This window comes from Gasterosteus aculeatus, chromosome X (assembly GCF_964276395.1).
Source record: "Gasterosteus aculeatus chromosome X, fGasAcu3.hap1.1, whole genome shotgun sequence".
Lineage (NCBI taxonomy): Eukaryota > Metazoa > Chordata > Actinopteri > Perciformes > Gasterosteidae > Gasterosteus > Gasterosteus aculeatus.
The window spans coordinates 1,912,837-1,970,085 of record NC_135698.1 but is presented as its reverse complement, the minus strand read 5'-3'; the positions used below and the strand labels follow the sequence as shown (position 1 = coordinate 1,970,085).

The following is a 57,249-nucleotide window of genomic DNA, read 5'->3' as shown; positions in this document are numbered from 1 at the left end:
GAGGTGCTCGCGAGTGTTTCATTAGTACGCGTAAGAGTGTCTCAGTAGTGTGCGCAAGAGCATTTCAATATCGACTAATTTGAGCTGATGTTATACTAGTGAATACTCCTGTTATTTTACTTTCAGTGATCACTGACACTGATTAAATTACATAGAGAGAAATAGTGTATACGTTTTAATTCCATTTATGTAGGTCAAAAGATATCATTCGAGTTTACAACATGGATGTTAAGTAAAACAACACCTGACAAAACTATGCAGATTATCTTCCTTTTCACCTTTGCTGTTTTGATTGTACGATGAGTGTGTGTTGTCTGAGCAGTGTGTAGTAGTACTGTTTTAACCCAGTAGGGGACAGTGTGATCTCACAGCGAAGACAGGTGGACAGATGTTTGTGCTGCTGTGGCCTGATTCCCAGTTTCTGGCTGGCTGCCTCAGACACGCCCACATAATGACAGACCTGTCAGATTTATAACAGCAGCCGGCCTGCTCTGCACCATGTATGTGGTCGGGATGCCTTCATGTTTCTGCACGGGAAATAAATAGACTGGGCCGGACCCACATGTTCTGTAATGACATGGCTGGGACATTTCTGGTAACATCAGCTCTGTAGTTTGAATCTTCAGATCCCGTCTATGAAAATTTCAGTTTCTGGAGAATTGCTATAAAGAAGCCAAGTGTAACAGAAGTATAAAAGTAGTAATTCAACAATATATGTAATCTGACAGTATCTAAACTGTCATTGGTGATCTACTAATCATGAGCCCCGAACCGATTCATCCCCACAGTGTGAGATGCAATAAGGTTGCTACCAAAATATTTGACCATGTCCCATGTCAAAGGGTCCCTGAGCAAGACACCGAGCCCCTAACTGCTCAATCGATCAAAATGATTCACAAATAAAAATCTGAAAAGCGTTGAGTGCATATGAATTCACCCCCTTTACTGTAACGCCCCTAACAAAGATCTGGTGCGACCAATTACCTTCACAAGTCACATTTACGAGTCACATAATTAGTAAATAAGGTCTTAATTTAATAAATACACCTGTTCTGTGAAAGCCTCATTTGAAAAATATTGAATGGATTGAATATTTCATTTCTTTGAAGCAAGTTTGATACCCTGCTGACTGTTGACTTCATTCTGTTCGACTCTGCTGATGATAGTGATGATAATTTAATAATGATAATTTACATATCTTTTAAAACAACTGTTGTGCACCACGATACCAACATGTTAAACCGTTTGAGCCCCCTGCCGTCGAGGCCTTTGTTTCAATGCTTTAAGCAAAAAGTACATTTGGTCGTCGATGGTCCTCGGGGGACGAGGTACTAGCAGCACTCGTTATTTGTCCCTGTTCCTGGTTTTCCGCAGCTCTTTTAATTCTGCTGCTGACGCACTTAATAACACCAGACTTTCCTTTATGGATGTCTGAACGCGGGACTGCACATGTGGCGCAGGAAGCATGAGCCGATAGTGGTATTAATGCTAGTTTACAGTACACGAACACACGAGTGTAATTCGTCCTGTTTACGATAGACAGTTATTTGAAGATGGGACGGTTGGCTGAATCCAACGGGACCACTGGTACATCCCCACATTACCAAGCAAAGGGAAAGTAAATGACCACTTAACAACGCGTCCTCATGGGGAAGTCTATCCTGTTGGAATCATGTCACGATGCAAGCGGCTTCCACTCCATGACACAATCATCACCCACAACTATGCAATGGTCGTATTACGGATACAGCGGCCCTCATTGCTCGCCGCCTGTGCCAAGGACACATGATTACCAGCGATGGCTGCAACTAGCCGCCGGCACGTCTTCCTTAAAGCTGCACGGGGCGGGATTTCATGTAAAAAAAAAATAAGCCAGGCTTATCAGCTTAAATCTCAGGCTGCCGCAGAGAAGAGGGGCCAGTCGACACACTTATTCAGGCAGTAGAGCCTGTAAATATGATTTGAAATATAAGTTGTTCACAGGTCGATAATCTTTTTATAGAGGCGCCAAAGTCTGTGGCTCAGAGGTCGTCGGTTTGACCTCCACAATGTTCCGTGTCAACGTGTCCTTGGGAGGACGCTTCACCTTGAAGGCTGCGACCACACAGCGTGTGTGTAAGTTGATATGACTGGATAGATGGTCGCGGCGGGCAGGTGGCACCTTGCATGGACCTGCCGTCAGCGCATGACTGGGGGGTTAATGATGACATGCAGTGTTAAGGCGCTTTGAGTCGGGAGACAAGTGCAAGTCCAGCATTTACCGTTCATTCATTTAGGTTGTTTACTGTGACTATTGAGCAGTGTTCAGTTATAAGAGGCATTTAATTGGATTGCTAAAAGGTCCCCAGAAGAAAAAAGGTTTCAAGATATGCTAATAACGTACAGACAGATATTCCTTACGTCATGGTTAGATGGACGGAAGGAATGTGAGGCCCTGGTTTTATGTTATGTGACACGCAGCTACACGATTGAGATGGTACCAAACAGGAAGCCTGTGGGGGTTAAAAAGATTATAGTAGCTCCACACTGGATTAACGTGGCTGAATGAAGAAGCGCATAGTGTGTGTTTCCTTGTTTTACCCTTGTTGTGGGGACGTCAATCTGATTTTGATGCCGTCCTTATGGGGACAAAATGAACGTCCCTTTAACTTTAATTCCATTTGAGCGTAAAGACTTAAGGGCCTCTTTAGATTAAGACTAGGGTTATTATTGGACAAGTAGCCGTGAGGTTCAGGGCGAGTCTCACACAACTACAAGGTCAGTCTGCAGCGGCCAAACCACAAGTTCTCTGAAGGTGGACTATGAAGAAGCATCTCAGATGCCTTCATGTGTTGTTATTTCTCGTGAGCGGCCGAATGAAACGTCACTGTTTAAATATTGCTGCAGCAATAACTGTGGAACTGTGGGACGGAGTTATCTCCTTTCCTTTGGTAAAGGATGCTCCAGTGGTTCCTATGCTAAAGGAGCTAAGTAGAGAAGCATTGGAGCCCCTTTCCTTAGCATGAGAGAATTCAACACAGCTAACACAGCTCTTATCATGGGGGCCATCTACTTCTGGGTCATTCCACTCAGTTAGGAACCGGCCCAAACACTTTGACAATTCAAATCCAACCGTGGTTTCATAATGGTGTATAAATGTTTGCACATAAACGGACAATTGGTGTAATTCATGATTTTCATGTAATGCCCTTGTGACAAAAAGAAAAACAGGTTACTGAATAGTGCCGACTGCCGATCACTGTATGCAAGCTGATTTTAAAATAAGTGCATCCTCAATGGTTGGTCTCAAAAAAACACCTAGAACAACCTCACCTTGTGAAATATGTACTCTCGGCAGGTTTAGTGTGCAAGGGGCTGAAGGGCCGACTGGTGGAGCGGGTGTACGTTCCGGCCACAAGGCTTATTCCCCCCACTCCTTCAGGGGAGGTGCCAGGAGACACACCTGGACCTCCCCTCCTCGCCAAGGAGCAGGTACGGAAGGACAAGCAGGAAGACGTCGTCGCCTTTGGATCTTCAGGGTGGTGGAGTCCCGGTCTGATTCTGTACATTTCATTTAATTGGGCAAACAAGCCCCTGGAATTAAGCCCGATTATCTGGTTTTTGTTCCTTCATGTTTTCCTATAAACTATTACTAGATAGGACCAGAGTCCTCCGTGCAATCCTGGTGCACTCGCCTTGGTAACGTGTGACTCAGCTTTGACTTGCAATGAAGGAATACGTGCAATTTGAACTGTACTCGCCACACACAACATGCAACATGGCTGCAGGCTCCTGAGAGGAAAAGCCTGTTATCTCTTCTCTAACCTTCAATAAGCATGTGTGTAGCTAGAATATCCTCTCTTACACCCAGCATTCCCTCAACCTGGCACAACGTTGCCCCACTCTTAAAATATTCTGCCAGACAGAATGAAAAATTCAGCACAACAACTAATGTTTACTATGCGCCAAAGGTTTTTCTATACAGCAACACGTTGGCAACCAGGGTCTGAAACTGGCAGCTCTCACCCGGAGACCCAAGAGAGAGAGAGACGTCAATGGCAGTAACTGTGGATGTGATGGTGTGGACGTGTGAGGGGGACGAGGAATGCGGGGGAGACGGTGATTCATATTGTTGTTGTGGACGGCTCCAGGTTACCGCTTCCGCTCTCCTTTTCCCCCCCGTTCATTCTGTACCAACATGAAGACACTTTTGTGCCCCCGGTCCAACACCAAGCGTCTCTCTCTGCTCTCTCTCAAGCTGACGGACGCACACATGTGTTTCGAGTGTGTAACATCCATTGGCATCTCTCGGACGTCAGCCGGTAACTTCATTGTTTTAAAATTCATTCTTCACCTTCTCATGAATTACGTTTCCGCCACGGTGTGGTTTTATTCCCGGTCGCATTTTGTAGTTTTCTGCTTCTTGTCTCCCTGGGTAACTTCACTTCCTGCCTTGTCCTGTCGTCCCCTGTGATTGTCTGATTGTTTCCACCTCCGTGAAGTGTGTGTCTCTTGTCGAATGTCCTGGATGTGTCTAGTTTCTGCCTGCCTTTTTGCCCCGGTTCCTGTGTGCGTCTTTTGACCCTTGGCCTTTTGTTTCCTGCCCTTTTTTGACTATTAAAGTGTTTTTTGGTTAAAGGTCTGCGTTTGAGTCCTGCCTCTCCCCGCATCCCTGACAGTTCCCCACCATGTCAAGCTGTTCCTTAGGGGTAAGTACCGGAGGACACTTCCTGTTGAGCACTAAGGGACAAAAACAAGAGCGTGTGGGGGGGCTGGAATCCACCCCGGCCAACATGCACCTGGACTGGTCGCCAGCCAGTTCCAATTGACATGGAGACAAACAAACCATTCACTCTCCCATTGAAGTCCTTTCATTCGTTGGCTGGTGGACACTTCAGGCAGCAGAAGGGGGTCGGCAGCACTGTCCTCTCCTCTAATTTCAGAGGGTTAGAGAGTAATTACACACTGATTTGACCTCCACCTCCTCCCTTAACCACTGCGACTCCTCCCGGACCCCCTTTACCTCAACCTCCCTGTCTTCTACCCACAGCCCCCCCCCCCCCCCCCCCCCTCGCTCCAAACCTTCTTTCTTTGCGTCCACCATGAAATTAAACGCACTGCATTGATGCAATTTATGCATATTTCATGAAATCTTTGATAGATTTAGATTATTATCTTCACTTAGTAAATTATTAAAAGCAAACTGACAATAATCCAGCTGATGAATTCGACCCCGGCTACGAAATATCAAAACAACTCAACTGCATTCAAGAGGACGTATTCTGTGTCAAACGTGGTCCACATTGCAAATTGACAAAACATATAAACAATAAAACAATACTTTTTGTTTTTGGCAAAGCATCACGGCTTCTCTTGAAATACTTCTTATTAGTTAGTTTGTCTCATTAAAATAAGTCAACGTTGATTTGGTGTTCTGGTTTAGAGTCCTGTATTTATTTTAATCAACCAACCACTTCATAATAAGTATATGTATAAAATGCAGAAACACAGAAAAACACACAAAAATAATAGAGCCTTGAAACAGTATTTCATGAAATGAGTTCCTATGAATATGAAAAACAAGACAAATAAACAGGACTTGAACCCTGTATTTTGCCTTTGTTTTCTTATATAACTCCAGAACGGACAATAGAAGACAAGATCATCTTCCCCGTGACCCTTGACCCTTACTAGTCAATGTAAGTTAAGATCAAACTACTGGCTAAAAAAAATCTACATCCAAAAGCAACTCAATACACAAAGAATTGACGATAAAAAGTACAACATGGCTGTGCTTTGACGCACTGCATATTCATGTCGCCACAGCCAGATGTTTGCCACTGTAACACGGCGCCAGCACAAACCACAAAGGTGTTGGCCTGTGCAGGACGCTATATGAGGCCTTCTAATGACAAGGCGCCCCGCGGTTTACACATATAAATACACTTTTTTTTTTTTTAAAAAGGCGTTCTGAGGAAAAACCTGGAAAGAATCCACCAGCCCTGCTTCAAATGAGCGGGTGGCTGGAATGGTTGTGTGTGTGTGTGTGTGTGTGTGTGTGTGTGCGTGAGTTAATTCACACGCAGGGTTTTAACTTGTTCCACAATGTGCTGCTGTGCGCCACCGATGTTTCTAATCACGTACTTCTGTACTCTGGAAACACTGAGCTTGCGTTCAGCGATGTTTGCGTTGTGTTCACACAAGCGGAAATAGCAAGAAGCAGGTTGAGACGGAAAAGCCTTTTCTATGAGAGACAATAGTTTGTGTTTACCAGCAGTCATTCGCTCGTCCTTTCACTTGAACCCGGCTGGGAACGTTGAACGTTGAAAGGTCACGTGTCACGCTCACGATCAGGTTCCCACGGGAACATCTGGAACAGAACCTTTCGTTTCCGTCACGCTTCCTGTGCGAATACAACTTTACAACTCCGGCCCATTGGGGACATTTCGGCAGGAGGAGTCCAACCACCACGTGGCACGTGACCTTTTCTGCTCCCGTCGTCATGGAGTTTCAGCCCGTCGCAGTTTCGCCATCACGCTTGTAGGCGCGCTTACAGACTCGGGGGGCGACGCCTCTTCCTCTGGCATCCCTACCGTTGCCCCCGCATGAAGGCCAGGAAAAGGATCCACTTTCAAACCCCCACACAGCCTGGACCTCGATGGTTTTACAACAAGCGCCATCATCCGCTGTGCAAACCGTGGTGGAGTTATTTTTACTTCTCTGGAGGCCCGTTGTCAAAATGAATCTGAATAGATGGTTTAATTAAAATGAAAAGATGCGAGTGAAGTACGGGACTCCTGCTTATGATGACGTCAGCAAACCCTGGAACCTACTTGGCTTTTGTATTAATTCATGACAGGGATCATACAAAAACGAAGACCTGTAAAAGGGGTCAAGGTGTCATGTTTTGTCCCCTTTAGACTCTAATAAAACTAAACGTGCCGCGTTCAGTGTTTCTGCTCTGCACATCTGGAACAAAGTCCCAGAAAGCTGCAGGTCTGCAGAGTCCTTCAGCTCCTTTAAATCCAGATTAAAGACGCTGCCTTCAATTGACCATTTCGAAAAATTAATAATACTGCAAATTATTTGTAGTTTTTTTTTTTTTCCTCTTTTTAATGACTGTGTTTCTTCTTCACTGTTGTTAAATCTCCTTGCTTTATGTTTGGATGCTTAATGGTTTTCACGTGAGGCACTTTGATTTGCCTTGTTGTGGAAATGCGCATTACAAACGAACTGGATTGGCTCAGAACCTCCTTTTTAATGCCCTAATTATTCCTGAGTGTAGCTCTCGTCCGGTCCGGAGGCGAAGTCCTTTTCGTGGCCTCTGCTTCTCTGCTCCGTCCAATTATTGGACACGGGCCACTGACAGCGGCACACATTCACACCTCTCTGATGCTGATGCTCGGGGCTGATGGTAAATGAGACAAAGAGCGGCTAACGAACCCCCAGTTGCAGGCTAGATCTAAAAATCTGCCAACGCAAACCAGTGTGTCCGCTGCTGGTTTCCGCATTCCATGTGGTTGATTAATCAGAGATTCTGGTGAACGTATTGTATTGTATTCTTATGGTATAATGATGACTAGGACTTATAACGAGGATACGGGGGGGACGAGGGCAGTCTTTGGGCTTTATTGTCACACTTTGCTAATTGAAACTGCCCTTATGTGAAGGTGGTGGAGGTGGAGCAGGTGTAGACAGTGTGTGACAGTAACCATGGAGACTCCTCTGTGTGTGTGAGCTTTATCTGTCCCGGTGGAACAAACCGATATAGTATTAGGACATGATGTTGTTTATTCCATTACCGCTGATTGAAGATATCTCATAGATGATGATGCATTTCATCAGATGAACACGAGGGCCGACGGTTCATTCTCTCCGAGAGCCGACGGCGGTGATGAAGAATGAGGTGAAGATTCCAGGTTTGAGTTTCTACCTTTTATGCTAGAATGTGGCCATTGCATGAGAATATAAGTGCAAAGTGACGTGGGATGTGAGCAGGAATAAAACGTGCGTTTTAAAGCACCGCCTCATCGGCCTCGGGCCTTTGCAGAACCCGTTTCTGACGACGGAGTGAGGCCCTGATCCGACTGAGGCCTTCGCTGGCCGCCTCCTTGATTTGGTTAGTTAAGCGACTTCTGCACTGGAGGATACTTCAGATATCAGTGCATCTAAAAACTGCTGCAACTTGAGTGCGGCTCTCCAGGAGGGGAACGCGTGTCTGAAGGCGACGTATCGTGGTGCACCTACCGATGTGTCTGTTTAGATCCTGTGGTGTTTTGTGTGTTTGTAGTTGTGTTGTGCTGTGATAATAAGAGAATGTGTGTGTCTTGAGCGCAGAAGGACCACGGATACCTGATGTCCTAACAATGCCTTTATCAATATGGTGCTCATGTGTTGTTTGCTACAGGACGTGGAAGTCTTCAGGGTATGAGTCAAAGTCCAGTCTACGCTTCACAGTCAAAAGACCTTCACAGTCGTGAAACTCTGACTGAATGTGTCTCTAATTGAGCGGCCTTTTGGATGAGAGTTAGTCTGCAACCTCCGTGTTTGATAGAGTCTTGGGTCTCACATGCTTAATCTTTATTGTAATGCAACTGTGGAATAACAGTGTCCCCACAGTGGATTAGTTTGCCTCTGAGCCCACGTGCACCGGTCACCATGACAACCGGCGACACAAGCGCACGCTCGCTGTGTCTCACTCCCTCACACGGGTTATTAGATGTCATTTGTTTAAAGCAATGAAAAAAGAGAGAAAAACCGGCACTAATGCTTGACAAAGTATGATCTCACGTAAAAATAAATAGAAAAGGTGTTTCAGATGGAGACAGCAGGACCTACAACGTGTGTTTTAAGGCTGTATGATGATGTCAATATGAGTCAGAAAGGAAAACAGGTTGAAAGCCTGAAGATAGAAGCTACAGATCACGGTGAAAGTCACCAGGAGGTCGAGGCAGAAGACGATGAAATGAACAGCATTGTTCCAGGACAGTTCGGCTCGTACATTTTCTGTTAAAATCACTAAAATATATGTGCAGACAACATGCTTTTAGAAGGTAGAGTAGAAGAACCAACACTAGTTAGAGAACCCGCGCAGACACAGGGAGAACATACAGACCCGAACCGAGGACCATCACTCATTAGAGTCCTGGCTGTAATAAGCCGAAAAAAATATTTAGCCTAATGGTAACATCTTTAAATCGGCAGTCCGCACACCAAATGGAAGACGTTTACAATGATTCAAGGGCCCAAAGCTGTTCCTCAAAATCCAGTCAACATCTCCCCGTACAAAAAGACGTCTGCTCGCATAGAAGCGTCTTCCAGGAAATGCTTTATTTTTTCTCGCTTGATTTATTGACCTTTACCTCAGAACGTGGTCTTAATCTCCTCTTTGATACAGGACGATGATGGGAGGCAGAGCCAGGACCCAGACGCAGAGTTTGAAAACAAAAAGGACTTTAATAGTCAAAATTTTAAAAAAAAAAAAGGCAAAACGCACACAGGAAGCAGGAACAGGCAAGAAACTGAGGGTAGGACATGCGGGCGGGACATGCGGGCGGGACATGCGGGCGGGACATGCGGGTGGGACATGCGGGCGGGACATGCGGGCGGGACATGCGGGTGGGACATGCGGCATTCAGGGTTGAACAATCAAGGACGAGACGAGGGACACATGACACACAGGGCTTAAATACACTGGGAGGTGCAGGTGATTGGACACAGGTGGAAACGATCAGGCAATCACAGGGGATGAAGGTACAAGGCAGGAAGTGAAGTTAACCCCTACAAAATAAAACGGGAAACAAACCCACATCGTGACAGTTTGGTCCGTTTAGATTCCAATAGATCATGAGTATTCTTTAGGTTGGGCTTGCTGTGTTTGACGCTACGTTGTCCGTATGTTTCGCTCTGTGATGCACGTGTGGTAACAATAAAGCGAGAAGATGGCGGCGGCCACATCCCAAGATTGTGAACCGAAACTTGCTGAGCTTGAGGCTTCAAAGCGGCAGTTTAAAATATGTATGTACGTCGCAGGATCGAACCACTTTGAGCTTCTCAATGACTCAAACACCGACTAGAGGTACTCTACAGGTACTCTACCTGTAGAGTACCTGTAGAGTATAAACAGAGCTCTTGATGTCGGTGCATTCATCTGTTTGGGTGTATGACCGAGACTTAAAGGTTACAGAGAAAAAGGCTTTTTTTGTGGGTCATTTTAAATGTCTGTCGTTGAACTACATTAAAGAATTCATCAATGAAGGCTCCTCTTTGTTCTCCCGAGATGTTGTGAAGTTGTTGCTCCCGATTGAGACACTTCTCAACCTCAAAGTGAATTGTAGTCTTTTGAAATCGTCCTAATGAAACCCGACACAGACTGCGTTAGCTGCAAAGCAACGTTGACTCACGTAAGTGCGGCTCGCAGTCTGCAGACAGACACTTCAGCGGATGCGTCGCACACTCAGAGTGAACATCTCATTTCCTGAACGCAAAATAGCTGTTTCCGTGCTCCAGTCACATCAAGTGACTAATCCACTTTGCTCCTCAAATGTAGTGCACGGTGTCTTTAGAGGGTTTGGTTACAAACTATAACAAATACAAAGATATGGTCATGGCTCGGGAATAAGAGAACTCTTAACATCCCCAAAGTGAATGTAGGTGAATCCTGCTAAAACAGGGGGGCTCTGTGCTGGTAGACGACGTTGGTTGGTGACGATCATCATTTGCACCACTAGAAACATCGACGCACAAACATCTGGATTACCAGATGACCCAGAACACCGTGTGCGTCTAAGAGAAAGAGCACAGACTTTCTGTCTTACTAAGGTGGAACATTATTGCAGTTTTTCCAATGTTTATATATATAACAGGCCGTAAAATTACATGTTGCACATGTGCAAAGCGGCCAAGGCTTTTTTCTTTTTCCATTTGGGTCGTCGTGGCGCAGGGGTGGAGCGGCTGCGCTGGGAACCGCAAGGTTGGTGGTTTGAGTCCCCGGCTGCTTCATGTGCCATGTTGAAGTGCCCCCGAGCGAGACACCTAACCCCTAATTTGCTGCCTGGGCAATAATGTAAAAAGCCGTAAGTCGCTTTGGATAAAAGCGTCAGCTAAATGACCTGTAATGTCCATCAAGGACCAATCGATGAGTTTCTGTCTTCTTTAAAAAGTTAGTAAAAATAAAGCCCTATTTTCACAGGAAACACAGTTTTCTGCTCATTACATGTGTGCATCTTTTTAGGTCTACTTCTGCAACAAAAGTACTTCCTCAAAATGATTATGCTTGCTTCTTAAAATAACTACGCTTACACAACGGCCCTGAGTTAAGTTTCCCCTCTCTCTCTCTCTCTAACCAGGGTCTCTCTATCAATCTCCGCCTCGACACAGCCACCAGAATCTTTGCACAGCAAATATAGCTGTTGAGCTCGTACGTGTTTTGAAGAGAAACACGATTCAGCGCCCAGCAGCCCCCGCCGACGGTGAAATGGGAGATTAGAGGAGGCGGAGAGCAAGTGAGACGAGAACTGTGACAATGAATTTGGGACACGAGGGATTGCCGGGGGGGGGCTTACATCGGGGCGGTTGGGTGATCCGTGAGTCCGATAGTGTCCGAGGTGATTTGCCATGTAGTATGTGAGCAGCACCTGGCTCAGGGGGGTGTAATCCTTCAGAACAGAGCCTACTTTGCCAATGAAAACCCTTTCAAAGCTGTGACTTGATGAAAATCTATATGCATTATCTTCAACTGTTTCCTGGATAGGCAGATATGGACCGATCAGGGTTTGCCGTCCGTAATGGTGTCTGACGCTGCAGGAGCCCGTCATGAGAATAAGAAACTCTCAATGGCCAAACATTGACAGGTGGGAGTTTCCCCGAGCGTTCACCTCACAGCCACCGGACCACAGCAGAACTAAATGCATGGGTCCTTTTCCTTAAAGTACGTTCCCAGCTGTCAGCTCAGCTCTGTCGGGTAACGCGTCGGGTATCAGACAACAGGCGGACCTTCCGCCATCAAAAGGTTCCTGCCCGCCAGGGAGTCCAACTCAAGTAGAACTGCCCTGTTCATGTGACTCGGCAACTTTGGAAGAGCCGCGAAGTGCTTTTACATTCTTCCCTTGATGGTTCGTCAAGCGCAAACACCCTGTGAGGAGGCCGCGATACGAACACACACACACACACACACACACAAATACACAGTGATGGAGCTCCTCTTACAGGCATTCTGATTAATTATAAAAAGCAGGCCTCTTGGCATGAATTAACCATAGCAGTAATTCTGGCTCCTGCCAGGACAAAGTGGTGGTTAGTAGTGTATGTATGTATGTGGGGGGGGCGAAAGAACACGGAACAGCCCTCCTGCTCCTGTGATTGAGCAACTGAAAACATGGCGTGTAGAGTCAGCGGGGGAGGGGCTCATTCTCACAATTTTGTGTTGTAGAGGCGGAAATAAAAATGGACATCAATGAGACCGAGATGAGGTGTCTATTGGCGGTTTGATTAAATACCTGATGTATCGAGAGAGAGAACTGTTGGAAAGATCTATTACTGCCTTCTCCTCTGCAACCAAACACGTCACGCATGGGGGGCAGTTTCGAATCCTCCAGGGCAAGTGAATGGCACGTTGCACCTTTTGCTATTGTATTGGATTTGATGTGCATTTTTACCAGATATATTAATAACTACACCAATCAGAAAAGTTGACCACCAGGGTGGGTCAGATGGTTGAGGTGTAACCAAATTCCATCTACGTGTGGTTGGGCCCTATTAGTGCTGCCACTGTCATGACTTCATGACGGACCAAAAGCACATAAACATACAGTATAAATGATGTATTTCATGCATGGCTGTGTTGGCCCATTTGAATTTGTGTCTTATAGAAAACGATTGCATGAATCTGCGTGAACACAAATGAATATTCTAACATCGGTATGAGAGAATTACAACGCTTTGCAGTGAATATCACGAGTCGTGCACGGACTGATCATCTGTGCACGTTATCGTGTGTCATCATCAGCAGAACTGTTAGATGTTAAAGTGGCTCAGAGGGAATAAATGGCTTTCACGCAGCAAGCAAGACAACGATGCACAATCCTGACCGCCCGCTTATTAATCATTTAAGTATGACGTGGTTTCTTAATGATGACCCCCCCCCCCCCCCCCCCCCCCCTCCTCCCCCCCATCCCACCAGGCCCCACCTCTTCCCGGAGGCGAACGCACGCGAAGTGGGCGTGACGTCGTGGCGAGCCGACGTCACGGGGAGCTGTTCGAAGCCGTGCGGTGCTGAAGTAGACGACTCTCCTTCGCCTCCGCCTCTCCCCCCTCAGTCGCCTTCAGCCTCGGCGCCTCGCAGCTCCGCGGCCCGTCGGCCGCCCCCCGTGGATTTCCCCCCCGGCTCCAAAGACCCGCTTCGTCCCGCTGCCCGGAGAGCGCGAGGCCGACTGACGGCGAAAGCGGCGTTTCGCGCATCACGCGAAAGCCCACGCGAGGAGGGAGAGAGATTTACAACAAGTGAGTCGCCCGCTTCCCTCTGCGCTTTAGGACCGGGTCGGAGAGCCGCAGGGGGGATTCTCTGCACCCCCGTCGGCTACAAAGGCTAATAGAGCATTCCAGCGTCTGTAGCGTAATAACGCATTTATAACCCTGCTGTGTGTGTGTGTGTGTGTGTGTCCACTCAGCCTTCCAGCCGCGCCTCATTCTCCCCGTGCGTTGGCCTGGGGTGCAACATTTGACTCGTATTTGCATGATCTAATGGTCGGCGATGCGCTCTCTCTCTCTCTCTCTCTCTCTCTCTCTCTCTCTCTCTCTCTCTCTCTCTCTCTCTCTCTCTCTCTCTCTCTCTCTCTCTCTCTCTCTAAGGGGCTCTTTTGCATGAACGCCTGAGATCAGAACAGCAAGTCAATATGCTACAGAAAGCTTCTCTCGTGTTACTTCAGTGTGATCACCTCAGACTCAGATGATTGACTCTGCTCGCTCTCGTCGGTCAGCTGTGATTTTCCACCCATTTTTTGCTGCCACAGGTAATGCCTTCATGCTTTTAACTGGTCGTACTGGAGGGTGATGTACTGGGACCGTCCGGTCCTCGGTGGCTGGTGATGGGAGAGGAGGCGCGGAATCTGTAGACAGGTGTTCGCTCTTTTTAAATCCGCGGTACATTTAGGTGTGGCCTCTCCTCTCCTTCGCTCTGACCTCGTTTCCTTTTCTGTTTCCTCCTCTCCTCTTTTCTCGATCGTCCTCTCCCCTTTCTTGTTTCCTCCTCCCCTCTCTCTCGTTTCCTCCCCTCCTCGTTTCACTGCCATGGCTCGTGTGGTGAGAAGGAGCCCATCGGGTTCTTTCCTCCTTTGATTGAAAGTGACCACACCGCTCATGGTGTGATGTGCCTCTCCTCCTCCTGTGCATCAGCTCAAGTCAGTGTTTGGAACCTTTTGTTGGTTGACTGGTTTCAGAGCTGAAAGCAGCGGAAATGATTTCATTAAAGCTTCTTTTCCCCAGAAATGTCGACGTCTTTCAAACTTCACGCTGCGAAGTGTTTTCCCCTTTTTATTTCCCTGCATGTCCTTAAAAAAATATCCCTTCAAGGCACAAAAGACTTAAAACCTTGTAGTTCCGAACGCTGTTGAAATGGTATCAAGGGAGTAAATAGGAGTCCTCTTCCCAGACTGCTGTACAAACAGACTTCCTTTTGCAACCGGAGCAGTCGCCCCCTGCTGGTTTTAAGATACTTTCGCATTAGCTCAACCCGGCAAGCACAGGCGGACGTGTGAAAGGTGACACTGCTTGTGCCTTAATTGGGGCGGGCTGCAGAAATGTACCCGGAGGGTTTAGCCTGGGATTTGGATTTGGATCAGTTTAAGTCTTTGCCCGGTTTTCTCTGCCACAGTAATCCTGTCCAATACACCGCGTTTGCATATGGTGCCGCGACTTATTTAGATGCTTCTGCTGCTTTGGATCGGCCCTCCAGAGCAGCAGAAGGCTTTGCAATATGTCCGCATCTGGAGAGAGCCCTTTTGAGTCTGCCCTAGCAACGGAAATCATTTGTAATGCAGAGACGGGATGAATACAGGTACATTCAGACCGACATTATGAAAGAAATCAAGTGTTAAACATGAATGTATGTCAACATGTTCAAGTACAAAACCAGGATATCGGTACCACTGTCTATTTATTTGAGAAACGCTCGTTTTATAATTCATTTTTCACCCCAAACGCAATCATTAATTGAGTTGATTTGATTCAGCTCCAATCGGTTGATTGGATCGTAGGTTTTCCACATGCTGCCAGCTGAACAGCTGTGAGTCTTAACAACAGCGCAGTTTGATGGTCGATGTTGAGGACTTGGAGACTTTCTTGCCACAAGTTGGATCCCTTTTGAAGATCTAGCATACTATCGCCACTATTTGTCATTTGTTACCTAGCCAGAGTTAAAAGGGATAACGTGCACATTTAATGCCTCCAGATCTTAAGCTGCCACGAAGGAGGCTTCGCTGAGGCACAGCGGTGCTTCGGCACGCTAACACGATTACCATTACGATGCCAACAAGCAAATATAACGTCTTCCATTGGTTAGAAATGAAAAGCATTGCATACACGTGTGAACGGGGATGAAGAAGTTGCCATATGGAGAGTCCTTTGTTTCAATCCAATTAGGTTGACAGTGATTTGCATTTTTCAGTCAAATTAAAACAGACTTGGAACTCATGTGAACCCCTCAAGGACTCTTTAAGCTCCTCTGGGAACTCATCAGGGTCCCCTTCAGACCTCTGCTCCCGGGTCCTGTCTATGAAGAGTGGAGCCAACACAACCACCACTCCTCTTCGTCGGGCTCTTCTTCAGCACGGATACAAAGACTGTGTTTTTCTTTGCGTGCTGAGGCTTCACACCCCCCAGTGCCCCTCTGCTGTGTCCTGCCCCCTCCTCTCCCAGCTGCTCTCACGTTGGTTTGAAAGGGCTATATTGTCAGCATGAGAGGGCCGGGCTTTTCTGCTCAGATCCACAGGCCTGATTCCAAACGGCTCGGATCCCCTCGCGGCGGTGAGAGGCCTCCAGCAGAGGCGAGAGGCCGGCTCCTCCTCCCAATCAGCCGGCGCGACGCCCGGAGAACGTGAATATGCATCGTGTGAAATGTGGATGAACTTCCAGTAATCTGCCCTTTTTGTGCATAGTGTTTATTAACTTAACCGTGTTATTTTTACACGTTGCCGTGCTGTCTGTGTCACTTGTGTGGACTGTGCTACTTCCTCATCACTGTTGATTTCACCTGCTTAAATACATTAATAAATAAAAGAACAGCTCGGGAACCAGAACACACACATTCACTACATTGGGAGGAAGAATGACATTACGTCTCTGAAAACAGTAAGATAATGAACAACTCGCTCCCCTTTAATAAGATGGACCATGCGGTGCATACACGCTGTACGTACGCACATATATGTATTTATACATATAGATGGACTGTATGATTACAGCATGTGGCTACTTGAGATGTAATTAGACCCTTTAGAGCTGATTAGAGACCAGTCCATGTATGAGCATTCATCAGCAGCCTCTCCTCCACCCTCTCTGCTCCACCCTTCTCTACTACCCCCTTTCATTCCTACTCAGGGTGTGTGGCCTTCGTCCTTTCATGTGGGCGCCTGTGCTTTACGTTTCTCCTCCTCCTCCGTTATTGTACGTCAGCCATCCGGCCCGTCTTCTCTGCGTCCTCCATCTGTTCCCTGACATCCGTCCTCGCTGCCACGGGAACTTGGATCGTGTATTGTGGAAACTAAAGGAGAGCTCCAAAGCAGCGCGATGGATGGAGCCGTGTGCTCACGATACACTTGTCACTGATTTAATGACCCTAGTCCACCTAATTTGGAACAGCAGCGAGGTACATTTCCTTCTTTAGTAGCTCATTTATGTGCAGACGAGAAATTGCCTTTTTTTTGTTTGCATATGTTTGAATGTATTCATTAATTTGCCTGCTAAAAACTAAACAATAGAACACCTGTACTCAGCAGCTTCACTTTATTTCTGCTTACAAGCAACTTTTCCATTATCTTAACAGACCCTCATATTCATGTGGACAGTGTCAGCCTGTGGACAACGTCTCCTGTAAATAATATATGCAGAGCGACGATGTCTACGTGCACGTCACCAACGCCACGTGTCATCCTCGCTGAAAGGTCGTGAACTTGTGTTGTGTTCTGAAGCTCCTGGGTGAGATGGTGATGGAGGTCCATCACGCTACCTTCCTTGAGGTATAGGAGGAGGCGGCGCGTCGTTTAAAAACACTTTCCCTACTGCGTCCGAGTACTCATTGGTCACGTGACTCTGCATTGATTTGTAGTAGTGCGTCTCTTTCTGGTAATGTTGCATCTCTTTGTCGTTGTTGTAGTCATGTGACAACATGTAGACCGATGTCGATATCCTTAAAAGCCTGTTTAATCAGCTCAGTCAGGGTTCCTCCCCCAGAGTGATCGAGCACACCTGCACTCTAGAAAATGCCACCGTAAATTAACGGTATTTTACTGGCAGCAAGGACGCCAGGAATTTACCGCTATTTTCCGGTATAATTCCCGTAAATGGTTTTACACTATGTTACCGTAAAATGGATTACTGTATGTTACCATAAACTTGAACGAATTTTACTGTGAATTAACTGCAGTGTACTGGCAGTCGACGCTAGTAACTTACTGTTTTATTTACAGTGCCCTACCGTAATTTACGGTATGTTATATTGGATATTGGATTACAGTTTCTTACCATACCATTACTGTTTTTGTGTTATAAATACCAGAATGTTACCGTTTACTTTTAACAGTATATTTTTGCATTTAATTTCCCACAAATTAAAGAAAGACAACCAAACTTTTAGAGTTTATTAGATGCCTTTACGACAAAAATGTTCGGCATTTGTAACCAAGATCAAAACATAAAATATGCCGCATGTATACAATAATAAAAAATGAATCATAAAATCATTAGGAACAAGGTAAACTAACTGCAACAATACGCTATGGAACACTTACAATTGACCGCAGCAAATGGCTGGCGTCCTTAATCCAAAAAACAAACAAACAAACCAAAATGAAATATTTAGAAACTTTTAGGCAATGAAAACTTTGAATAATACAAATATTTATAATCTTTACATTCCGCCTACCGAAACAACAGCGAAGGCGGCGCATGGGAAAGGGAGGGTGTGCTGTGCAGCACAAGGTTGGTGGTTTGAATCCTGGCTGCTCCCTGTGCCAAGTTGAAGTGTTCCTGAGCAAGACCCCTAATCCCCAATTACTCCACGTAAAATTATGTCAAACCATGGGCGTTTTGGGTAAAAGTGACAGCTGCATGTATAGTAATGTCCTGTAAGTCAAAGTCATCATCGTATCTCATGAGATACTATCTCATTATGATGACCTACAGGACCTGTTTTTCAGTGGCTGACATGGGCTTCTATACATTAACCTACAACAGATGTAGATGGATTGTGATTCACTGCACTTGTATGTGTATTTCCACCAGTTCATAAAATATATGTAACATGCAGTTGAATTACGGTAGTCTGCTATTATTGTAAATTGACATCTTTAACTGTTTATCCATGACATTGGCCGTTAATTTACAAGCACGGGATGGAAATTTAAATGTATGTTACAGTTATTATGACATACTGTAACATACCGTTAGAAATGCATCGTAAATTTACAGCAATTTGTTACAGTGTGCGTCTCATCCCCTGTTTAGTGCCTGTCCAGATGTTCTTCCCCTGAGACGGGGTTAGTTAGCCCGTCAGTGTGAGCGCAGTGGGATTATGTGTCCCACCGCTGGTCTCGGCTTTACGTCTGCTGATCGGGATGCAGAGAGCGGGATCTGGGTTTGCCTCTTTCCTTCCGGGAGGAGCAGCGGGTGTGACAGATGTGAAGAAGAAAGCATTGAAGGTGAGGCTGAGTGGACCCAGAATGCAGAGCTGCAGATGCAGCACCGATCAGGGTCGGCTCACTTTCGGGTGCAAGGAGACGTTATTTCTCATTCAAATGTGTCAATCAGCACCAGCAGCTACTTACTTCATCAAAAGTAGAGACGTCATTGGCATCATTTACCGGATCGTATCTACTGTCCAACAGACTTGCTTGTTGACTGTTAGAATCTTTCTTTTAGTAATCATTTAGTAAATGATGGTCCATTTAGAGTCAAACTCACCATCAGACCGGGCGGTGTCTCTTTCACTGCTCTCCTCTATCGTAACTTCAAGACGGCGACCAGCGTGATCCGAGATGTCGCTGCCAAAACCGCCGCGACTTAATGCCGCAAAACGGTGGTCCACAAACCAGTGGGGGGGGGGGGGGGGGGGGGACATTGCGTTGACGGCGTCCACTTATTGCTCGTTGCCGTCTAAATAGGCCCATGTAGTGCGTCATTGCGGCCTGCGTACGTCCGGGGACTTTAAGGCCTCTGCGTTTTCCCCCCATCCAGGATAACAGGGGGCCAAAGATGCATTACTCTAGATGACTTTACTGGTCCTGCAGGGGAATTAGTATTGAACGTAAAGCAAGACCATAAACATGAAACAGCTTCAGTGAATAAACAGTAAAGAGGGGAAATTGCTTTACAAGATACAGTAGTACTTTAAATCTAACATTTATGTGTGAACAGAAGAATTAGAGGAACCGGCTAAAGTGCAGATGTGATGAATAACGTTAATTGGTCATGTTTATGAATAATGTAATAGCTCAACATTGGGACGTGATCACCTGGTTCAGTTCTCGTACTATTTGAGGTGTTTCCCATTAATCCCCCGCAGGGGGAGACTCCCTGTACACATACAAGCCTGTGAGAAAATGACTCCTTCCTCCACTGATTCCCTCAGTAAACAGTGTAAACATGAGTTTATGGGCTCTAGCTTAAGTTCATTTAGCAAGTGATGGTCCATTTAGACTCCAATGAAGCAGGGAATGCTTTGGGGCGGGGCTTACTGTGACTGACACGCCTCCACATTCCAAATATGGTCATTCCCAAGACTCCCAAGTGATTGCTGCTGTCTGGCCAAACACTTGCCTGACTCTCTCCCGACCAAACGCATAACTGTGTTTGTCTTTGGGGCCTGGACTTTGTGCCGTTTCCCGTAGCAACACCCGCCCTTCAGCGGCGATGACGTCAGCCGGCCGGCAGTCACTCGCTCCTGACGTCCTCGCCGTCGGTCCTCCCCGCCCGCTAAAGGTTCACCGACGAGAAAGAAGTCGATTCCCTTCGGGTGCATCACGCCATTCTGTGGCACCGGGCGGGAAGTGACGTCACGAGTACGGCGACTAATGGAGCGGAGACGGAAAGAAAAGGCTGTCAAAGGAGAAATGGGCAGCGGCGTGGAGGAGGAACCAGCGCTTTTTGACTCACACGACATGGCATGTTTCTATTATAGATGACCGTCGCTAGCTTTAACCTCTGTGTCGGTTCCGCTTTCTGAAATGGGACTTTTCTATTCCTGTGCGTGTGCTACACGTTTGTAGAAGAAGGTGTAAAAAAGGCAAGGGCGGCACGGTGGCGTGGTGGTTAGCACTGTCGCCTCACAGCAAGAAGGTCCTGGGTTCGATTCCGCCCAGTGGCCTTTCTGTGTGGAGTCTGCATGTTCTCCCCGTGTCTGCGTGGGTTCTCTCCGGGTTCTCCGGCTTCCTCCCACAGTCCAAAGACATGCTCTGGGGATCAGGTTAATTGGGGACTTTAAATTGCCCGTAGTTGTGTGAATGTGAGTGTGAATGGTTGTGTGTCTCTGTGTTGCCCTGCGATTGGCTGGCGACCAATCCAGGGTGTACCCTGTCTATCGCCCGAAGTTGGCTGGGATGGACTCCAGCCCCCCCGCAACCCTGTGTGCAGGATAAGCGGTTTGACAATGGATGGATGGATGGATGGTGTAAAAAAGGCGATCCTCCCCCCCCCTCAGTGACCCATGCGCTGCTGTGAGAGGAAACGCCACGATAAGGGGAAGGTCAACGGGTCGGTTTACGCCCGCCGACGTCAGCGAGAACCACCGGCTTCCCGCTTCATTCATCCTTAAAGTAACGACGCGCAGAGCACAAGTTGCTTTCAGGGACAAAGTCGAATCTCAGCTTTTACACGTCTTTTCCATTAAAAAAAGTACCGAGTAAAGCAGCAGCTGACCTCGGTTCCTCAATTCTGGTTTCTCTGCCATGCTTGAAGGAAAACGTCCGCTGGCTGCTTTTGCCTTTAGAAAGTTCCCGTTTTCCCTGTCATTGCCGTTTGTGCCACGTGGCTACTTGTTTTACCGCTTTTCCTCGGACGCTCAGCAGTCACAACACAATGTGGGAAAAGGTTTTCCCACCGTTTTTAACAGTAGCAGAGCTGATGTACAGGGTCTTCAATCTGAACCTCTGAATCAAAGCAAATGCACGACGTTGCTACACGAAGCATGAAATGACTTTCTCTAATTTAGGCCACATGATGGGGGTTCTCTCCAGTTTCTGTCCGTTTGAGCAGGAAGCCGAGCGTGGTTAAAGTCCCTGGTCATCACAAACAAGTGTGTTGAGTGCGGCGTTGAGAGTGTTTGGCCAAAGTTCGACTTAGTAGCACGCGTGAAAAAGGGGGTATGTTGATTAAAACGTGACACGCTTCCCAGGCCTGGAATCCGCGTCGTGAAGTGGATGAACACAGAAGCTGATACATCTGGAACAAATGTAGGGCAAATCGATGCTGAACGATTCATAGCGCTCCGTTTGCAGACAGTCCAGAGAGGACGGAGTGGAGCGTGCATGTGCGTGTGTGGCTGATGTGTATGTGGGTTTTTTGTACTTAACGTGCAGCCCAATGCCCCGGTCAAGTATTGACGACTTCATGTGATCGTGTGTGTGTGTGTGTGTGTGTCTGTGTACGCAGGGAGAGCACAGAAGGCGCGGATCCGTAGGACAAACAACCATGAAATTGAAAACGGAAGTTAAATTAAATGAGTGAATGAAGAGAGGAAAACATGTTTCCGTTTGTGATCTATAATGTATCCATTAACTTCAGCATTGTCTCGTGCGTTAACAGGATGTTTTTGAGCTTTGGGTCGTTCTTATAACTGCTGCACACGTCAACCGAGAAAATCTAGAAAAGTATCACGCTTTTAAGTAGACATTTTCACTTGAAAGCCCTACCAGGTGGCGCAGTCGATAAAAGCAGAGCTATTTGTAACCACTACAAATTATATATCACCGGAATACTAGGTGCCCGAAGTACTAGGAGCCTGTAGTACTGGGAGCCTAGAGTACTGGGAGCCTAGAGTACTGGGAGCCTAGAGTACTAGGAGTCTAGAGTACTAGGAGCCTGTAGTACTAGGAGCCTGTAGTACTAGGAGCCTGTAGTGCTGGGAGCCTGTAGTACTGGGAGCCTAGAGTACCGGGAGCCTGGAGTACTAGGAGCCTAGAGTACTAGGAGCCTAGAGTACTAGAAGCCTGGAGTAGTAGGAGCTTCGAGTACTAGGAGCTTGGAGTACTAGGAGCCTGTAGTACTAGGAGCCTGGAGTACTAGGAGCTTGGAGTACTAGGAGCCTGTAGTACTAGGAGCCTAGAGTCTTAGGAGCCCGGATTACTAGGAGCCTGTAGTACTAGGAGCCGGGAGTATTAGGAGCTTGGAGTACTAGGAGCCTGTAGTACCAGGAGCCTGGAGTACTAGGAGCTTGGAGTACTAGGAGCCTATAGTACTAGGAGCCTATAGTACTAGGAGCCCGGAGTACCAGGAGCCTAGAGTCTTAGGAGCCTGGATTACTAGGAGCCTGTAGTACTAGGAGCCGGGAGTATTAGGAGCTTGGAGTACTAGGAGCCTGTAGTACCAGGAGCCTGGAGTACTAGGAGCTTGGAGTACTAGGAGCCTATAGTACTAGGAGCCCGGAGTACTAGGAGCCTAGAGTCTTAGGAGCCCGGATTACTAGGAGCCTGTAGTACTAGGAGCCCGGAGTACTAGGAGCTTGGAGTACTAGGAGCCTGTAGTACTAGGAGCCTGGAGTACTAGGAGCTTGGAGTACTAGGAGCCTGTAGTACTAGGAGCCTAGAGTCTTAGGAGCCAGGATAACTAGGAGCCTGTAGTACTAGGAGCCTGTGGTACTAGGAGCCCGGAGTACACCACCTCATAGGGACCCTTCCTACTGAACATATGCTGCATTATACTGTTCCCTGATAAAAGACAAATGTTTCTTTCTATATTGTTCTGGTAACATTACTTTAAAATAAAAGTGTGCAATACACTAGTTTTCATTGAATTATTACATTTTGCGCATAATGCGATTAATCACTATTAATCACAGAAAAGTCCAGCGATTAATCGATTCAATTTTTTCATCTTTGCTCAGCACTAATATTATTATGGTATATTAACCATACAAGCACTGGAAAAATATCTTTTAAATGATGACATCACAGTGTTTGCTGCAGCACTCTTGCAGTATTGTTGGGTACCACAATGGCTCTTGCATACATTTTAGCTGATAAAAGATTCAACCCATCCCACACAGTGTGCTCTCGTTAAGGGGCCCGGGGAGCCTCTGGAGATGGACAAGCCAACCAGCTACCTAGCCAGTTGTCCAGTCCGTATATGTCGACGATAGGTATAATATGGCAGTGGTCAAGAAAGCAGAACACAAAGTCATCCAGCGCTTACTGCCGGCCTACGTGGACTTCTGCCCAGGGGGCTGAACGCGAGTCATGAATGTAATCCGCTGAGCGTAAGTAGGGCTGAATGGATCGGGTTATTTTGTAATGGCTCTAATCATCTCGCATTAATGGATGGGAGGGAGACAATCATTTGAAAGCAAGGAAGGAAGACATTAGCAACTCTTGCAGACGTAATTGACCTCATTGTGTGCTTTACTGTACTTTGAAAACCGCCTCTCTGTTTGATTGCCACGTCAGTAAGTGGTACAAAGTCAGTGGGGAAGAGAAGCACAAACAGGCAAGATGAGTACTGACTTTACTAAAGAAAGGAGTAATGAAACATAGAATCTGTAAGAGCTTTGCTTTACAGAACCAGCCGATATACTAACAACATCAAAAACTTGGCATATTTATTGCCAAGTGAGTTACACATTGTTGCGTAAATGAAATTATTGTTCTGTCTTAGTGGACAGAGAATCTATGAAAGTGTTTTTTTTCAGGATGATTTTATCAGACAGGAACAGGAACAGCATGGTGGCTGTGTTAGCTAATGTTGTAAGGTTTTATTGACTCTCTTCCATTTCTTTCAAGTCCATTTTTTCTAACACACATTCAACAGAATTTGCTCAGTGATTGTAGTGAAATATGAAGATTCATAAATTTATGATAAAATACGGTTACCAAATATTAAATCGGCACATTAAAACGTTGATGAACCCACCTGCAGATGGGAAGAAACTGTATTTGTACAGTGATATACTGCAGCCTCCACCCAGAAGGGAGGCACACACGGTTTGTGTCCATGGTGAGAGGCGTTGGGGCTGCGTAAAACCAACTGGCCAATCATTTTCAACCTTTCACAGAAAGGTGTTCGCCATTGCACTTATGAGCACTTCATGCAGGTGAGTGTATCAGGCCGTTTGTCCGCGACTTGGTCATAAAAGTCTCGTTAATGGCGGCGTTCTTCAGCCTCACCGCCTCCTCCCCCACTTCCGCTGTTGACCTCTCCGATCGGGGGTTGCTTCAAGCGCTTCAAGCCCAACTAACGACGTCCCATTATGGTGCGAACATGTCGCGGTGGCAGCGAATGACGTAGCGGGTCCTAAATCAAACAAAAGCAGAGTAAATGGTAGAAAGAGAACTTCCTCCCTCGCTGATACAAAGGTCTGGAGGTGACGCTCTGCTGCTCTGCAGAGCGATTTATTAAGATGACGTGCATGAGCGAGAGAGACGGAGAATGTAGGAGAGGACACACAAAGCCAGACCGAGACCCGAAACCACATGAAACAAAAGGTCACGGGTCAGACTCAAAGCCGTAACCGTGCTCAGTTATTGGGCGTTCTAACTCAATTACTCCGAATTATAGATATTCCGTGTCGAATGTTCTTGTAATTACATAGCCACGATTTCTTGGAACTATGTTTCCAAGATATTGTCTGCGATTAAACCTGAAAAGAAAACTAGCTGTAAAATAATTCTGCCGTTTCTTTATTTTTCTCGTTGCTCGTGAGCAGTTCACCCAAAGCCCAATTTGTTTGTTGCCATGTGAGCGGCAATGTTGCTCAAACAAAGATGGCAGCAGGTCCCGATCAAATTACAGCGCTGATTAAATTGTGTCTGACGGTATTGTAAGCTCCCACGGAACATGTTATAAGACCATCATTACACTGTTGAAAGAAACAGACACAGAGGAAAAGGAGGACGGCCTGAACCTTGATCCGCTCGAGATACTCATGGATATTTAAGGTGTTTTAATTTCATACATACAAAAATATTTTAAAAATGAAATCTCAGCCTCAACTTCTGAGGCGGTTCATCCATCGCTTTGGCGTCTCGAGAAGGAAGACGGGCGAGCGGGGGGGGGGGTCGTCCTCCGACACGACGACCGGTGGTTTGATCCCCGGCTCTGCTTTGGAGTTTTGCAACATATTGTGTAGATATAACACCAGAGACGGGTTTGTGTGTCCTCGGTACAGGCGGCCGCACTAGTACAGTTCCCGAGTCCGTGTGACTGGGGGTCGCCATGACAACAGAACTCCCTGGAGCATGCCGAGAGCACAGTGACGTCACTCGTCTTTGTTTATTGTGTGTGTGTGTGTGTGTGTGTGCACGTTCCTATTTGTGCATGTGGCAAGTTCTGAATTGCCGGCTGGTCCAGCAGATGCTCCTGGAGTAAACTTCATCTGAGAAACGTGTGTTTGATTGTGAGGAAATATGCATTTGGGGACCAGTTGGAGGTTTAGATCTTCAGAGTGAGGACCTATAAATTGAGGACATGTTGGCTGTCTTTGAGGGTTCAGATTGGATGTGATTTAGGTTAGGGTTGTTGTTGTGTGTGTGTTTGTGTCTGTTTGAGCGAGTCCTCATCTAATGGAGGAGGGTTCTTTCAGGGTCAATATATATATTAGGTTTTGGGTAATGTTTGGAAGAGGAAACTTAGGCTTTTGTCTCCAGGAAATGAATGTGAGTCAATGTAATGTCCTCTGAAGTAACGGCGAGAGGACGGTGTGCGGTTGCCGCTCAATGCTCTCATCTCTCTCCCTACACAACACAACGAGGGCCACATTAAGAAGCGGCAATGTAGCGCCGGTCTATGCGCGTTGTGCGCCCACGCAGACGTCACACACACCCAGATAACACACATGCTGCTAAAGGGCGAGAATCAGAGGAAGTGAACGCGGCCCTTTCGCCTCTCCAACACACGTGTCCTTCCTCTGAATGTCTTTTGTCCTTCCGCTGAGATGCAGCGTTGCTGTTTGCCTCCCTACGGACGTTAGCGTGTACTGTAGCCCACGTTGCTCATATGTATTGATTGAAAGCAAATTAAAGGCAAAAATAAAATGTGGCCTTTGTTGTTGTCTGTTAGCAGCCCTTTGTGTCATTTTGTTTCGTTCTAGTCACATTCGTCATTATGTGTGAAAATGATGGTAAAGGTCATTTTGAAGATGTGTCATTGTTTTTGGCTAAAAGGGAGACAAAGTCCCTCACAGCTCTTAAACTAAAGCACCACTCATAAATATGTTCAACATTAGTCTCTGTCTCTCTCTCAGACCCACCTCGCTATCAAAATGTAATACAACTATTTTAAAAAGCCACTTTCTGAAAGATTATTCTTGTGATTTAGTTAGTTCTTCTGCACCTCTGACAACCTAATATGTTTTTGATGGTTTATGACCTTGTACTACATCAAATTAACATGTTTGGTCAAACAATAATAAGAATAGGAAGGTTTTGTCTGAAGTTACAACTATTGAATGTTTTAGCCGAAGGCCAACCATTATTAGTTTGCCATAAACTCACAGAAATGTAACATTTGAGTCCCCTCCATCCTTAAAGGGGCACTAATCAATATTGTGTAGAAACCTACAGATCATTCTGACCTTATTCTGCCCAACAGATATCAAATAATGATAACCTTTAATTATAGTAACATTACATGTCGTCTCTCAACTCTCAAATCTCAGGCTGTTAATTGTTCAACAAACCAATAACTGCTGAATTATCCTGCATTGCATTAAATGAATCTGGTCTAGTAACATTTTGAGATTAGCTCTTGATATTTTAAACAGGAATCCAGAATAAGCCCTCAAAATACATGATCCAGTTTCTCGCCTGGGTAACCCAGACCTCTAAGGTCTAACCAGAAGATACAGAAGTATCTAAACCTGAGGTAGAAATGCACACGCAGCGTTCTTCTCAGATGGAAACATCCGGTTCTGAGAAATGAGGCCAATCCGGAACTACATTAAACTTGCATTCTCTCAAATATCCAGCAGGGGGCGACTCCTCTGGTTCTACAGAAGACAATGAGAAAATGACTCCTACCTCTGTCTTTTTCATTTATTTCCGCAGTTTTCAATGCCTCATCATGTACCTTTAAGCAAATCGTGGTCCGTTGAGTCAAATAGACCGCAAAGTGGGGCGGTTCCACCTTGTGATGGACAGGTCGTTACCACAGGGTTGTCTGGCCAGCGAGTGGTCGGTTTTTGTTTATCTGTCTAACTAACGGACTTCAACTCCTCAGCACAGTGCAGAACGACGGACAAACCGGACTCAGTGTGGATATTTACATGCAGTGTGAGTCTGCATGTGTTTGCACTGCTCCATGAGGTGTGTTACTGTCACTGAATGAGCCACCAAAGTGTCTGCTGACACTCTTTTGGATCTTTTGCCTCCACCGAGTATTTCCGTCCCTCCCTATGAGCCCGTGTGTTTGGTCATGAATTATGCATCGCTCCGTTTCCCCTAATAACACTAACTGTGACAGTTTGTGCTCGCTGATGCATCAGCAGTGACTGACGGGAGTATTTCTGTCCTCGGTTGTTGCTCCAAATAAGAGGAAACTCTTTACAGAGTCTCGTTAAACGGTTGATGATTTGAGATATTGCAGGTCATGGGGTTTAACACAGCACAGTATAGAAAATATAGAAATAAAGCCTTAAATTGAACGAGCGAGTCTCTCTCCTCTCGGTTTTTCCACTTGTCAATCATCTCGGTGAGCTGTCTGCGTCCCAATGGCAACCGAGGAAGATGAGGAAAAGCCGCAGCGCTGATATTTTAATTAACTTAACTGTTTTCTCTTTTTTTCCTGCTGGTCTCCACCTCATTTTTTTCCACTGCTTCTTGCTGCGATAGTTACACTGCTCACTGATGGATATACGACACTGATAAACACGTCTAGAGAAATCATTCTTGAAATGAAGGATTACAGTTCTTATAGGAATAGAGCTTACACAGTTGTTTTACTTGCTTGCCAATAATTAGATGATATGGTCGATACCACTCTGTTGGGTAAATGTAAACTAGAGCCAATGGTTCGTTAAATAGATGACATTATTGGCGTTTAGTGTAACAACAGAAAGGAAAGGTAACAAAAAACAGCCTCCTAAAAGTATGTTCCTGTAAAATGAAACTGTCTTTTTAATTATGTCATATAACAAAGACAAACCATGTTTTAATTTAAGCCTAACCAGCTCTTTTTCTTTATTTTTTCAGCGTCGTTTTTGTTTAAATTTAAAATGTTGATCACATTCTTAAAACTACAGCAGTAGAATGTTTTTCCTTCTAAGCCTAATTGGGAATGTAGGTTGTTTGGACAATTATGAGTTCCAATAATAGTTGAGCAGAGCCGCGCGCGACTCACGTAATGGCTGTTAACATTAACCCATTTGGCGCCAGAGAGCAGCAAGTGCACCTTTATCAATAGGATTTCAGTTTAGTTATTGTTCCTCCTAAAATTACTGCACTGATAGGTTAAAGTTAAAAATACACAAAGTGGGTCCGTAACGTTAAACCTTTCTACATGCCGAGAAAGCCGGGAAGGTCAGGCTACAAGCTATTAACGTGAGCTAACATTAGCCAGCGAGCGTTAGCTAACGTTAGCGATCAGGTAGCGTTAGCTATCAGGTAGCGTTAGCTAGTCAATTGACATTGGTTAGGTTCGACTTTTAGAGGCCACAAACTCACGAGAAAGTCAAACAAGAAAAGGATTTGATGCATCACACATTTATATTGATAGCATCAGCACCAGTTAGATAATTATTTTCACTTAAATTAGTCTAATAATGCTAACCTAGCCTTAATGATGTAGGCAACATTAAGCTAACGTTAGCAGCTGAAGGCCTCAGTTAACATTTTATTAACACACAGCAGACAGCCAACTACTTTTCTTGGTGGCAACTAAATCCGGTTAAAGTGAAAATAAAATACAGCCATGAATTTAAGATGTTTACTTACTGAAAACGTAGAGCCTTGGATACCCAGACAGCCAGGAGATACAGCAAATCTTTAAAAGTGAGATAGATTCCCGCGAGAAAGATTCCCGCGTCCTCCAGGGGCAGTTTGTGGTCGCACATGCGCAGATGTGGAAGTTGAATGTGGTTTCGAAATGTACACATTTCTTTCATGTAACTTTTAAATGAAGGAAATTAGCTTTTTGTAAACCATGGAAGAATGTGTTAGGATTAATTAAAAAAGATAAGTAGGATTCAATAACACGTTCAAATCAGTGAAATAACTTTGAATAAATCAAGTAATATTTAAAAGGGGTCCGAATCATTTTTTTCAGTGTGGATGAAATGGGGTTTTGTCTTTGAGAGACCGATGCAGAATAATGAGTAACTTTCTCTTTATTTTCTATTAATATAAGAATACGTTTTTTCTTGCTAACTATTTTCATTCTGTACTGAAGAAAAACAAAAGCACTGTTAATATAACAAAATGAAATGGATCATGTAAAATGTTTCCCCGTGTATTTTTTGGGCGAATCGCTGAGCCGTAAACAGCTTCTGTTAATGGGCGGACGGATTTAATCTCAGGCGGCAGCAAAAAGGGGGAATTGGCGTGGATCTGAATTGGAGTGTAGGGATGTCAGCCTGCTGTTTGCTCGCTCTCACTAAGTCACCGACGTGTTCCGTCCCTGTTCATGGAGACCAGCGATTAACAGATTTCAGTGGGTCAACCAGCGCTTCAACCAATTACCCAGCCAGCCATCTTCGTTAAACCTGAGCCACTAAACCCCGAACACGGCTTCACTGGCTGCCGGGTGGCTGAACGTGAGAGCGCTGTCCGTCGTCCCGCTAATCTGCCAGACAGTCTCGCGTCAAACCAGTAAAGCCGACCGGGCAGTTCGACCAGGCGGCGACGGCGGCCAGCGACCAACCGAAAGGGATGCGTCGCGTTGGGTGTGGGGCGGCTGAATGGGGGGGTTCGCTGCGGTTGGGTGGATTCCGGAGTCGGGTTCTTTGCTCGTCCCAAACCCCCCCAGACTGTCGCCATGAATTAATTCTTTCTATTCATTATTTGGACCATTGATTTTACCCAGAGTGGCTTGTTTTGGTGTCACAGTCATTCACTGATTGTCAGTTCAGTGCGCTGGGGGGCAGGAAGCCTTTTTCATGCTGTAGTGGTAATTACATTGATTGTCATTCTGGACCTGGTTTATTTATATGAGCACAGCCAACGTTTCCTACCACGTTGAGTTGTTGCTGTAGTGGAACAGCTAGTTGGTGAGTCAGCAGGACTCGTGGACTGACCCACTATTCAGTCATCTTTGTGTTCTGTGGTTTTACATCAGCAAACAAACAGTTAGCCTCTGCAAACTAGCCAATCGACGTTGTGTAAATCCTTACGGTAATCTGTCTTGGTGCGATTATAAGAATGAAATATAATAAAATAAGAAAGTAAAATAAGATTAAAAAAATATTGAAGCGAACATGACAATGTAAACGGAAAAGACAGGTACGTTAAATTTTATTTAGGGGGTGACTGTGGGGATGGAGTAGAGAGGGTGCGTACCAGCAACCTCAGGGTTGATGGTGTGAATCCCGGCTGCTCCATGTCGCTGGTCGAAGTGTCAATCAACTTCTCTCCTTCTTCTTACAGCACAATAACAGTTGGATTGACAGCTGTCCTTCACATGACGTTCTCTTTCCTTATCACACATTCACAAACGTTAGGAGATGTTTGACACGCAGCAAGTCCATCACTGATTTCCTGGTTTTTGTTCTCTCTCTCTCTCTCCTTTCTATCGATCAGCTCACTTCCTGTAGGTCCTAAGGACAAGGAGATGCTCAGCGGCCGGAGGAAGTTTCACGGCCGCTCCCTCTGGAGGCCACTGGAGGCCTCGCTGGCGTAGACTCTTCATCAACAGAGGCGGTCTTGTGATGGAAACCTCCTACTTGCCGGCCGCGCTCCTTCACCCCCCCTCGTACGAGGTGTAATTGCTGAGGGAGGGGAGTTGATACTAAGACAAGCTTGTCTGTGAAAAAATCCTCACCAAACCATGTAGTGTACCCACTCCGAGGAGGGGAGAGCTTCTACATTTCAGTGGGAGTTCTTAATATATTCATTCACACTCTGGAACAGATTGGCCTTTGCTTGTTGGCACAGTGCATGTGGATGAAGGTTTGAGGGTTTGAGGGTTTGAGAAAGCGACAGAGAGCAGAAGAAAGAGGGAGGAAGGAAAGGAAAGAAATGGTCCTCCACGCCACCCCTTACTCCGGGGCCTGTCTGCACTTCCTGGATGGCTTGTCGTGGAGCCTGGTGTTCCCCTGCTATTGGCTCCTGGACCAGCTCCTGGCCTCGTGCGTGGCCACGTCGCTGGAGAAGCGCCGGCGCTCCCGGGACCCGTGCTCCTTCCTCACCCTGTGCGTGCTGGTCTCTGCGCCGCTTTACCTCCTCCTCCTCCTCGCCTCCCTACCTTTGGCCCTGCTGGGCTTCGTCATCTGGGCTCCCCTGCAGGCCGTCCGCCAGCCTTACCTGTACACCCACCGCAGGTTGGTGTTCACTTCCTCAATTTCTCTGACGTTGATTGAAACCACAAAGCCAAAGTGAACATGAATAACGTTTGAATTAAAGCCTGTCGTGTTAAATCTTTTTGCAAAGCACACTACGACGTTGCACTTCTAATTCAATCGTTCTTCCTTAACGACACTAAAGCCGACAGCCGGAGCCTCGGACGCGGCCGTGGATTCGCTCATACGTGCAGTGGAGGTTCTGCACGAGGATCATTACATATTGGTGTAGTTAAAGTTGAAAGCTTAATCAAAAAAGCTGTGCGTTCTTCTTCTCTTACGTCAGAGGAGCATGATATGCTTGAACCAAACATGTGGTCCAATACAGAAAGTATGAAAAGCTGAAATTAATTTTTTTAAATTGCTGAAAATACATAAATGAAAATGGAAGGGTTGCTAACAGTAATATTATTTATTTTTAGAATTATAATTACTAAGTAAATAGCTGCATTTTAGCACAAAATAGTTGTAGCCACGAAACGTTGTGTATCGCATTTCAGTAGTCGTACGTGCAAGTAAACAGCATTGGGTTTCGCGCCGTCTCATTCATTCACATCGCTCATGGCGTCCACCTTAATTGTCCGGTTGCGAAAAGCTTTCGTTTCCCAAAAACTGATCGTTTGTGGGATTTAAGGGTTTTCTTTGTCACCGAGCTTAAAGCTGAAATGTCAACTAACGGTCGCGCAAAGTTTAACCTGCTACTTTGATTTAACTGTACGTTATCGGCCAATAATGCGCCCCTTGTGACTGAATCAACCAATCAGAACGCTCGATTTCATCTACCCGTATTATAATATCTAATAACACACAAACTAGTTTTATTAAGCTAAACATTATCACATGTATTATAATTTCTACCACTAGGTGTCCTCTACTGCTTAAATCCATACACGTTGCAGTTCTAACTTTCATGCAAAATTTAATTTCTATAATTTAATTTAAAAAAAAAGATGGGAAACGGCCAACACTGGGAGACAATATTTCCTAATCATTGTCCAGCAGCTGGTGTTATCCCGCTGCAAGATGTTCTCCGTCCAAACTGTTCTGGAAACAGACACTTTCATTGTCAATTTCTCCAAATCTGTCTGTCAAATAGGAATTTGACTTCGTGAGTCATGCCTTCATTTTATATCTAAGTTCAAGTTGTTCCCGGGATTTCAAAAGGCAGAAGATAAAGTAAAAGTAAGAGACTCAGCTCATTGCTCCGGCCTCCAGCTCAATCGCTTATTAGCCGGCGTTCAGTTGTCTAAACGCTCAACGGTGGCACAAAATCTGAAATGCTGTTGGCCTGCGGAGGAGCAGCACTCAGTCTCGGTTACTCCGATTTCCTAGTGGGACACAACATTAGATGTTCCCTTTTCCCTCTGCGATGCGTGTTTGTCTCCAGTAAATTCAGCTCATGGTCGATTGAAAGGGTTCCAGGTTTTTCCACGATGTTTGATCAAAGAGCAGCGATTCTAACGGAGTCACAAGAGGAGGATAAATGAATACATTTGGGAAGTCAATGCAGACAATATTCCATCCTACCGATATAATATAACCGCCAAGATTTTACTTTTTTTTAGCACCAGATCAACAACAGAAGTAATTCAAGGTCTTCTTTGTTTTTTTAATAAGCAGCCTTATGGTATTTGCTCACAGACACAGGTGAGCCCCCTCCCACCATCGGTTGTCTGCAACCCCCCCCGGAGCTGTACACACAAACACTGCTCTGCAACGTTTCTGCAAACGAGGCTGAACCTTTTGCTTCTGCCTGCGTCCAGGCTCCACGTTGAAAGAGCTAAAAAGAAAATGAACAACTGTATTTGCCAAAATTTGGACTATTCTTTTCTTACGTTATGGAGGGATAGTTCTGTGCTCCACAGCCTCAATGAGCTGATGTAGTGTTTTTGTTGCTTCCCTTGTGCAGGCCCAACAAACACCAGGCCGAGCAGGGCCAGGCCGGGCCGGGAGGGGTTGGCCTCGGGGAATGGAGACCACAGGGCAGAAGCTTCTGTTTTTGCAGTGCCAACGTGTGCCTGCTGCCCGATTCCCTCGCCAGGTTCAACAACCTGTCGGACACGCACAGGAGAGCGCGGGAGGTTGGGAAGAGGATCCGCAATGGTGCCAGTCGGCCTCAGATTAAGATCTACATTGACTCCCCGACCAACACGTCCATCAGGTGAAGAGAGCTTGGTCCTGGTCTTCCTCTTAGAGGAAGTGAAAGCATTCCCCTTTGTCATAAATGTCAATTGAGTGAATGCATTTTGAATCGTTACTTCTCTGTGTTTCGTCAGCGCGGCGTCCTTCAGCAGCCTCGCCACGGGCTTCCGCCGCACCTCCTCTCTGGACCATCGTCCAGACCAAACACACACCACCAACGGCCCGGCCGACCCCGAAACCGAACCGCTCACCGAGTGTCCAATTCACCCCTCGGGGGCGGCCGACTGCCCCGTGCATCCCTCTGCAGGAGAGCAGGGTACCTCTGAATGCCCCCTCCACCCGGACGGAGGAGACACGACAGCGGACTGTCCCCTCCACACGGCGGGGACCAAAGGCAGCTCCGACTGTCCCCTTCCCACCTCGGGAGAGACTCCAGACTGCCCCCTTCATTCCACGGGGGCTCAAGGTGGTCAAGACCATCATGACTGTCCCGTGCATGGGGACGTTGCCCAGACGAAACCCTCCTCAGACTGCCCACTCCACGCCTCAGCGGTCCAGATCAGCATCAGCGCCCCAGAGCCGGAACCAGAGGAAAAGGAGGCCGAAACAGGAAACCATCGGCCCGGGGAGCAGGCGGGGGGTGACACGGGCAGTATGACGGCCTCCAGGGAATCCCTGGCTCGTTACCACGGTGGCGACGGTGGCGTTGGCATATGCTCCAACAACACTCTTTCACATGTCCCCCGCACGTCAATCTTCAAGCGCCCGGGGAGAAAACGCCGCCACGGAGATGAGACATTCGACCATGACATCTCTGCCTTTTTCCCCGCCAACTTGGATTTCCTGGCTCTACAGGAAGTGTTTGACCACGGGTCGACGACCAGACTGCGGCACCAGCTGCACCGCTACTTCCCTTACGTGCTGAGCGACGTCGGCCGGTACGGCTGGAAGGGGTGCTGCTCAAGGTTCAAGTTCCTGAACAGTGGGCTGATGCTGGCGAGCCGCTACCCGATCCTGGATGCGCGGTTTGAGTGTTACCCCAACGGGAGAGGGGAGGACGCGCTGGCGGCCAAGGGCGCGCTGTTTGCCAAGGTGAGGAACTATTGCTGTACTTTCTCTTCCTCTTGGTTGCATGGTTACTGTAATGAATTAATACTAGTGAATACAATCTGGTTGGATGTTTCGGGGTGTGTTGGCGTCATCAGACCAAGCGGTCTCATGGCCTTCCCCCCAACACGCCAGACCACTTCGACCCCTTAAAATGCGCCGTAGTCTCCTGCGCGGTTCCACGCAATTCTCCACATGCCGTCGCAGGCTCAGAAGGCACATTAACAAGGATTAACTTCGTATATGAAGACCGTGTCCCGGCATGAAACGGGTGACGCTGTGGGTTTGTGCAAATCGTTTTGAAACGGGCTATCGTACCTCAACCAAAGGTTGAGCCGATATGGCGCTGGGCTCGCGCTTCCTTCTGCAGCGTTGAGCCGGATCGACCTTTTGTGTCACTTTGCTACGGTCTCGCAAAGTGGTTTTCGGAGTCGCCTCTGGATGGTTAGCGCCGTGACCACTTTGGGAAATGTCATAACTAATATTCCGGTCTATATTTAGACCGCCCGGCTTTTTGTCAGACAATCAGACAACTCCGATTGTCTCCTCCCTGTTCACCGCCGACGTAACATGGGAAACATCCCCTTTTTTTAATCATTCTCTCATTTCATGTCAAAGTAAGCTGAATTAGAAGTGAATGTTACAGCGGACCTCATTTTATAATTTCCCCGCAGCACACATTCGTCTAAGCTCTGATTACTGCTTGGTGCCGTTTCAGCCAGCAGCTAATCCTTTCATCTCTGACGCCCGCTATCCGTACCGTTGGCGATGCAATAATTGAATCCTCCTATTAAAGTCTATTTATACTAAATGAACTCATTGTTAAATCAATTGTAAAAGAAAGATAGAGGGTTACAATGACCTGCCAGCTGTCCGCATGAATTACCGCGGATCTACTTCTACCGCTTCACTACCTCACCCATGTGATGTCCTTGTGTGAACAACGCCGCATGTTTCATGCACTACCGACACAATGCCTTGCAAACAGTCCCTCGTGGAGGTGCGTAAAGGCTCCACGGTGTTTTTTTTCTGTGTGCATATTGTATTAAAAAATATTGATAGAAAACACAAGGTACCGACTTGTAGGATGCAAATCCTTAAGATTCAAGCCCTGGTTGTAAGTGAAAGCTGTGGAATTACGGCGACTCCTCTGGTTGCCGCCTTCTATAACAAGCCCTTTCCCCTGGAGAGGAAAAAAAATCATCAGTGCACAATGTAAAGTTCACAAACACACCGTGCAACGAATCAGAGATGTTGATGTTGTGTTTATGTCATTAATGGTTAACAAGGTCATTAAATTAGGAGCGTGTGGACGGGATCCGTTCCCGCCAGGACGGACCCGCTACGTGCCGCCTGGTTCCCACGACGTGCACCTTGCATGCATGCGTGTGTGTGTAAATCTGTGTTTGTGCACACATGGCCTCCACTTATACGAGATCCGATAAAGACGCTCTCCATCATCACGGCGTGCGCGCTGACAGTTACTGCAGAGAACGAGCTGACCTCACATTCCACCTCCTCCTCGTCTGGGGGGGGGTCATCCCCCCCCTCCCCCAGTGTGTGTGTGTGTGTCTGGTGCGGCGGTCCGATGGTGATGGGATATTTGGTGGTCAAAGGAGCAGCAGTAAACCAGTGGAGTTAAATCACCACAATAAAAGTCCCAGTTATTTTTCGCTGCTGTGAAAAACACATTTTCCCTAAAACCTCCATTATTATTTAAGACTCCTCCTCCTCCATTCTGTATTGATGGACTTGTTTTTCATTGAAAGATAGCAGCTAATAAAGCTAAAGACGAGTCAATGCAATACACGTTTTCTCTCTCTTCACAGTAGAAGCTACTTTTCCTTTTTTAAATTGAACGATAGCAGTAAACAGAGATCCACTAATCGCAGCTAAACGCCTTTTAAACAAACATTTTTTCCAGTAACCCCCTGTTGTTTTGTCATATTTAATATCGTTTATCGACGTTCATTTCTTCTCTCTCGTTCTCATATTCTGTCCCTTAGAAGTAAATCTATGAATAACACGATTAGACGAGTCTTTGATGTTCCCTCCGTCCCGCAGACGTCTTGGCGGCGTGAACCTTCTCCCTCCGTGACCCTTCGGTCGCTCTCGCTCATTACCGCTCAGCGCGGCGCCGCCAGCCGGGGGGGTGGGTGGGGGGGGCGCATCTCATTAGGCGCGCTTCATTTGATGTGCCTGATGTTCACAGCCACCGGAGAACCATGTGTCTTCTTCCACATCAAACACAAACCGGGACGCTCAGTCGGAAGTCGTTGTCAAAGGGATGATCCCTAAAATTCTTCCTCTTTTTTTTTCTTTTGATTGTTTTTGTTGTGCGCACTCGTAGTATCAGTGTTCACGTTTACTGTTTACCTCAGACACAACGTAATTATAAACTGACTCAGTAAGAAGCGAGCAGGCACCCGGAACAAGATCAAGTGCAAACAGTTGATCGTTTTCTCCAACACAAACCTCAACATACTTTATACATCTTGCCACAATTGTAAAATGACTAATGCTACAAGAAGACTCTTCCCTTATGTCCTTATTCCCTTATGTTAAATATCAGCATATATACTGATTTATTTATTCTTTAATTTTTTTTTTTAATTCCCCCCAAAAAATTGTAAAATGACTAATGCTACAAGAAGACTCTTCCCTTATGTCCTTATTCCCTTATGTTAAATATCAGTATATGTACTGATTTATTTATTCTTATTTATTTATTTGTTCTTTAAATAAATGCAGATGTTGCACACAGAATTTTTTTTTTTAATTTCCAGAAAAAAAATTGTAAAATGACTAAAACTACAAGAAGACTCTTCCCTTATGTCCTTGTTCGCTTATGTTAAATATCAGCATATATACTGATTTATTTATTCTTATTTATTTATTTGTTCTTTAAATAAATGCAGATGTTGCACACAGAATTTTTTTTTTTAATTCCCCCCAAAAAATTGTACAATGACTAATGCTACAAGAAGACTCTTCCCTTATGTCCTTATTCGCTTATGTTAAATATCAGCATATATACTGATTTATTTATTCTTATTTATTTATTCGTTCTTTAAATGAATGCAGATGTTGCACACGGAATTTTTTTTTGAATTTCCAGAAAAAAAATCCCTTACAGGGTATCCGTCCCTACGAAACATGGAGAGAAGAGTGAAAGAACCGACTCCAGAGCGGCTCTACTTCAGTTTTGTACGGATCCGTAGCCGTTTAACCCTTTTGCATCGTCTCGTCCTGTTGGATCCGAGCAGCGTTACGTGCATCAGAGCGCCGGCTCCCCGTTTACTCCTCTGACCCTGCGTGAACGGCACAAGATGGCTGCTTGACTTATCACAGTCAATGAACAGCAGATTGAATTCATATTTTCCTTGAAATCGGCAAAGAAAGGGGGCCATTTATTATTCAACCTCAGCGCGGTTTGTCGAAGACAAATGTTGAGGACATCAGCGCGTTGAGCGATCGGACGGCTCCTTTCCGTTAGCGGCTAGCTTCAATCGACAGATGTACGTACGCGTGCATCGTTTTTTGTACACGTCTGCGTAAGATATCCCAAGACTCTGATGTTTCCAGAGGTGTGCATTAGGATATTTGTTGGTGATGAGTGAAGAGGAGTGTCTTTAGTTTGCTGTGACAGACTAGAAGGAGATTGGAGAGGCAGCGCTAGAGAAATTCATTTAAAGTGTTTCCCTGAAGGGAGCGCCGACGCGGTCTGTAATTAAAGCTTTTGAGCTCAACATTTATCCCCTCTTATAATTACTTCAAACTACTGTGTTTATGGTTGAAGAGTTGTGTGTGTGTGTGTTTGCATGTGTGTAAATACACAGTACAAATCATTACTATGGACGGGAACACACTAATGTCGATGAGGTAGAATGGAAATCAATGGGTCAATTCCCCAAACCAACACCTGGCCACAAAGAACACTATTCACTTTTAAAGTCCATTTCATTTATTCACAGAAATCTTGTTAATTGGTTAGTCAATTCACTTCATTTTATTTTATTTTGTAGAGCCCAAAATTACAAATTTGCCTCAGAGGGCTTTGCAGTGTGTACACATGTGACATCCTCTGTCCCGAAACCCTCACATCGGCACAGGAACAACTCCCCAAACAATGAGAACCCTTTCATCGGGGAAAAGGGAAGAAACCTTAGTGAGAACGTCAGAGGACGATCCGTCTCCTGATGGATCGACTACGATGACGTCATGTGTACAGAATGAACAATGTAGAAGATGAACAACACATACGACAGAAATGATTCAGACATTGCGAGTAGTAAGCAGGTGTACGGCAGGGACCACCATCACATAGAACCACAGTCACATAGAACCACCATCACATAGAACCACAGTCACATAGAACCACCATCACATAGAACCACCATCACATGGAACCACCATCACATAGAACCACCATCAGATAGAACCACCAGCACACAGAACCACCAGCAGATAGAACTACCATCACATAGAACCACCATCAGATAAAACCACCAGCACATAGAACCACCATCAGATAGAACCACCAGCACATAGAACCACCATCACATAGAACCACCAGCACATAGAACCACCAGCACATAGAACCACCATCAGATAGAACCACCAGCACATAGAACCACCATCAGATAGAACCACAGAACATAGAACCATCAGATAGAACCACCAGCACATAGAACCACCATCAGATAGAACCACCAGCACACAGAACCACCAGCAGATAGAACTACCATCACATAGAACCACCATCAGATAAAACCACCAGCACATAGAACCACCATCAGATAGAACCACCAGCACATAGAACCACCATCACATAGAACCACCAGCACATAGAACCACCAGCACATAGAACCACCAGCCCACAGAGCCACCAGCACATAGAACCACCATCACATAGAACCACCATCACATAGAACCACCATCACATAGATCCACCATCACATAGAACCACCATGAGATAGAACCACCAGCACACAGAACCACCATCAGATAGAATCACCAGCACATAGAACCACCAGCACATAGAACCACCATCAGATGGAACCACCATCACATAGATCCACCATCACATAGAACCACCATGAGATAGAACCACCAGCACACAGAACCACCATCAGATGGAACCACCAGCACACAGAACCACCAGCACATAGAACCATCCACAGAGGCTGTGGGGAGGGAAAGCACAAAGCCAACAGGACTCAACTGACCCGTAACTTGAGTTAGGGTTTGTGATGTGACAAAAGTATTTTAATGAAGTTAAGTCAAGTTAAAGGTCTTAAGTCAACTTGAATGACTCTCTGTTGACTTGGCTGGAACTTGACTTAGTCGTCACATTGTCTCATCTCGTTTGAGACAGGACATTAACTGGAACAAACGTCGTTACGATAAGTCACAATAACTGTGTGATACACGGTTTGTAACAAATGGAACACAGTAAAAATGGATGCAGCTACGGGGAACAATTGATGTGTTTGTTGGAGGATCTTCAAAGTACAACGAAAGCCAGTCAGCTACAGGTGACTTTCTATCCAGACACCAGTACATATTTAAATAAAACTACATGATATCTATAGCAGCACATGTGGAAACGCTGCTGCTTAAAGCCACTGGTTTATCATCACAACTATTTCAAGGTTGTTTTTCAAGTGAAGGGATCAAACTCATGCAAGTAATACATGGTGAAATCTGCGCTCACTCCTCGTCATATGTGAAGATAATTAGTCACGCACGCTTGTGAGGGTTCATACTCAGGCTTTGATAAGCTCAGCCCGGTTTGGTTGGTTTCCAGTGTGAAAACAGCTCGTTTCAGTTCCGCTCGGTTCCGTGTCAACGGCCTGTAACGAGAGGAAGTCTTTGCAAGCTTCAGCATCTCACATCCGGCATTCTGACTCATTCGCTTTTTTTTCATTTCCAAAGAACTAATTTCATCTCATATTATATTTTAACTCATACATTCCTTCCCTTCGTTTCAGAATAAATTGCTCCCCTCCGCCGCTTAACAGAACTCCAGTCAGCGTCACACCACAGACAATACAAACGCATTGAAAATCCATTCACTTCTGGTATGCGTGAGTGCACACAGACACACACACACACACACACACACACACAGGCGCAAACACAAATACACACACACGAATCCCCCTGGTCTCTTGTCAGTTTCAGGGTGCACACACATCTATTGAAGCATATATAAGCCCCTGAAATATTGATAGAGTGCGAAGGGGAAAGAATGAGGACAGTTGGAGACATGGAGGGAGAAAGATTGTGTGTGTAGAAATATATATATATATATATGTATATCAGATGTATATATGTATACAGTGATCCCTCGCCACTTCGCGGTTCACTTATCGCGGATTCGCTATTTCGCGGATTTTCATATTGCATTTTTTTTTTTTTTGGTGCATTGTGCTCTGCATTCTGATTTGCTAAAAACTCACTCCCGAGCCGTTCATTACAGTTCTCCAACGTAATCGATGGTGGCATGTCGGTGTACAAGGATCTTTTTGCAAAGAAGAAAAAAGAGCGACAACAGCTGCCTGTCACTATGTTCTTCTCCCGAACAAACACACCTGCACCGCGGGCTTCAGAAGAAGAGAACACTGCAGAGCGCAGTCAGGATGCAGCGGCCCAGTCTGAAGGGCAGTGAAACGGCCTACACGCGAGTCACTGTATTTGTATTACATGTAATAGTTGCTAATTGTAAAAAAAAAAAAAAGTTTTCTATTTCGCGGATTTCACTTATCGCGGGTCATTTTCGGAACGTAACCCCCGCGATAAACGAGGGATTACTGTATATATATATTCTAACTTCCATTTATCGGTTGCAAAAAGACAACATGCCATCGGCCGTGTTCCAACTGTGCAATAAAGAGCATTTCCATTAAGTATGAATTAAGTAAGAGGGATCATAAGCAATATTATTAGAAAAGTCAATGAACCATCTGAGTGCATTTAACCAGATGGGAAGAGCCCTTTTCTCCTCTTCAATCCCATTATTGTTCTGAAATACTTCATCCATTAGGGGAAATTGAATTAGTGCCTAAATCTTTTACACGTTTACTGTGTTTCCGTCCACAACGTGAGCCTCGCGTTTGGTTATCGTGGTCATCTAATCAACCTAATGCTGCATCACGGCTTTTTTCTTTATGAGCCTCCTGCAGACCGCAAGCCGAAGCAGCCCTTTTTTTTTCCATTTATTGAGCGTCGAGCCTCTTGCGTGTCTAAAGGAAAAGTCCCACCTGGAGAGAAGAGCAGCTGAAGTCTCTCCTCAATCGAAAAAGACATTAACTGTTTATAGTTTACGCACATCGCTTTGGCTTGAACGCAAGCGCGGCTCGGCTGGCTCGAGGGCTGACGCTGAGAAGTCATGTGTGAGAGACGGCGAGAACACCGAGCGGTTGTTTCCGCTCTCTCTGCATTTCCCGTCTCTTCTGATCGTGTTTCTCCGTGGTTGTTTTGGAGCCTCCTCCTCGTCGGTTCGTTGTCCGTTCGAGTCACATTTCCGCGGCGGCGGCGGCGGCCCCCCCTGACGCTTTGGGGCCCCTAGGCCTGTTTCCCGGTTATTCATCCATCATGTAGCAGGAGAGCTAAGGGATCAGACACACTTACACGGATGCGTCATGACTCATGCAGACCCACACTGAGTTGGAGACACACAATATGGAGCTTTTGCGCTTCTGTCCATCCACCATCTGCACCACCGTATTACGGCCCGGGTCGGTTTTCCGTGCAGCTTTGAGATCAAACAGCAAATCACCCGTTTTCTGTAACAGGCGACAGCGGGGTTTTTTTTTTGTTGTAGAAACGTTTCCACGGCTTTAGGAGCAGCTCACCTCGTCCCCGCCCAACCTGATGATGCTCAGCGTCACGGCGTCCTCCGCCCACTGCAAACTCACCACCCGTTCATTCCTCCACCCTGTCTGCATCCACCCGCCGGCCCTTCAGAGCCGCCGGGCCTCCACTCTTCACTTCACTGAAAATGCAATAATCGTCAAAAGAAACGACATGGGAGAGATCACAACAATAAGAAGCCAATATGCTACAACTTCGCTTTTACAAAACCTCCAATTTGTGAATAAAGTCCCGGATCAAATATAGAACTCGAGGAAATGTGCTGAGTGACATTCACCTGTTTTATAAGTAACATGGACGATGGACTGAAGCTCATTTGAGGTAATTGTCGTGTAACTACCAGCTGTTATGATGCACAAGTCATAATTCTATAACACGATTACTTCACCGAATGCAATTTGTTTTGAACTTGATTCGGCACCGGCGCCGGCGCTTCACGCTCGCCGGCCCTCTGAACCGGGCGGAGAAACACGTGTGCGTGACGTTTGCTTGTGGTCCTCCCTGCAGGTCCACGTGGGCACCTCCCACCAGGAGCAGAGGGTCGTGGGATACCTCACCTGTACGCACCTCCACGCCATAGAAGGTACAGTCCTGTTCTCACGCTGTCTCACACACACACACACACACACGCACGCGGACATGTGGATTCGACTTCCAGTTGTGCGCCCGGACAACGCGTGTGCGCTCCACCCAAAAAAGGAGATCTCTGCGCGTCTCCTCCGGGCTGTTCCCGTGGCAACCTGCTCGAGCCGCGCGCGGCGTCACGGCCCTATTTAAAGCCTCCGCTCGATGCCTCCCTCATTTCAGACCAAAGACACCCCCCCCACCTCCCCCCCCTTTGGCCTGCTATTCTGGGCTCCTTCTACGCCTCTCCAGACTAAACACGGCAGCAGCAGGGCTGCTTCTAAAGATACATCAGACGTAGAGCCTCGGGGGGGGTTCGGTATCGGGGGGGAGCAAACAGGGAGCTTAATACCACACTGAGTGATTCGCTCTCTGAGAGCATCCACATTCCATCCGGTTAGAACACGTACATTTAGCAACGTATCCCACACATAGGCGGATATACAGCGATCAGGCCCCCCCCCGCCACCCCCCCCGGCTCCATCCACACAAAAAAGGAAAAAAAGATGCCTTTCATTTCACGTGTACTCAGCGTAATCAGAGCCAAAGCCACCTACTCGCCGCCGGCAAGTATCTTGACGCCTCTTTGTTTCTTACACGTTCTTCCGTTCGGCTGTTATTCCTCGTTCTCCCCCCCCCCCCCCTCACACCCCCCCGGCTCTCCCATTTATCAGATTTCCTGGCAGCGCCGGGACCTGAGAGGACGGCGGCCGAGGCTAAAATAGCAAAACAGCTACTCTGTCCACACATGTTCCCGCAAAAAGGGGGGGCGGGGGGGCTGGTGGCGTGTGTGGTAGAACGCCGTGTGTGTGTAGGAACCGTGGACGGGCAGCGTATGGGGGGGGGGGGGCGTTGGCAGCAAGGGGGCCCGGGGCGTCTTCACTTCACCGTGGCCTCTCACTCCCTCACCCGTTCATTCAGGAGCCACCGGGGAACCGTTTTGAATTCATGCATGTGCTTCCTCCCCCCCCCCCCCCCTCCCCCCTCCTCCCCCCCTCTGCCACACACACACACACACACACACACACACTGTCTACCAGGGGATGCCTCCGTGCGCTGCGAACAGCTGGACCTGTTGCTCCAGTGGGGGGCCCAGTTCCGCCAATCCTCGTCCCGCCCGGCCGAAGGAGAGAAGGTGCCGGAAGACCTGGTGGCCTTTGACGTCGTCCTGGGGGACCTCAACTTCGATAACTGCTCTTCAGGTTGGAATAATACCCCAGAGCTCCTCCTGTCGCCCACGCCGACATGATGGGGGGTTCATCTCTCAGCATCTACGCTTGTAAAAGCAGGTGTTTTACTGAAGAAACTAATACAATATGAACATCTTGTATCTACATTGAAGGGTAACGTTTTGCACCACTGACTTCCGTATTCTTTGTGACCAATTGTCAAAACGGTGTCCGTTATTGAAGGAGGAGTCAGTGACGGACTCGTTTGGGACAATTCGCCATCGTCAATGTGCGGCCTGTTTAAGGATGATTATTATTGGCAGCGCTGTTTGATTTTCAACGTCACGAATCACTGTTCAGCAAATTTCCCCTCTAACGACAAATTGTCTTATGCATAATTAGCACGTTATTGTCGGACGCAATTCAGGGGGCAGTGACAGCAGAGGAAGACGACTGGTTTCTATTATGTGCAAGTGTGAATGTGAGTAAAAGCGTGTGTGTGTGTGTGTATGTGTGTGTGTGTCCTTGTGTCTTTTTCAGAGGACAAGCTGGAGCAGCAGCACGCACTTTTTACTCAATACAAGGACCCATGTCGCCTGGGGCCGGGGGAGGACAAGCCATGGGCCCTGGGTAACACACACACACACACACACACACACACACACACACACACACACACGCTAGCTGGTCCTCTACAGGGACACCATCACGGATACAGATGTGTACATCAACACTACGCACTGACCCACCAGAGGTGATGTCAGCAGACGCAGCGATGGGCAGAGGACGCTCCACCGATCCACGACTCTAATCCGCCGACGCCGGAGGCGGGGGGGGGGGGGGGGGGGGGGGCGGTTTGGGGTCTGCGTGTGAAGCGTTTTATTTAGGCCAGCCGTATTTCGAGGGGGGGGGAAAGTGTGGGCAGGACAGAGTGAAAGGGCTCGTTCACAGAAGGGCTTATTTATTCGGCCCGGTGGGGGGGGACGGCGGTTTTGCGCCCGCAGATTCGCCGTTCGGCAGAAGGAAAGGAGACGGGGAGCAGAAGAAGGAATCGGTTTGAGCCCGATCCCTTTTCACGCGGCCCGTCCCGAAGACGGTTTAAGACCTGAACGCCGGCGTGTTTTCATCAAGTCTGGTCGAAAATCTAGTTTCCCCGCGGCCGGCACGGGAATCCCCCGGGGGGGGGCCGGCTCGGGGACCAGCGCGTGAAGCAGCGGCGTGGAACAGAAAAAAATCACACGTGTGTGTGTGTGTGAAGCTGTGAAAAGGAAACAGAAATCGCCTCCACTCGTAACCAGGCGCCAACAAGTACAACAACGGGGGCCCTCGAGCTGCTTCTCCCGGCATATATTTGACCTGCTGAGTATCTGCCACGGGGGGGGGGGGGGGCAAATGACGTCCCCCCAAAGACGTCTACTAGAAGATAGTAGAAGCTTCACACACTGCTGCGTGTATTGGTCACAAATATCACACAAATAGCACCGCATCCACACCGTCAGAACATGGCGTTACATTTGTGCCACAAAACCAACCAATCAGAGAGTTAAAGAAGGTCCATTGCGATTGGCTGTTGGTCTCCAATCACAACGCTTCCTAAAGAGGACGAAAAGAAGTCCGGCTAGTCACCATCAGACATGACCGAAGCAAATGATGAGAACAGCGCGTGTTTTCATCCAGGCCGTTAGCATTTAGCACAAATGCTGCAAACCTCCGCGATGCTGCAGGTGGTTCTACCAGCGTTGTGACTAAAATATCGTTCTCTGTGCTCAAAAACTTAAAATGACGCGCTCAGGATCGTGGCACAAATATAACGCCATATCAGAACAGCCCTTTCGTCCTCAGGGCGTCCTCCACCGGACTCGAGGAATTCCTTTTTTTAATTCAGTCACGGGGCAGAAGCGCTCGCGCTGTTCACGCCGTGTTAGAATGAAGACCCGAGGCGAGAGTCCGCAGTGACGCGTCTTCATGTCATTCCACACAGGGACTCTGCTGGACCCCGGCGGCCTCTACGACGACGAGGTCAGCTCGCCGGAAAGTTTACAAAAGTAAGTGTCGCACGCGCTCCGTGCTTTTCTCCACTCAAGATGACTTCCCAAAAAAAAAAACGCAAACAGCAACCTGCGTCGTTGTCGAGAGTCCGTGTGACAGTATGAAGTCCACTAAATGGACACTAAAGACACTCATGTTTGCACTTTCATGTCTTGCATACTTATATTAAATATTAATTAATTAATTATAATAATATATCATTATATTAATTATATTACATGTGGAAATATGTGTTTTTGGCGCTGTTTCCAACTTGGGATGAATTGATACATATTTTGAAAATAAAAACGCATGTTTTATATAGTTTATATATCATATTGCAACCCATTCAAAACAAAGAAGGAACGACCCAACATAAACATTAGAATCTATATGTTCAATTCATTTTGAAGCTATTTCATAACCTCTACTTATCTGGTTAAAGCAAGGCGCTTGATTTGGAGACGCGTGGAACAAATTTGGTTTTGGCTGCTTGTTCTGACGGAAGCGTTTCGTCTCAAGCTGTTCAGGTTCCCGTCAGAAGAATTAAAGTCCCACCAAAGTGTCACGTTCTCACACCTTGAGCCGTGTAGTTTCTCCTGCGTGGTTCCCTCCCTCCTCGCCTTCCTTTTCCCGCGTTTGCTCAACGTCATTCTTCCGATCCGTCCCCGCCGTCCCCCGTCCCCCCCCTGTGTGTCTCCCTCAGAGTGATGGAGAACGAGGACGCGAGAAAAGAGTACCTGGTGTTTCCTCCCAGTAAGAGCCAGTGTCCCGGCAGCAGTCAGAAGGGGAGGAAGATCCCGCTGAAGGGAAACGGCCGGCGGATCGACTACATGCTGTACAGCGACGAGGGCCTGCAGCCGGACTGGAAGCTGGTACGGGGGGGGGGTCGCGTCTTTAGTGCAGGGCAGAGAAACGAGGCCGACGCCATCACGGCTGCCCGTCTGTGTTCACATCCGTCTCAAACCACAGCTGTCCGATGCCCCCTGGTGTCTGGATTTAGTAGTAGTAGCTCGTAGTAGTAATATTGTGCAGCGTCCAGCAGGGGGGCAAAACACAAGAGGTCAAAGAGCACGAGCGGCATTGTTTTGAATCCCAACTTTCCCTCAAAGTCCCCTCGATTGCGGCGCCTGATGATCGTTCTTCTCCACCTGCAGGAAATCGAGGAGTTCAGCTTCGTCACCCAGCTGGCCGGCCTCACCGACCACCTGTCTGTGGCCATGCGTCTGGCTGTTTCCACAGGGGAAGAGGAGCCTTAGATTGACAACGTGAACCTCTGAAAGTAAATACTGCCACGGAGGAGTCAGGCGACCCGCGAGAGGAGAGGACAAGTTTACAGATGTGCTTGAAAGGGAGAGCGAGAGAGAGAGCAAATTCTGCAAGAAGGTTGGAAGGGGAGAGCGAAATGGGTGATGTGAAAGAGGAAGACTCTGGAGGGGAGAGATGAGCAGGGGCATTCGGTTCAGACAGCCCGAAAGATATTCATCTTCCTGGGTAATCCATCCACACAAACACCCCCCCAGTGATACATTTTCTAACACACAAACACAATCGATAAACACTTTGACGGCTGAATATTCCCCCGACTCTCCGCTCTTCTCCTCCGACACTCCATGTTGAACTCAATCCAAGGTGGGGGGGGTTTATTTACATTCATTTCTTTTTATGTAGCCTATTTAAACGTATTCCTTTTATTTCAGCCCAAATGTAAGAATGGTTCTTTTTCTTTGTTATTATTCTACTTTCAGGGACCGTTGTGTAAAAGGCAAACGCCATCATTTAAGCGAAGCGTCGGGCGTTCGGCTACTGACTTGCGTGTGTCCCTGTTTTTGTGCTCCTTGCTCAATGGCTGTTGGTCAGTGACCTTACTGCTCCCACGTCGGTCCCAGGAACCTCAACAAGTGTCTTCTTTTCTAAAAAAAAAAAACTAAACAAAACTAGTCTTTCTAAAAAGGAGAAAAACCACACGTTACAGTTTCTATTGTCGCCACACCACTTTTTATAGGAAGTTTAAATGCCTGTTTAATACTATATGATATGTTTATAAAAAATTTAAAAAAAAGGTTATTGTATAAGGGAACATGAAATTGGAGAAGAAGTTGCTTGTTCAATGCATCGCGACGTTTTTAGCATGCGTTTTAGCCATGACGGGAGGAAACGAGACATTGGTTTTGCGTGATAGTAGAGGAGGCTTTGCGGATGCATGACGGGAAACGTGATCAGTTTACAACAATAATATAGCGTCTTGATATACTTGCCTGGGGACGAGTGAAGAGGTACACACTTACCGTATCCCGGTGTGACATTTGTGCATGCGAGACTCACAAACGTGCGCGCGTGACAATTCTGAACACCCGCAGCGAAACAGGGGCGAGCCTCAGCCGATGTTACGCGCCCCCCTAGTGGCCATTTTCGAGGTCCCCAAACGACATCTTTGAGGTTGTCAGCTCGTTAACGAACCAATGTAGCCATATTGTGACGCAACTGCAAAACCTCATGACACAGAAAGATTTGGACAACATTATGCCAAGTTTGCGCAAAAACATTTTCACAATATACAAAGTAAAGAGATGCAAGGAGAAGAGATACAAGGGTTTCGTGGGACAACATTTGAAAACAACTAGATATGTATAAATGAAAACACAATAAGTCTGATATTCCTAATTAAGGGAAGATTCAAGCTCGCTGTGAAAAAAATCCCGTCACACTGTTTTACCCGGAAAGCTGTCGAGGATTACGGAAAGTGAATTTACTAAAGCAGCCGTTGTGTGTGTATTGTTTAGTATATCTTAGTCTGATTATTTATTACTTCAACAAATCCTGAAATTTTCCATGTCACATTTTTTCCGCATGTCAGAGAATAATAAAGCAAAGCACTTACCGTTGTTACTTTTGAAATTACACCAAAGTCATTCCACTCGTATAGAAAATAAATGGTATTTATGGACGCACTGCATCTGTATTATTAGTATGTCATCCAGATCCGCCCACTAATAGACAAAGTACAAGTTATTGAATGCAGACATAGCATGAAGTAGGACAATGCAACACACCTTTCAGTGTGTTCGGATTGTAAGCAAAACAAACTTAAAGGCGTAAACAGAATAAAACTACGGTTGAAGTTTTGGAAAAGTTGTCTTTTCAGGCTACGTATGTTGCCCGCTAACGCAACTACCGCTAACGTCTGATCCGCTATAATTCAAACTAAATTAATTGCATTAAGTCTAAACACACCTTCAGATTTCTGTCTCCCCCACTTGTCTATTGACTACTTTATCAACTCACTGCTTCTGCTGCTGATTGGCAACAATGTGCTTTACACCAATGCTAATGTAGCGTAGCATTCACGTTGGAATTCAACTCCCAATCGGTAACAGACATGGTGTTAAACAGGGATGGGCCAAGTTACCATTAAATCAATCAGCAGTCATCCAACGTAAGTAATCTGCATTAAAAGAAAAACTGCAGCAAGAATATTTCATGAAAAATCCCTTTTTTGTCATAATAAAGTTATGAAACGTTACCAAACTGCAGCTTTAATGTAAGCTTGCTAACGTTAGTCACAAAAAGCTACTGATCATACCAGACCAAAGAAGGCTGCAAAAACCTTGAACTTAATTGAATTTGATTTGTTTTTATCAAAGCCAATTTCTGCTTATAATTTGCCATAGGAGGGGTGTTTTATTTCTTAATTAAAAATGTTTAGAAGATTAATTTGTGTTAGCGGTGATGGTGACCTCCGTGTCACTCAACACCATGCATGCTAACGTGCTAGCATGGATCTCCAGAATGAGAAGGTGAGACGGGTCCCTGAAAACACATGGACCATGTTTGAGGAACATCAGGCAACGTGGGACACCTGCAGACTCGCGCTGTACATAATTCTTTTGGAGATGTATGTGGAAAATCACTCATGTAAAAAAGCCGTATTTCCCCTGAATAAAACATGCATTACAGTAACACTTTAGGTTTCCAAACACTGATTGATTTCCATGGTCTGCACGGTTTACGTTTACATCAGCAATCCAGAGGAGCTTCAATGCATGTGTGTGTCTGTGTGTGTTCAGGCAGCTCATTTATGTTATATCAATTTTCTCAATAAAAACGGTTGGAATCTGTGTTTTTCTGAACACACTGTGTTGAATGGTAGCGTAAGATGGAGAGTACAGTGTGAGGTTACAGATGTGTGTGTGTGTGTGTGTGTGGGTGGAAACGCACTGGTTGTTCTGTTGTTTATGTCCAACTGTCATATTTCACATTTGGGTGTGAGTCAACACATCACCTGGATGCTCTGACACGTCTTTATGACTCATTACAGCGCTCTGATTGGTTGAGAGTGAGTCACACGGGGGGTGCATTATTGGGCGATAACGTACAGTTGCCGTTCCCATTGACCCGAGCGTTCCAGATCACTGCACACTCCAAGTAACAGGTTTTTTTGCGTGACAGTTGACATTTTAGCTTTTAGCTCTGTGGGGATCTCCGAAAAAAAAAAGAAAAAAAACGCACACAAATGATCAGTTTCGGGGCAATGCGAGCTTTTGCAAGCGGACAATTAAGGTGGACGTCATGAGCGATGAGGATGAATGAGATGGTGCGAGACCCATGCGGTTTTGTAGTTTTGTATTTGTGTTTTTCTTCAGCTCAAACCTCTGGAGTTTACGATAAGATCAAATCCTCGTTATCTACCGAAATAATCCTGTAAATGCGCTAAAGGTACTATAGTGAGGGACAAAAAGGTGCTGTCTCAAGGTCCCTGAGAAGAAGCCTTTACACACCCGGCGCGTTTCACACGTCAATATATTTATATTTGTGTTTTTTGTCCTGAGCAGTTTCGCACAAAATTCCTTACTACCTTTCACAATAAAAGCCATGTCTGTATAAGATTCATAGCTGAGCAAGCCGCGTTTTCATATTTATTCATTGAAATCAACATGTCTTTTTTGGTTAAATAATAAAAAATGTTACCCGCTGATGAGAGAACTGAAATGAAGAATAACGCCCGTGACACAGAAAACGTTGTTAGATTGACTCTAATACCTGAAGTCAGAAATCACTGTTAGCTTGAGACCGTCTGACAGAAACCCCCGGGCCACTTTCATTTCCCCTCATAGTTAAAACAGCACACAAAACAACATTGAGTTCAAATGAAAGGACACACACACTTAAAGGACACGCCTATTAAAAGTGAAAGGGGGTTTTAAAAATAGTCCTTCTGCTTTTCGTGAACATGTTTTCCACCGAAAATGTACATTGAGGGAAAAAAAAAAACCCCTTACACCGAAACCTAAGCGAGATCAGCCATATGTGACGGATACAAGGCGATGAGACGCAACACACGTGGACCTCATTTCCTCATCATTCTCAGCCGCGAGGTATTTATTCATTCTTTATTAGAGAGACATTCTACTCAAACAATGGAACAGATAGTGAGGGATTTTGCATGTGAGTCCTGCTCATCGCTCCGTCACAGTACATATACAGTCACTTGTTGCAGATGGTGTCGACCACCAGACAGCAGGCCTCATAACCGTAGGCCACAAACCGGTGGGGGGGACGTCCCGGTGACCACGTCCACGTCCCTAAATTAAAAAAGAATCAAGAGTTTGTTCGATGAATCAAGTGTCACGTTACTCTGAAGGAAAATGCCCCTTTATCAACCCTTTCATCGTTTGTTTCGCACCTCTTACACCGTAACAACGCATCTCAAATCCCACAGATGTTTTGCCTTGTTTTAATGGTTTTATCCGCAGCACTTTAAATTGCCTTCTCGTTGAAATACGAATAAACTTGCCTTGTCTTTGGACGTGAAACTAATCACATCCAGCTGCAGGAGGTGTCTCCATAAATCACTGCGTCAGCCCTTTTAAGTAAAGTGTAATGAATATTTATAATTATTATGAGTCAGACATACAGATTTACAAGTTCTTACACAAAGCTCGCTCAAAGATCATTTAGTTTACTTACTATATACACCAGTTTAGCAGTACAGTGAACATACTTCACAGGTTAACGTCTCTCTCGCTCTATTTATTGGATGCAGGACGTTCACAGGCCTGAAGAAATGCTGTAAAACAATAAAAGGTGTTTTGACGCATTGATACGTGAATAATTCAAATAAATATTTCAACAGTTGTCTGAGGAAAATAACACCGGTTTTGTGGTAGGCACGTGAATTAAACGCATCCATGTGTCAGGTGATTAAATATGGGCAAAGGCCAACACGTCAACCGCTAGGCTAACTTCTTTTCCCCCGAAACCGTATACTTTCTTTTTGCAACATAATGTCCCTGGACACCATTGTGACTCTCCCACCAACCGCCCTGAGACCCACTTATGTGACCACCGAATCGGAAATGCTTCCAAAATCCATGTTTACATGATCAGGAGAGCTGGTTAGCTGTTAGCTGTTAGCGGCCAATGGCCAAAAATAACAAAAGCTGCTGCTTGTGGTGGTTGCGCTAATATTACGTTGTGGTGGGCGACTGTGGGTGAGTGGGGGAGCGTGGTCGTCCTCCAAATCAGAGGGTTGTCGGTTCGATCCCAGGCTCTGCTAACGCCATTGTCGATGTGTCCTTGGGCAAGACACTTAACCCAACGTTGCTCCTGTAGCTGCGACTGCAGTGTGCGAATGGTAGTGACTGACGGGCAGGTGTGGTTCTCCTGTCATCAGTATATGAATGGGTGTGAATGGGTGAATGATGTCATGTAGTGTTAAAGCGCTTTGATACCCCTTTTCCACCAACAAGAACCAGGTGCTGGTTCGGAGCCGGAACTAGAGCCGGTTCGGAGTTGGTTCAACTGACGAGCCTCCAAAGAACCGGTTTGCTTTTCCACCGGCTAAAGAGCCAGCGCACTGAGCGCAGAGTCCTACGTCACGGTTACGTCTCATCTTTCCCAGCAACGTTAACGCGGCGGCGCCAAACACAAACACATCATCAACAATGGCGGACGTTGCTTTGCTATTGATGTTCATGGCTTTGCGGACCTACACATCGACGTCCAAACACGGCGGATCAAACGTGTTCGCGCGGCTCACCTTTTTGCCTAGTAGCGTCCATTGTGTCGTTGTTAGCTCGATTAGCTGCTAGCGAAAAATGGCTGATCAGAAAGTTTATTCCCTTCCCTCTCGCACCGAGACCAGTCGCACCGAGGAGCAGCTCCGCTCATTTTGTCCACTTTCACCTCTGGCAACGGCAATCACTTAACGAAACAAAGATCAGGAGCTCCTGGATACTTACAAAACCAGTGGGATTATATTTTCTTTTAGATAAAACAGGCATTTTTCAATATTTTTACGACTTCCTCAACGCTACGCGGGGAGGCCTACCAAACAAGATAAGCCTGAGCCTGTGCTACAGTGCTAAAGGTAATTAGCAGAAGATGCCTCCCTTCTCTTCGGAAGATTACCACAAACTCGTACAGAAGATTTTACTGCTGGAAACAAAAGTTAATCGGTTAGAGGTAAATGTAGAAGTAAATGGACCATGTGGGAACAACACCACTCTAGCAATGACTCAAAACAATGGACAAGAGCATGCTAGAACCCAGCTAACTAGCAATGATGGAACTATGAAGAAACTGGAGGACTCTGTACAGGGTAATAAATCTACCAGCGACAATCCTCCCTGAACCCCTTTTACTGGTTGGGAGCTGGTGCTTCTTTGGTGGTGGAGAACCAAAGAACCCATTTGAAACTAGGTTCTGGCTCCGAACTAGCACCAGTTCTGCTTTGGTGGAAAAGGGGCATGAGTGGTCGGAAGACTAGAAAAGCGCTATACAAGTACAGTCCATTTACCATTTACCATGATGGGCTCAGGCGCCATTCAGTAAAAAATGTGTTTTTGGGCTCGAGCTTGATTAATCACACACTTGAGGCTGGCGCCTTCGTTGTATATCGACAACGTCGGTTCCACATAGATCTCAAATATCTCTCGCTTGTCGTCGCTGTGACGTATTGGTCACAAACAGTCGCTCGAAAGGGAAACCACGCTGGGAAACAAAAAGCAGTACTTCTGTTTAACACGCCGGCCTTCGTTTAGGGAAGTGAAATTCACTCGACGCCAACACACGCGTGAAACTCCACCGTTCCCCTCGGAAGATTTAGGACACGTCATAGTGAAGTCCCAGCGTGGCCCGTCGGGGTCCCCCCCCCCCCCTCACCGCGGGGGGTATAAAGGAGAGAGCGGACCCAGTCGAAGTTCACACAGCAAGCTGACAACACTCGCCTCGTGATACACAGTGAAGCAAGATGGCCGCTGCTCGTCTGACTCTGTCCGTGCTGGTGCTGATGCTGGCTGCCGCCTCTCTGACTGAAGGTAGGGGCCTCGATGACCTGTCAATCAATCGCTTGAGTATGAACGGCTGCTTTGGATGTGATTCACCTGATCACAGCATGATATTCTTTGTAAAGTGGTGATAGTGTGTCATCTTATTCTGGTAGACAGGATTCAGAAATGCAGTTTTACAGCTTATTCTGATGTTAGTTTGTAGCTCATATAAATATAAATATTGTTTATGTATAAATATATATAATTCCTTTTTTTTAGCTCATCTCTTTATCGATTGGTGTGTGTGGATTAGGCCTCAATTCATCAAAAGTTACCATTAGATAATTATCTAATGGTAACTTATCTAATTATTAAACTATTTTAATTACCTACTTATTATCTAATGGTAAATACATTTTTTAACATTTGAGAAAACCTGTGATACAAAAACGTTACTTATGTCATCAACTGTGGATATTTCATGATAATATCTATCAGTCATTTGTTTTACCCCAGTCACCTGTACTTTTACAAGACATGATTTTAAATGAGTTTTTAAGCCAGTTCAGTCGTACTTACATCCACCTAATGGCTATACCTTTGTATTCATTGGGAAGAGAATGTGTTGGTAAGGTAATGCCGCATATTTGAGCATTGAGAGTAAACTTGTAATCCAACATATGAAGGGCTCACTGTGAGTGATCGCGGTGATATCTGTGTTGGTGCCATATTGAGCTGAGGTGACCTTAAAGTTGAACCAGTGTGTACAGTAAACACCAAATACCAGCTTCTAAGAGGAAATCAAAAAGGGAACACAAAAGCAGCAAGCATGTGACGCCTGTGAGTGTGAGTATGAAGGTTGTTCATTGGTGTGTGTGTGTGTGTGTGTGTGTGTGTGTTCAGGCCTGCGTGGCGCCGGCCCGAAGAGATGCTGCTTCCGTTTCAACGAGAACAAGGTGCCCAGCAACAACGTGGTCGGCTACACCAAGACCAGCCAGCGCTGCTCCAACCCCGCCATCCTGTAAGTACCCGTCCTCAGAGACCCCCGTCCCGTCTCCACGGATGGACCCCCCCCGCTGACTTGTCCTGCTTTGTGCACGTGTTCAGGTTACAGACTGTGACGGGGCGGAAACTGTGTGTCAGACCGTCGGCCGCGTGGGTGAAGGAGCTCATCGATGCCAAATTCGTCCAGGGAGAGAGGTCCAACCTGTAACCACGACAACGGCAGATAGTCAAAGTCTGTTTCTTGACGCTTCAATGTCACGGCGTGTTACCATAACGACCGCAGAGCGGGATCAACATGCATAATATTTACTAATACAAACAATGTCGTTGTGTATTCTGAGTCTCACGGAGAGACGCGTTTAATTTAAGTATATGAAACAATATGTGTAGTTTGTGTCTACCGTCATCACTGTGAAATGCTGTTGCTTTGTGATTGGAATTGACTTAACGGAACGTGCACACTGCAAAAGAGCGATACCTCCCAACTTTATCCTGTAGTCATCGGTAGAGAATAAGCTATGCGTCAATGCCACTATTTCTACAGTAAAACCTCAGAGCTTCCTCTTGTTTTTCTACATGTAAACTAAAGTGGTGATGAGGTTTTTTTCTATTTATAGTCATGTTTTGAACTAAAGTTATTGTACAGATAAGTAAAAAAATGTATTTGTGCAACTGATTTGATGGTGCAGAATTAAAGCAAGATGATATGTCACCGCGGGTCTCCTTCCTCCCTCACGCCTCCTGTGTGTTTCCTTTTCATGACATGAACTAGACATGCTGACAGATGCTGCAGCACTAAGAGGTGCCGCAGGAGCCGCCTGTGCATCTAAACTTTAACGTCAAATTCCATTTTGATATTTTGATCCCGAAAGTAGGGCTGCATTTAAAATAAATAAATAAATAAAGTGTGAAAATGTTTGCATGTGCTTCAATTCAGAATAAATAAAATTGCGGGAAGATAAGCTTGAATTTGCCCTTTTCTGATTCGCATTTGGACTTGACAGTCTCAGCAGATAAATAATACACATGTTAACGATTTGACCAGTTTAATAGAATATATAGAATTAAGATCCAGTGTTTCCTGCCAGGAAGTCGAACCCGGGCTTAATGCATCAGGTTCTCCTCCTCACGTGGAGCTTATTGC

The 57,249-nt window shown here is 46.2% G+C and overlaps 2 protein-coding genes across 4 annotated transcripts; both read left to right on the top strand.

Moving 5' to 3' along the window:
- Positions 1–13,199: 13,199 nt before the first annotated feature.
- On the top strand, positions 13,200–50,792 carry LOC144382929 (sphingomyelin phosphodiesterase 3-like). 2 transcript variants are annotated; one of them, XM_078082240.1, is made up of 11 exons: positions 13,255–13,479; positions 13,828–13,988; positions 31,125–31,864; positions 33,792–34,043; positions 34,159–35,116; positions 43,517–43,592; positions 44,674–44,835; positions 45,343–45,432; positions 46,784–46,847; positions 47,537–47,705; positions 47,988–50,792. In XM_078082240.1, exons 3-11 carry the CDS (start codon positions 31,563–31,565, stop codon positions 48,087–48,089), a joined length of 2,175 nt encoding a protein of 724 aa, XP_077938366.1. In that variant the 5' UTR covers positions 13,255–13,479; positions 13,828–13,988; positions 31,125–31,562; the 3' UTR covers positions 48,090–50,792. The 2 variants fall into 2 exon arrangements, with proteins under 2 accessions (XP_077938365.1, XP_077938366.1); XM_078082239.1 differs by lacking the exon at positions 13,828–13,988 and having other exon boundaries at positions 13,200–13,479.
- Positions 50,793–52,138: 1,346 nt separating this feature from the next.
- Positions 52,139–56,817, top strand: LOC120809654 (C-C motif chemokine 4-like). 2 transcript variants are annotated; one of them, XM_078082241.1, is made up of 4 exons: positions 52,139–52,205; positions 54,873–55,148; positions 56,004–56,121; positions 56,208–56,817. In XM_078082241.1, the coding sequence occupies exons 2-4, from the start codon at positions 55,082–55,084 to the stop codon at positions 56,311–56,313; spliced, it is 291 nt and encodes a 96-aa protein (XP_077938367.1). In that variant the 5' UTR covers positions 52,139–52,205; positions 54,873–55,081; the 3' UTR covers positions 56,314–56,817. The 2 variants fall into 2 exon arrangements, with proteins under 2 accessions (XP_077938367.1, XP_040019559.2); XM_040163625.2 differs by lacking the exon at positions 52,139–52,205 and having other exon boundaries at positions 54,749–55,148.
- The last annotated feature ends 432 nt before the right edge of the window (positions 56,818–57,249 follow it).

Excerpts from the sequence above, each read along its gene's own strand:
- LOC144382929 (XM_078082239.1), top strand. The coding sequence starts at position 31,563 with ATGGTCCTCCACGCCACCCCTTACTCCGGGGCCTGTCTGCACTTCCTG. Across the intron at positions 46,848-47,536 it reads TCGCCGGAAAGTTTACAAAA|AGTGATGGAGAACGAGGACG; the intron begins GTAAGTGTCGCA and ends TGTCTCCCTCAG. Across the intron at positions 47,706-47,987 it reads TGCAGCCGGACTGGAAGCTG|GAAATCGAGGAGTTCAGCTT; the intron begins GTACGGGGGGGG and ends CTCCACCTGCAG.
- LOC120809654 (XM_078082241.1), top strand. The coding sequence starts at position 55,082 with ATGGCCGCTGCTCGTCTGACTCTGTCCGTGCTGGTGCTGATGCTGGCT. Across the intron at positions 55,149-56,003 it reads TGCCGCCTCTCTGACTGAAG|GCCTGCGTGGCGCCGGCCCG; the intron begins GTAGGGGCCTCG and ends GTGTGTGTTCAG. Across the intron at positions 56,122-56,207 it reads TGCTCCAACCCCGCCATCCT|GTTACAGACTGTGACGGGGC; the intron begins GTAAGTACCCGT and ends GCACGTGTTCAG.